Source organism: Maniola jurtina, chromosome 2, assembly GCF_905333055.1.
Source record: "Maniola jurtina chromosome 2, ilManJurt1.1, whole genome shotgun sequence".
Taxonomy (NCBI): domain Eukaryota; kingdom Metazoa; phylum Arthropoda; class Insecta; order Lepidoptera; family Nymphalidae; genus Maniola; species Maniola jurtina.
The window spans coordinates 5,748,772-5,809,719 of NC_060030.1; the positions used below are offsets into that span (position 1 = coordinate 5,748,772).

The 60,948-nt window shown below is 35.1% G+C and overlaps 2 protein-coding genes across 5 annotated transcripts; both read right to left on the reverse strand.

The window, feature by feature from the left end:
• Positions 1–38,248: 38,248 nt before the first annotated feature.
• LOC123871241 (glycine-rich protein-like) lies at positions 38,249–44,020 on the reverse strand. 2 transcript variants are annotated; one of them, XM_045914936.1, is made up of 4 exons: positions 43,986–44,020; positions 42,792–42,936; positions 38,962–39,169; positions 38,249–38,526 (listed from the first exon to the last, which is right to left on the reverse strand). In XM_045914936.1, the coding sequence occupies exons 2-4, from the start codon at positions 42,928–42,930 to the stop codon at positions 38,481–38,483; spliced, it is 393 nt and encodes a 130-aa protein (XP_045770892.1). In that variant the 5' UTR covers positions 42,931–42,936; positions 43,986–44,020; the 3' UTR covers positions 38,249–38,480. The 2 variants fall into 2 exon arrangements, with proteins under 2 accessions (XP_045770892.1, XP_045770901.1); XM_045914945.1 differs by having other exon boundaries at positions 42,792–42,933; positions 43,984–44,014.
• Positions 44,021–52,271: 8,251 nt separating this feature from the next.
• On the reverse strand, positions 52,272–60,631 carry LOC123873940. Of its 3 annotated transcripts, none has more exons than XM_045919051.1 (4): positions 60,551–60,631; positions 56,253–56,459; positions 54,869–54,983; positions 52,272–52,466 (listed from the first exon to the last, which is right to left on the reverse strand). In XM_045919051.1, exons 2-4 carry the CDS (start codon positions 56,446–56,448, stop codon positions 52,454–52,456), a joined length of 324 nt encoding a protein of 107 aa, XP_045775007.1. In that variant the 5' UTR covers positions 56,449–56,459; positions 60,551–60,631; the 3' UTR covers positions 52,272–52,453. The 3 variants fall into 3 exon arrangements, with proteins under 3 accessions (XP_045775007.1, XP_045775016.1, XP_045775024.1); XM_045919060.1 differs by lacking the exon at positions 60,551–60,631 and adding an exon at positions 58,495–58,637; XM_045919068.1 differs by lacking the exon at positions 60,551–60,631 and having other exon boundaries at positions 54,905–54,983.
• Positions 60,632–60,948: the final 317 nt, after the last annotated feature.

Below are 60,948 nucleotides of genomic sequence, written 5' to 3' on the forward strand. Positions count from 1 at the left end.
AACTTTTGCTTGAAACTTTGACAAAATAATAGATAATTATGCCTATTCATTGCTCATCGATTATAACACGATATAATCAGTCTACAATTTGGAGAGTAGGGGGAGGGGCTTAGATCCTCGCACGCGCCTCATATTTTTCGGAGTTTTATAATTTATGAGCTTATCACGTATGCTTTGACGGTGAAGGAAAACATCATGAAGAAATCTGCATGCTTGTTTGTTGTTAATTGGCTTTTGGTTTGTCCTTTAATCACGGCGCAACGGAGTAACGGATGGATGTAATTTTCTGCATGATTATACTTGAAGACCTGGAGAGTGACATAGGCTATTTTTCATCCCGGAAAATCAAAGAGTTCCTATCCTAATAATCCATGAGGACGAAGTCGCGGGCAGCAGCTGGTTTGTTATATTCATGAAAGTACGCGGAATTATAATTAATTTAAGGATCTGTTTTTCCACTTTTCATCAGCTTAATCCCTTGTCACACACAGATGTGTTAAACTACGCCTCGCAGCCGGCCCCAAAGTTTTGTTGTCTATTTAGCGATTAATTCAGTTTACCCCAAGTGACGACTTTAGGTCAGCATCGGGTTCAAAGGGATTTGGCTTTTCTACTTTAAATTAGTCAAGAGTTAACCTCAATTTATTTTAAATTCTACAATTAGTAATCATGGCAAAGTTGCTGCACTATGAATATTTTGTATGCTATTATTTATGTAAAGTATTGCTATCGGATCTATCTAATGCTATCGGATACTATCGCCTGAGGGATTGCTTCTGTTTAGCAACTGAGTGATTAGTAACTTGAGCGCTATAGTTGATAGGGAGGCAGTAAGCTCAATTGATACTAGCCAAATATGCGTCTAACCTTACAGTAAAATTTTTATTATAATTAAATCTGGGACCTATTCCTTTTCTCATAACAAAAAAAAACTTTTTGACGCTATAATTACGCTAAAGACGCTATAATATACTAAATAAATACCAAAATACCTATAATTAACAAAATATGCAATCAAAAGTCAGGAGATATTTTGGCTATACTCTAAACTATTATTATAAACTGGGTGCTAAGCCGGAGCGGGTCGATAGAGTTGTATAAAAATACCTAGATAAACCGATTTACATAAAGGTATAGGTTTCCAAAGTTTAGATCAATTTTCAGAAGCTTCGTAAAATGGATATGGACGAACGAGTGAGAGTAGATACCTATCGGATATTGTAACCGAAGGTTATACGGCTGTACTTCGACCTTCTCGGGATTGTTGTTTGCATTTTTATGATGATTGCTTGGTTTCCGACATTGTACAGTAAATTGAAGACCTTTAGGGATGAAGCTACGCTTTCATTATGAGGCAGTCTGGACGAAAATGAATTTGTTTTTTCTTTGAAATACTATAGAAACATTTATATCAACTTGACCGAGTTTATATAGGTTGTTTTGAATTATCAAGTCATTCCTTTTGTAGTGATTTTACCACAGTTTCAGAATTTAGTTACACAGTACCACAGTTCAAAAAGTAATTGAAAAAACAAGTTATTCTATTTTGTGGATAACGGAACCAATTGATCACCGTTCATGGCCACTTGCTTTGTCTTTGCCCAGGGGAGGGGTTGATACTTATAAAAATTTACACAGTGCCTGGCAGCTGGCAAATGTGTACCTAGTCTACTGTATTCTGTACAAGCAATGTAGAGATTGACGAATACAGTCAAAGACTTGTGATTGAAAACAACAGAGATAAATCCTCAAAATTCCGTCTGTAGCCTACCGTGAAGCCGCTGTTGAGACAAGAAGGCAACACGCATATAAACAAAGGATGTTCACTCCGCGAAGCACTCTACTCGCTACTCATGACGGTGCCGACAGCCGAGCACCCCTTGTTAGGTCTGCAACTCGTTGACTTTACAATAGTCTTAGAGCTAACCCGCGGAAAATGACGTGTCATAAACAAAATACTAATTCAGTTCTCCAATATAAATCTTATTTATTAACCCCCGACCCAAAAAGAGGGGTGTTATAAGTTTGAAGTGTGTATCTGTGTATCTGTCTGTGGCATCGTAGCTCCTAAACTAATGAACCGATTTTAATTTAGTTTTTTTTGTTGAAAGGTGGCTTGATCGAGAGTTTTCTTAGCTATAATCCAAGAAAATCGGTTCAGCCGCTCAGCCGTTTGAAAGTTATCAGCTTTTTTCTAGTTATAACTGTAACCTTCACTTGACCGGGGTGTTACAAATTTTTAATTTACCAAGTGTAAATTAAATTTTTTTTTTATTATTTATAATATTTATATTTAAAATTAATTATATTATTAATATTTGTAATATTATTATTTCATTACATGTTCTAATTTATTTGCATAAGATATTATGATTAACTAGATGATGCGGGCGACTTCGTCCACGTTGATTTAGTGTTTTTAAAATTCCCGAACAAAATCAACCTATGTCCGTCCCCGGCAGGGGTGTATTTACCCTAGGGGCAAAAGGGGCCATGGCCCCAGGGCAGCAGACACGAGAGGCAGTGAGTATTTAATCTTTTATTCTATATCTTTTTGATTAGACTTGCCTAAAAAAAATTAATATGCACATACCTGCGTACCTCATTTACAAAAAAATACGTAATATCAAAACAACAAGAAAAAAATATTTCTATTCTATGTACTTTATTCTATTCTATTCATCAGTCACCATTAAAAACTGATTTTCAATAGGTAAATTAATAACAATGGTCAAGTTTTTTTTCCTTAATTTTTACGAATTTTATCAAGTATTGGTCCAGGGCGCTGAATCTTAAATTACTCCCTGGTCCACGCAAAGCAAGCTATTTTTTACTTTTTGTCAAAATCGGCTTAATAAATGGGCCGTGAAAACGTGGTAGACAGACGGCATTATCTAGTAATTTAATATTTACATTTTACATATGAAACTATTCATAGAAACGGAGTTCTAAAACCTTAATACGGGTACTCGTTGGGAGTGCTCTTAGGAAAGCCTTAATTTTACAACATAATCCTGTACTAGGCCACTCCACAGTTGACGTTCCTCTACAAACAGTAATTATACTTCTCCTGAATAAAATATTTCACGAAAGCAAGGAATGGTCCTAAGTAAGTACGCTTAGGAAATATTTCTTAAAGGATTTGTAAAAAGAAATCTCCTCGAAACGTAGACGAAAAGGTTTTTGAATATAATTAACTTTAGAGCAAGTATTAGTAGTAATAGTACTATGATTTATTAACTAGATGATGCCCGCTAATTCGTCGGCGTGTATTTAATTAATTTTTACAAAAGCCGTGGGACTCTAAGGGATGAAAAATGTCTCTGTACACATCCAATTTGGTTAAACGGTCAGGCTATGAAAGGGTAACAGTTCGAGCGAAAGAAAGACTAACAGAAAAATAAAAACAAAGAGACAGACGAACTTTCGCATTTATAATCATCATCATTATTAACCCTTTGAGCACTGGTTTTTTCTCAGAGTAAGAAGGATTTGGCTCTCAGCCATGCAGGTTTTCACTTGATGTTTTCCTTCGCCGTATTGTTAATTTCAAAAACTTAGCTTATTATACTACCTTAACACTTACAATGCCCATAATCATTTGCCTTATCTGGTAGTCTTAGTGATTTAGTATTTGTCAAACCCGCATTATATTGCGTGCAAAACTCGGGTCAATGCCCCGCCTAAGACGCGGCATTGACTTCGAGTGACCTATTTACGGATCGTTAGTTGACCTATAGCGTCAGTCAGATCTTTCGTTTGCAATATATTGTGAACTTTTAAAAATACACGATTTTTTTCGTAGTTTTTTATGGTACCTTATCAATAATCATCAGTACTGTCACCTGTCTTCGTTTTTGCTTGCGTTCTGATTAGACCGTATATTTTTAGCAAGAATTATGTAGCTTAGCGGAAAGAAAACAAGATTAACTTTTTCAATCTAAGCTTCGAGTAAGTAGGTAGGTACCCACATTATTAAAGATGGAACCGCGAAATGATTATGCTAATAGACGACAGCTTCCGCGCCACGCGCCGGTCCGCGGCGTGCTAATTAAAACTCATCAAGGAGTCTCGTCGCGTCTTCCACTCGCCCTGTGTATTACATTACTTACACGCCGCCTGTTGACGGAGCTTTCTTTGTGCCCTACCAAGTATATTTCCAGTTTCCGTAGCTTCTGTGTCCCTCACTGCTTTCTTTTAAAGATTCATTACCTCCAGAGAAAAAAGGAACCCTTATAGCACTTTATTGTCTATCTGTCTGGCAAGACCCGAAATAATTTTTTTACAGACCCTATATTATACAGTATCTACGAGCACCTTCGATGTGTGCCGTTCCTTTAAACAAGCGAATATTTCGACAACAAACAATATGGTAATTCCACCTGTCTAGTTAGACATGTCGACTGTAGTTCGGAGACAGCTTCCAAAGTTTGCTTGATTAATAATAACGACATAAACTCCTGTTCTCTAGTATTATGTATGTTCCACATTATTATTATAATACAGCTTCCACTTTAACAGTATTTGTGAGCATAAATTATGTTAAAATTATTGAAGAAAAGACTGATCCATACAAAAGAAATATCTATCTTTATATAAAAGCTTGTTCTTATTCTTTTACACTTAATATTATAAAGTTTGTGCGTATAATATGTGTGTGTGTCTATATTTGTGACTCTTTCACGCAAAAACGACTGAACGGATTTGGTTGAAATTCGGAATGGAGATTGGAGATACATATATCTGGAGAAACCTATATCCACGCGAATGAAGTCGTGGGCATCAGGTCAAGCCCTTTCACATGATACCCTACTTGATATAGTTATCTTACTTTGAAAATTGAAAATACTAATTACTAGAGGATGCCCGCGACTTCGTCCGCGTGGATTTAGGTTTTGAAGATCTCGTGGGAACTGTTTGATTCTCCGGGATAAAAAATTGCCTCGGTATCAAATTTCAGACAGACAGACAAACTTTCACATTTATAATATTAGTATGGAAGTATGGATTATTATTTGTTCATGAACACATTTTAATTTTTTCTTGCGATTTAACCATAAAATCGCGGTTTTCGGATTTTTCCCTTTACTTGTGTTATAGGACCGACCTACCCGCCTCATGATTCTAGGTCAACAGGACAGACAGACGGACGGTCAGATGGACAACAAAGTGATCCTATAAGGGTTCCGTTTTTTCCTTTTGACGTAGGGAACCCTAAAAAGCATTTCAGTGTACTGAAAAACTTTATAGGGCAATTCACTTTAACTAGCTACGTATTCTTTGCCTAAGAAAATCGCCAAATGAAAGCATCGCACGTCTTGTACAAAAACGTGGGTATCGCAGCAACGGGCGTCTTCTGGCGCGAGGACATACCTGTGTCAAGTTAACTGTGCACATAAATCTTACCAACTTCCGAGCAGATTTCTCTTTAGGGCGCTCTACTCTTGGGAATTTTTAGAGAACGTGCTTCAACTTAGCTTTCTGTTAAAAAGCTTTGGTAGGTAAACATTTTGAACCAAAATGTAAGTATATAAGTAATACTAAATCATAATCATAAAACAATAAATAGTAACGACCATACTTTGTCCATGCTTTTTAGAATAACTTAGTAATTCAATTTATGGTCAGTGAAGCAATTGTAGTCTGCGCAGAGTTCGTGAATGAGTATAAACTCTATAAATAATTCAATAGATATAATCGCGTCGATTTTTATGACTTTCTTAAAACTAAATTTAGGGTATCTGCATATTTTTTCACTTTAATATTGTTAAAAAAAAACGGAAATTGAATTTTAAATTAACTGCTTAAAATTTTAGGGCCACACGTTCCTCTATAAGATATACTAAGATATAAGATTACTACTTACTAGGATTTTATGAAGGATATTTGGTAGGTAATCTTCGTTGAAAATTCATTTGTGAAACATTTCCGGTTGACACATAAATCTTTACAGAAAGACAAGTGAAACGTTTTCGCGTTGTGCTCCAACTTCCAATGCTGTTCTCGTATGAGGTATGAATAAATTCCAGTAGAATTTCTAGCGCAGTTTATAAGCAAATTCTCTACATCGATTACCACAAGTTCTTTAAAGACTTTCTGCCAAAACTTCCCGCTCCGGTAAGTGCAGAATTTACGACCATAGTTTCTCCAACTTTACTCCTTTGCCGTCAACAGGTTTTCTTAGCATTTCTGAGGAATGAAACCAGTTTTTTTGCTATAGTGGCTTGGCAAATTACCAATTATTACACGGCACCATATTCATGTAACTTTCACATTTTTGCCACTGTAATTACTAAATTACAGACACTGAAACTTGAAAACTTTTGCTCAAAATGTATCAAGTTATGGAGCGAAGTGCAGCGTATGTACCGACGACCACCGGGTCGTCAATGAGAAGGCGTTTCCTCTTTTCTTGTTCCGAAGTAAGGACTTAGGACACAACGATAAAATACTTAGTTTACACATAGAAATAACACATACCTACTATGTAGTTACATTTTTTTTTGAATTTGCAGACTATCGCTTTGCTGCAATCATAGCTGGCAAGTAATGAGCCTAAGATGGAACGATGTACTCATATACTCACTGCCTGACTCATCAACTCCCAGCCCAAACCTTTGACATTGAAAACTGTAATTTTGCACAAAAGTTCCCTTTATAATGTACCTAAAGAAGGAATAAGGTCAGATTTTTCTAAATTTCCACAGAAGCGAAGCCGCGAACGGTCTCTAGTCTAAGGTATATTTGATCAGATTACGTCACAAAAGTTACTTACATAATTTACCTGTCTACTTTACGCGAAAGATAAAACCAGTTCGCGAAAATGGATGGAAGCATTGGTCAGTTCCTCAAGAGCGAAATAGATACATACCTCACGATAATTGCGCACATAAATCTCACACTTCCGAGGAGATTCTTCCCTTGGATACCTTCTCTTGGAAAGTTTTAGTGCAAGTGCTTAAGATATCACTTCTGTTCAAGTAATGTATTTTTGGTAAATGAAAGTATTCTTGTAGCTTGTTTTTAATCTTAATTAGCTACTGAGTAATCCATGACATGGGTTCACTTGTATACGAATAGTAGCTGATATTTTTGTCCCATAACTATGGGCCTCATAAGAAAACTTAGAGTCACTCAGCGGGCAATGGCGAGAGCTATGCTTATTGCTTGGAGTTACTCTACGTGATCAAATCGGTAATAAGGAGATCCGTAGGAGAACCACAGTAACCGAAATAGCTCAACGGGTTGCGAAGCTCAAGTGGCAATGGACAGGGCATATAGTTCGAAAAGCTGATGAACGCTGGGGTTCCAAAGAGCTCGAGTGGTGAGCTTGTATCGGAAAGTGCAACGTTGGAAAACCCCCATTAGGTGGGCAGACGACATCAAACGAATCGCAGGAAGCCGCTGGTCTGATTATTACCTACTTAATTATTTTATCAGAGCTCCACAAAGTCAGTTAGGTTTACATTGGTTCAATTGTTTACAACATACCTAACCTCAGCTTTCTTGAAAGTGCATGATTGCTCTAAGCTTAAACAATACCTATGGCATTCCTAGCAATATTATATTTGCACAACTATTAGTCTAGACTATTTTCGTTTTACGACGCTATCGAAGTATTTATTTGTTTAAGTAATATGTTTACAATTTATACAATCCACCCAATTCCGCTCGCCATGCTGTTTCAAAACACAAAAGCAATTTCTTCTAGGTATCTCGAATTTTTATTATATTGCTATGACAGGCAATAGTTCCAACCCAAAATTCTCGAACACAATGGCTCGTAAATAGTTCAAAAAATAAATTCTATTGACAAAATAATATTGTTTACTTTTCGTTACTTTAGTAGTACCAGCCTAGTATTGTTTACAATGCAATTTTTCCAAATACAATATTTCTTGTTCTTCCTCTTTGATTTTCCTTCTGAACATTGCAACTTTGCCTATTAAATTGATTATTGAGAAGAATAGGAACATTGTGGAAACGTATCTACTCGTATGAAGAATGTCCCAAATTCTGACTGTTGTTTATATCTGGTGTGTAGTATTAACAATAGAACCGTGAAATGTTTTCGCATTCAGCTGATAGCGCATTGTAGACAACATAGGTAAATCCTTAGAATACTCAACGATATTTCTTACAAAATGGACGCCAACACGATGCCAAATTTTCCAAAAGTTCTCCACTGAATCGTCAAGAGATGGAATATAAAACTGTCCCGTCGAATGAAAAATACATTTGACTTAAAATAACCACATTTATTTTAAAAAGCGCTGAACGCCAAAATGCACTCAGTCTACACGTCGTCGCCCTAGTTTCCTCTGTCCAACGGAGAGCTTTTAATGCAAATCACCCGTGGATAAGTCACTTGAAATTTAAACAAATATATCTCACTTTGTAAAAAGATATTAATACCTACTTACTAGAGGATGCCCGCGATTTCTGCCGCATAGTTTTCGGTTTTTAGAATTCCCGTGTACTCTTTGATTTTCTGGGATAACAAGTGTAAATTAAAAATTTATAACACCCCCGACAAGTGAAGGTTACAGTAACTAGAAAAGACCTGATAACTTTCAAACGGTTGAACCGATTTTCTTGGACTATTCCGCGCCTACAATCCGAAGTATCTGAGTTTTCCAAAACATCATTTTCAAATAAATAATTATGTATCTAGGCAACGTCCATCTTGACAGCTTGACATTTGTCAATTGACATAATATTATGAACCTAACGGTTATCTAACCTTCTTTTCTACAAGAAAACTAAAAAAGAGCTGATAACTCTTAAACGATTGAACCAATTTTTTTGTATTATAGCTAAGAACACTCTCGATCAAGCCACCTTTCAAACAAAAAAATGAAAATTAAAATCGGTTCATTCGTTTAGGCGCTACGATGCCACAGACAGATACACAGATACACACGTCAAACTTATAACACCCCTCTTTTTGGGTCGGGGGTTAAAAATAACCTTATAATATCGGACATATTATAAGGTTATTTTTATCCCAGATGCAAAAATTTGCATTTTCCAAAATGCAAATTGTCTCTGTATGATGCCCACGACTTCATCCACGGTGATTTACCTATGTGTTTTAAGATTCCCGTAGGAACGCTGATTTTCCGGGATAAAAAATGCCTAATGCATTTAGGCATCCTCGGGATTTAAACTATCCCTGTAACTACCAAGTGTCAAAATCGATTAAACTGATAGGCGTAGAAAGTCAGCAGATAGACGGATACACTTTCACATATTTTATAATATTAACGGTAAAATAATATAGATAAGTTTCAACAAACTATCAGTCGTCCTCGTAGTTCAGCTAGAAGTTGGTTTATTTATAAAGTTAAGAGTGACCACCCGTCCTATATCTGCACTCCAGTAGATACAATTTATTTCCATTCAATTCAATTACAAGACTCGTACTCTCGTACCATTATTAAAGTTCATAGTGGAAAAGAAAACTGTATCGCGTGTTACACTGTATCTACGCTTTTTACCCGACTTCGGCGAAGCCCAGAAGGAGGTTATGTTTTTGACATGTAGGTATGTATTTTCGTTCCTTTGTCCGCTGGTAACTACTAAACGGTTCAACAATAAATGAGTATTCATCGACAAGTAATTTGTTCAAATATACAACATTGCTTATAACTAAAAACTTGAATAAATTGAGAACTGAGCTTTGTATATAAATATTTATACAAAGTTTGCATGCAGTTCGGAGATGTAAATTTTCAGTACATTTTATTGGGTAAATAAAAACATTTTGCTGTTTTGGTTTTATTCGTATTTTGCAGTCCTGAAGTTTGCACATCCGTCATAAGATTATCGTTATTTAAGTATATCAGTTATGTAATTTTTAAGTATTCAAATTATTATTATCAAAGTAGATGATGCCCACGACTCAGTCTGCGTGGATTTAGGTTTTTTAAAAACCCCGTGGGAACTCTTTGCTTTTCCGGGATAAAAAGTTGCCGAAGGCAATTTCCGGGGTGTAGGTAAGCTACCTCTGTGCCTTTCATGTAAATCGGTTGAACGGATGGACCCTTAAGAATTCCGTAGGAACTCTTTGATTCTCCGGAATAAAAGCAGCCTATGTCCTCTGTACCAAATTTAGAAAATATGTAATCGTCGATTTAGATTTATGGATTTATGGAATAATTTCATTTCATCCCCTATTCAGGTTAGGTACAGTTTTATTATAAAAATAGATATTGATTCGTATCTCTTCTGTCCGATAGCAAAGTCACAGTATCCGACAAGGTTAGTCTTACTTGATTTTCAACAACCTTTTGTCCACACAAAGGAAATTGCAAGATATACGATATTATGTAATTAAAATCACACTCGTTAGTCTCACCCGTTCTAGCTTTCACGTATACCCTGAAGACCCCTCCCAAGTCCCCCTCCTTAGTCAGGTGGAGGAAACTCAATTATCAACAATTACTCAACAGCGACGCGAACGCCGACCCAAAAGTTTGCTCGTCTATTTTGCAATTAATTTTATCGACGGCGAACGGTGAATACCGGTCACGAACTTATGATTCTAGGTTTCTTTTAACTTTTGGACATGAAAAAAACAGGTTCCGTAGCAGCGTATAAAATAACTTTTTCGAAATTTTTATCATTTGTTGTTATAGCGGCAATAGAGATTCACACTGTGAAAAGTTGAACTCTCTGTCTATATTACAGTTCATGACCCATAAGATACAGCCCGCTGACAGTATAACACCCTAAAAACAGCCTCAGTACAGAGTAAGGATACAAGATAAAACATACAAGATTTTTATTTGCAGAAACATTTTTTTTTACATAATATATCTACTCATGTGCTATTAGACGGTCATTGAGGTTGTCAGTGTCACCGAAATTGAGTACGTTCAATTTTGGTGACACTGGCTTGTTACTTGTACAATAGCTTTAGCTTATACTATCCCGAAGATAAATAATATAAACCAATTAGACTTTATACTTTGACGTAAGATGTTTATGTTTTTATAACCTGTTCCAAGATCCAAACTTCATAGTCGCGGATCGTTCCTCCCTGTTTTGTGGACAATACGCAGAGAAACTTTCTAAATTGACTGGCTCTTAGTCCAATAGATACTGTTGGTATCCCTATAGGTACTTCCATACTTCCATGGATATAATATTCCGCACTAACAATAGTGCGGGTATAAATCTCAGAACTACACTTGATCCGACCTGGCTTAGTGTTTGGAATTGTGTCGAGGCTTTATATATTGTTAATTGGTCAATTAGGTTTATCTGTTTCGACAAGTTTATACAGCTAACAAACGGCTGGAACTATTGGTGGTCGTCGACAAAATAACACTAATTGAAACAGAGTTGCATGACAAACATTTCAATTTGCCTCGTAAACATGAAGCGTATATAAAGCGAGTTTTAAAACGGCATGCAAATGAAAAATTATTCTACCCCGCAAATCCCTATTCAAATAAATCTTTACACTTTAACAAAATTAATTAATTATAGTTACGTGTTTTTCATTGAAATACTATAATTATTGAAGTATAGATAAGTACTTACTGTAATTATGCAGATCACTGTGAGTAGAATGGTAGAGAGTAGATTGAGAGACCGATAACCACTTAGTTGTCTTTCATGCAAATTGAAAGACCCTGAGGCAGATCTACACTTTTTCACCATATATAGAATATCATAAGTGGTTGGTGGCTGTTACTTCCAAATGTATGAATGTTTAAATATAGTACGGATGACACATTTTAATAATTCACATATACTATGTGAATGTAATTCTCAGACTTGTATGGTTCTCTTAACATAACAGTACCGATACTGCTTAGCTCATATTATACGGGCCACTCGCCACAGCCACGCCGTGTCTAACTTAGCAAGACTAGACGTACCTATTGCGCGAGCCCTTATTGGTCCTATAGGTACGATAAGGGGCCGTCAGCAGTATGTGGCGACTCCTGAAAAACTGTATCTGCGATTTTACTATAAATGTGTGAAATGCGACTTTGCAAAAACGTGTGAAACTCTATACTTTTTTATTATTTCACTAAAACTAATGTTAACTACCTACCTTTTTCGTAAAACTGCATTAATCGCAAATTTTCTTTGTTTCAGAACCAATTGAAGCAGCAAAACAATATTGAATTAGCGTGTATCAGCTTGGCCAAGCGCCAGGCGCCTGCATATTGTTGCGTCAACTTTTAGCCACCTCAGCGCCCCGAGGCAGGCTGCAGCCTTCGTGCGACAAACTACAACAATATGTTACAATTAAATGGGTTCAGTGACACCCCCTGAGGCATTTTACATCACAATCTATTCTGCTTAAAGTGAAACAAAAAATATCTGTGGAAAATTATTGTGGAAAAATGATCATCATTGGAGCCGAAAAGGCCTAGCGTGGAGACCGTGTAATAAGTACAAAAGAGTACCGTGACTGACTACAATGTAAAGCCTAAACTCGTGGATTTATAAACTAGAAATTTTGCATAACTTGGTTTTGTCTATAACGTAAACCCAAAAAATATATTACACTATTCCAACGAAGACCTAAATTCACGCAGACGAAATCGCACTAAATAATAGCAGATATAGTATGGCTAGCTAATTCAGCTAATAATTATTAATAGGTATGCACACGTGGATGTGTGAAAAATTAAAATGGTGGATTTATGCGTTTTAATGTGAGAGCTGGAAAAGATGCAGTGTGAACCGTGATCGCGGTTTTTTAACTACCTACTCGTTAAAAATCGAAACTTACGCGGAAAAAGTCACCGCGGTGTCATCTAGTTATAAAATAATTAAGGCAAGAGTGGATTATAAAGATTGCATTAGTTAGAGCTAGAAAAACGACCGTCCAATCTTTTATCGTTCTCGTATGTATAGCTAACATTGGTTTTGTTAGATGGGAAGCCCTCTTTTGTCTGGTTTGTGTTGACCCATTGTTTGAAAATAAATATCCCTAATGCGTTCAAATGATTGATCGGACGCAATGTTAGCCTATTTATTACACCACATTATTGAACATTAGGTTGAAAGAAAAAAGTTGCTGAAGCTGTCTTCTGGCTATTGTAAAATATTTGTATCGTGTTACAAACTAAATCCCAAAATTAATACAGTAAATCTTATATGATTTTGTAGAAAATTTTAGGTACTTATGGTACATGTGCAGAACATTGTAATACAAGAGTATTACGTACAATACGACACAGGAGAAGTATAATTTTTTTTAGAGAAACCGAATAATATGACTAATACGCTCAGTTTTCCCAATTTACTTTTCTGATAGTTTCTCGCCTATAAGGGCACAAGTGCAAACAAATACAATTCTTAATTTTGATAAAAAATGCCAGGCTTCTCTTTTCAGCGTATTATCCCTAGCATGTAGTACAACTCATATTGCGGGTGATTCTAAATTAAGACTTTTAATTTCCCTTGAGCCGTAGCGAGGCGAGCTGAATCAGAAATTTGCTGTTGCGTTTTGTTATAGAGTACGTAATTTTGAAATAATGTACAAAGGTTTATTATTTCATTCGCAGTCAGTATTAGTAAAAGCAGAGCAAGCCCAAGAGCTCGTAAGAATGAAGATGTAAAAATGGAAATATGAAATGTTTTTTTACAAATAAACTTTTCGTCTCGTCAAAAGGATCCTCATTTTAAGGATAAGTCACAACGTTCAATGTTCATTATACGTTCAATTATAATTATTCCGTGACAACCATTTTCAATGATTTTCCTGGTTGCCCCAACGTTTAATTAACCTATATACCTATAAAGGATTGTTTCTTGCAATACACTTGAAACTTCTACGCTCATCGTGTGATGTACCTATGCGATTTCCCTGGTGACGATGTATCAACATATCAGTGTAAAAGCAATCTAAAAAGCAGGTATAATTTGTAAATTCAGTGAGATTAATTTCTGTCAGAGCATGAAATAGTCACAGCTATAAAGTGGTTAAAAACACGTCGCGGTGAAATAAATTACCGAGCATTTGCTTGCTTGCTCGCATGTTATAATTAACCGCTTTTCCACAAAAATATATTATCTTTCTGACATTTATACTTCTACGAAATGTTACATTTAGGTAACAAAATTGTATTAAGATACACATTTTATAAATGCCGCAACTTCGTTCAACATTCTCGTATCTACGAATTAAATTGACGAACGAAAGGCGATTAATATCTGAGTTAAAAGACGACATCGCGTTTGGCCTAGGCATTCTTCAGAAATACCGTGAGCGGTTAAGTCAAAGTCAGAACTTCGGCTTCTGCTATTTCTGCAAGTTTTCAGTCCATTCGCGGATTGCCTAAATTCAAAGCCTATGTATAATACCTATATAAAAACCGTGGCAAAATCTATACAAAAAATGTAAACACCTACCTACATCTTTTAACATCGTTTCATATTATGAACTATGCCAATATGAACGTTATTTCAATACGTAAGTAACTAGTTCTAAGGAAAATTCAGAGTTTAAGCAAATACAATTCGTATTCAACCATTTCAACCAAGTTTATATTAAATCAACATTGATTTAGGAGAAATTTTAGTACCAACGAACAATTGACTTCATATTATGCTCTCTGACGAACAAAATTGAAGTTGATTTTATTCTTCGCCACAGCTCTCATATTGCCCATCAAATCCCAGTCTTCCACAATTACCTATCCAATCACCAGTAGGTATGTAGATAATATAGTATTAGTACAAGAATATGGTTATACCTAACATAGTATGTGGTTGCAATGATAGCAGTAGAATCGTAGTAGGATCGGTAGAATCCATCGTACTGACTACTGACGTATCTATGCTCGAAACTACGCTACGCCCTTAGAATAACCACCCCACTAATGTTATTTTTTAACATTATTATATTTCTAAGAATAAACATTTATTCGCAGAGACTTGGAATTCTTTAGATCTAAACAATAAATTTTGACTGACATTCGAAATATTTTATTCCTAAATAAACCTATTAACTCGACTATTTATCAATCCCTTCAATGGAATAAATATTTTGCGTAATAGGAAGTACTTGCAAATCCCACATCTCTATGAAGTATTCGAAAAAACATGAAATAGCAGATGGATTATGTAGGTCCATACGTAAAATACCATGAAATTTTCAAACCTCAAAACTAAGTTCGTCCATCCAGTTCGCTAAGCTAACTATGAACGAGTTTAATGGAAAAGTTCTATTATCCCAAAGCAATCACATTGTATACAAAGTAATTTTCAGAGTATAACTTTGATGATAGGTCCTACTGAGAAATGGCAAGCAAAAGTTTGAATTCCGGAGGTTTCTGCTGATTTATAGGAAAACTTATGTACCAACTGAAGTAATTAATCAATGTAAATGAAACCGCTAGAGATGTGCCTTGTAATTATTATGAAAAAAGTCGTTGCTGTACCTATTAGTTTCTGCTGCAATGCACTAATTGTGATAAATCGATGCAGAATCTATCTGTATTTATATAGCTAAGTATTACCTACATTAAGCCTACATTACATTAGGTAGGTAATCCTAATCCATATCAACAAGATAAAATATTATTATTATAATACGTATATTCTACACGTATACTTATATCTTTATTATTTATACAATTCATTTTATCGTACGAGTAGGTACAATTAAGGAGGTCTGTCATACAAGAATCACAAAACAAAAAAAGTCAATTATCATCATTGACTCATTACCGGATTACTACAGAGAACGGGGTTTCCCCTCATAATGAGAAGAGTTTAGGCCATAGTCTACTGCTACACTAGGCCACACTGGCCAAGTAGGTACAAATTGGTAGAAAAAACATAAGTCACTTTAAAACGTCTGAACTAATTGTTATTGTGATTTTGCAATCAAGTGGAGGTACTTATTTATATACAAGGAATGAACTAAACGAAATCCAAGCAACCATCACATGGTTCTAAAATCTAAACTAATAATAATTTATAGATATCAATGTTTTTTATCAATTTATATATACATTTTTCTAAGTATTGTTAAATTTAGCATGAATAAATATAATTGAATAATTTATATCAATAGGTATATTTTATCTGTGCTCTTTCAACGCAATATTTTATAGGAAAACAAAATGTAAATAATACGAATTTCAGCAGAAAAATTTGCGCTTGTTAAAATGTACCTATCTTAAATACACATGGGCTGTCGTAATTTGATAGAGTGCAGTAGAGAGGAGACGACAACAAAATTAAAGCGGCACGAGGCCGAGAACTACGTGCAACATATTTTCTGAACTGAATTGTATTATGCCGCTGCATAGGCGATGACGCACGTTGCGTGTATAAAAGGAAATTTGTTTTATATTTAATGTTATCAAAACGGAACAAACTAAAAGTACAAAATTAGACTCTGACATCCGCCTGTGAAAGATTCCGACAAGTGAAGGTTACAGTAATAACTAGAAAAGAGCTGATAACTTTAAAACGGCTGAACCGATTTTCTTCGACTATAGCTAAAAACACTCTCGATCAAGCCACCTTTCAGACAAAAGTAAAATCGGTTTGTTAGTTTAGGAGCTACGATGCCACAGACAGATACACAGATACACACGTCAAACTCTTTTTGGGTCGGGGGTTAAAAAGTCTAATAGCATTAAAAATTATTTCAAATTAAAGTCAAACTGAAAGAAAGAGTCTAGGTGATGTTACCCAACACTTTAGGTCGAAGCAAGTCCTAATCTGCGATGCTGTTTACGCGTTATCAATTCAGGAATGTAAAGAATCATTGAGATATAAATAGAAAAATGTCCTCTTCAAAAAACTTTCACAAGTACTATTGAATCGTCACTGAATCTACCTGTATGGCTTTTCTACCCAGAAGAATCACCTAGAAACTGAGCAGTATCTCTTTACAAACATTCAATTTACAATCATATAATGCCATGTATCTATAAGAAATATTGAGTCCTGCATTGCTGAAGCGAGTTGCGATCATATCCACGCTCTTGTATCATTTACATAATCTTCCATTTGTGGAATATGTTTGAACAATGTGCTTTTGTAATCATAGTTATTGTATAATATTCTTTTTTTCAGGAGCATACTTTTCATAGAGAGAAACAAAAGGGTTATTGAAAGAGAGCCACAATCTTCATGATTAAAGAAAAGACGCAGAAGGAAATTATTGAAACTAAATAGAACAAACATTCACTGCAACTTCAATCACTGCATTGGCATGTATACATATAGTTAACACCAGTTAACATCATCCGCCAAAGTTTATGCAACGTCTCGTGCTGTGCCAGCATGTTTACTTAACCCTTTACTGATCACAAGAAAAACAACTCGCGATAAACAACGAGGGGTGAACACACCACAATTCAATTCCCATGTAAAAGGGTAACGAAATTTCAGTAATAATATGATAAGTTTTTATGTTTAATTTGACATAATAGTGGAAAAACTTTTATTATTTATCAATCAAGAAACTCTGCTAGCTAAAAATAGGATTTAGGACTTAGGATTTAAGGATAAATAGTATAAAAATTAAATGCCATCCAAAGGGGCTATGGTGCCAAGTGCCAGTATATCGGGTACAATGCCTCGCTACGGTTGTATCGATAAGGTTTTAGATTTCATTTAATTTATTTTAGTTTTAAGTAAACATTTTATTTTTTCGTTTTATATTAATTTACTATATCCTATACTTATTCCACAGAGGTTTAAACAGGTGCATCGTTATACACCCGAATTAACATAATGTTTGTTGTGGAAATGTTCGCTTACCTAAACGGAATATGCAATTAATAATAACATGGTAAACGTACATGATCGGATATCCTAGCTATACAATATGAGAGAGCTGTTCTGACTGAATAATTAATGTATAGCTTGAACGGTTTTATTAACGTAGAGACAATAGGAGGTAATTCAGAAATTCAATCATGGACAATTAATTATTCACACGCAATATTCTGTATATTACAAGTTTATCGTCTGCTTTTTAAGAGCAGTAAGAAAAGCTGGCTTGAAATTTAAATTAGTAGTGTATCTACAAATTACATGCACGAACTTGAGATGAAGTCGGAAAATAGAAGCCACGAATTTTCTTACCTTGTTGACTGTTGTGTTCGCGATATACAACTTAAACTTTGGCAACTAAGCCAGCGGTTTAAGTGACTCAAAATTTAAATTACTAGTTAAGGTACGTCACCGCAGCCATACATCACCACCCTGCTGATTAGTAAACAAGGCCCTAGCGAAACATTATGCAAATCATAATGTTACGCTAGTTTTTATACGACTGTCCAAAAAGTATAGTAAGTACTTCAGGCTATACGTATGTGAGTTTCTTTATTCCACCTCAGCATTTGACTAAACACCTTAGCAGATTTGGAGGTATGGATTATCGTTATCCTTACATCATCCCGAGAGACACTGGCTATAACTTTTTGGAAAAAAATTCAATATGGCGGCTGTATGGCACCATTTCCAAATGTGAAAAAGTCTTTTTAGTTAGCAACCACGCTTTCGCGTTTATAATAATATGGGTAGGTGCTATTGTGCATCTTTTCTTAAACACGTGTATTCGAAGGAAAGGCTTAAAGTGTAGTAGAAGTTTCATAGCGCTTCCGGCGTGGCAAGGCGACGCCACTGTTGCGGTAAGTAAGAACCGCAAACTCTTTTCTGCATACAAAGTAGCACATCTGCTCACTTTGTATAAAAATTTCGAGAAAAGAGACGAAGTCGCATTTCGAATGAAGTGGCAAATTGAACTTAGTAATATTTGGTACTTTTATAAAAGGAAAATTCTGTCGTTTTCTGTTTTCACAGAATCGTGAATGAATTGAATGATACTTTGAGAAGTGGTTCATATTTATAAAAGCTACTTACTTCATGATTATTACTAGCTTATGGCCCGCAACTTCGTCCACGTGGAATTAACAAATTTCAAACGTCTGCTTTTACCCCTTTAAGGGTTGAATTTTCAGAAATCCTTTCTTAGCGGATGTCTACATAATAATAGCATATCTGCATGCCATATTTCAGCCAGATCCGTCCATTATTATTTATTTATGTTGTTATGCTTGTACTTAAAAAATTATAATACCCCCGATAAGTGAAGATTACAGTAACTAGAAAAGAGCTGATGACTTTCAAACGGCTGAACCGATTTTCTTAGATTATAGCTAAGAACATTCTCGATTAAGCTACCTTTCAAACAAAAAAAACTAAATTAAAATCGGTTCATTAGTTTAGGAGCTACGATACCACAAACAGATACACAGATACAGAGATGCACAGATACACACGTCAAACTTATAACACTCCTCTTTTTGGGTCGGGGGTAATAAAATAATATGAGCTACAATATCAATTATAAATTACAAAACATCAAAATAATCTTTATACATGCGTGAGCACTCGCCAAATGCATAGGGTTATTGTGTACATGCCTTTACTGATTATTATAAGCGGTGTGTAAGTAATGCAATAAGCAAGGCAAGTGGAAGACGCTGGGAGACTCCTTCATGAGTTTTAATTGCCACCGTGCCGACCGACGTGGAAACGATCTGTATTACCATAATGATTTCGCAATTTCATCTCTCTACATTTGTAATATTTTATGCGTTGTATTATGATGTTCTTGCAAAATTGTCTGACACTCTCTGCGTCGCGTCGTATTCTTCATTGCTGTACTGTACCTACATAATAATAATAATAATATAATAATAATAATATTTTATTTATTTAAGAATAAATTTTCACAGATTAAAAAGCAGGTGTATTCATAAACTCATTCATGAGTTTTTCCGCACACCTGTTATAGGTATCGTCGACACACATAAGTCACATAATAACATTTGAAACAAAATTAGTACTAATGGGAAGGTAGGTTGGCGAAATAATATTTATGCTGTCACTGAACTAGTTCCTCTCGGAGAGAAGAAATACCTGCCTGACGTTAACTGCGTCCATTAATCTCAACGACTTCCTAGGACGTTCCTATATCTCAGAACGCCATCTTCAACGTGTTGGCAAAATATTTATAATATCTTAGATGCTCCTCTTAGCATCAATACTGTTGAGTTTTTGTGCAATTCAATATCGTTGACTTTTTGTGCAAGACTTAAGTCTAAGGTCTGCTACTAAAACTCATACTTAATTAGTATACAAGACGGGTGTAAATTATGAAATTATTTCATAGCATAAAACCATAACATAAATGCTGAACCTAGGCTAATTTAGTTCAGAATTTTAAAATCACCGGTCTAGAGTGAGTCATAGTCCGTCCGCACACGAAAGGATCGTACAAGAAATAACATTTTTCAATTGAAAAAAATTGTGACGTAACCACAAATTGATAGTTTTCGGATTTTTCCCTTTTTATTGTGCTATAAGACAAGCCAAATTTTATGATTCTAGGTCAACAGGAAAATTCCAAACAGGTTTTGATTCCCTTGATGGGTCCTGAGTCTTGACAGACACGTAGACCGACAGACATACAAATAACAAGTGATCCTATAAGGGTCCCTTTTTCCTCTAGAAATACGGAAACCTAAAAACCAATGAAAGTACTAGCACACTTAGAACTTCTTTATCAGTGGAGTGAAGGTGCCTCATAAATATTATTCTGAGATTCAGACATGTTTTATGTTCTAACTCCCCTTCAATCCATTATAACCACACCCCGCGTAAATAAGTTTGTTTTCGTTTTTTTCCTTTCCCACATGTTTTCCAACTTCTAATTAATCGCACCATAACTACAAACAGCATAATGTGAGGGATTTTGTTCCGAAAATTCATTTAGAATCTCAAAGGATAACAGAAACTTCGCTGAAAAATAATAAATTACTTACCTATATTGGTAGTTAAATTATCGTAACATAAGAATGTGAGTAACGAGATTTGTTAGAATAAGTTCATCTGTTATAAGAAAGATCACGAAACAAGAAGTTTTTAATGAAATAAGATTTCGTCGCTTTTTTAACCAATTCTAATTTGGTAACCGGAATTTACGACGAAAAGTTTTATTGAAGAAAAAAAACTTTGGTACATTTATTTCAGTTCCTTTGATTAAAAGTTAAGCGAGAGGAAAAACAAGTTGGAGCAAAAAACGTCAAAGCGTTGGTCAGTTTCCTCTCGAGTGAAAAAATACCTGTGTCAGGATTATTGCGCCCGTAAATCTTTACGACTTCCGCAATGATTTCTCTATGGGGGGCTTTCTCTACACATTTTTATAGTCTCCTTTTAATACTGTCTGTATCACAATTAAAGACATAATACGAGTAAGTATAAGTACGCTAGATAAGGCGTGTCATACAGAATGACAGTTATTGTTGTACCGATTCAGAGCGCCCTACTGACCGTACCGGTAATTAAAATTGACACTGTGTCAAATGGTCTTCGTGTTGACACCATGTGGACAGATGTGTCATCACTAACATTTTGTTCCACTTATGCTCACCGCACACTGCTGATATCAGCCCCAAAATGACGACAGTCAAGTTGCTTCAAAAACAAGTCGGCAATATTAAATCCAGCGTATTTGAATTCGTAGAGATCAGTGGTCTGAAATACTGTAAATAACAAAGATCTGAGATGCGATCGGCATTATTATTTATTTTTACGGCACGAAAATCTCTTTGTAAGCCACTGTTTTATTTTTCATTTTACTTCTATTAGTTATTTTATTGCTTCCATAACATAACATAATATTATAGGGGCGATATAAATATGAACATGAAAGAAATTGATTAGGTAATATCATAGTAAATAAAATTAAACTAAACAATTTGTTTAGTTTAATTATACCCCATAAGGACCTACGAGTATACCAACCTAGGTAACTAAATACAAATAGTAGGTACAATAAACCCGTCTGAACTATTAAAAAATTCCATTAAACTTGGAACAAGCGCATTATTTTGAAAGCGTTTAACGCCAAAATGCACTCAGTATACATCGTCGCCCCAATTTCACCTGTCCACCGAAAAGCTTTTAATGCAAATAGCTAGACACTGAGTGTGTTTAGCTAACTTTGCCATGATAACAACATTTTTAGTTAGGCATAATAAGCACTTGGATCATAAATTACAGGATCGAACTTTATACTAATATTATGGTTCTGAAAGAATTTTTATGTTTTCCATTAGGTACATGATGTTGTGCAAAACAGACTAAATTCCTCAGTGATAAAGTTGCATGGAAGCAACCGAATGAGCTTTCAGCTTTCAGTTGCTCATATAAGCTGATATTGTAGACTGTAGTGTATTTTACGTATTGAAATTTTTTATGATTTGAAAAAACCGCCTGCTCTGCAAAGAGGTAGATCGCCGGTTTTTCTCAGTGAAATCTGCATCTGAACCATTGGTAGAACCAGACACATAACATAATAGACTAAGAGCCCACGAAGGCCAGACCCTCGTTATTTTATAAAAGTTGAAAGTTTATCTGCGTCCCCTACACACAACACATGGCCGGTTTTTTGTGGCTATATCGCGACTGTGATACCACAAAAAGTCGCGATCGGCGACCTCCCTTACTTCTTTATAGTATTATTTTAGTGTAGATGGAGAGTATAGACGTAGAGTAAAAATTCATTAGAGGTAACGGGGTAAATGAGGTAATTTTGGAACAATACAGTATCCTCGTCATTGTAAGGAACAATTACGAATCATTTTTAATAATAGCATCTGCCAGGCTGGGGTGGTGTTAAGATTTACGATTTTATTCAATTCAGCGTCCCAGCAAATTAAGGGTAGCCGGGATCCATTAAGTGCTTAAGTGTCTCCCGAGCACGAAATTGGGGATGATAATGGAAATATGTTAATAGAACTTAGCAATGGTAGAGCGGCCCAGTTTACGCGTTATTATATGCAATAAACTTACTCACGTTTCTGAAACACTATTTAATGATCAAAGTAGCGTATACAATATACATTGGCTTATTATACTATATTCATTATTTCTAAATTAGGTTCCCTAAAGAGCAATTCGCTAATCACAGATTCGTTACATTATGGATGCAAATAATGATCAATTGTTTTTGTAAAACACATATAATTATTAATTCTGGACGTCATGACTGGACGCTAATAAAATGTAATCATTGCTATTTTCCGCAAGCTGATCTGACGTTGACCTCTACTAATACGCATAACCTGCGTTTGCCGACCTGCGTTTTGAAACTACTAACTTGATTTTCGCCATTTTGGCGCTGATAGCAGCAGTGATAAAAAAGCCTATGTTAGTCTCCAGGATACAAGCTATCTCTGTACCAAATTTCACAAAAACACATTTAACCGAATGAGCCTCTAAGAATTTCGTAGGAACTCTTTTTTTATGTTCCAGAATAAAAAGTAGGTAGCTACGTGGCTACATCGTCAAAATCGGCTATACAGATGGGCCGTGAAACCGGCCGGGATACAAGACAGATAGATACACACATTACCTACGTATCTATGGATGATACATACTTACGTCGCGTCGGTTCCTTTTATCAAACCAAAAACTTGAAGTAATGCTGCGCGGATTAATACCTACATAATATCAGTCTGTTCTGGATTAAGTTTTGTTCTTGTTAAGTTTATTTTGTGTTGTGCTGTAGTTTTGTACCTACATATTTTAATCGTGCATGCCGAGTCCACATCGAGAAGACACAATTGCGTACATGTATCTTTGTCCATGTATCATCTTGTATTTTTTTTCAATTATAGTCAGTTTTTTGGACTGAATAAAAAATTTAAAAAATATATCCATTTCAAATACAATATTAAGACCTAAACGACTTTTGGCCAGCTCGTACTTTAAACTTAATACTGAATTGCAGTCAGAAGATATTTCGGGATACGAAGCTCGATGTTCGAAATCCCGGCTATATTTACGTTATTTCTGGTGTGGTGTGAGAACTATCCACCCACGCTAAATGGGGCAGTCACAAATAATAAATAATCCGATCAATACTGCAACAGTGCAGACTAACTGTCTGTACTAATTTAACTCGAACCAAAAATACCGTGAGGTTGGGCCTCGTTCACACTTCTATATTTATTTTCTGTGTAAAACCTGAAATACACAACACGCGAAACTAAGCGACGCGATGACGGCAGAGTCCAATGCGTCCAACGCGACTCCTGTAAGTTTTAATACATGGAACTCTATGAAGAAGTTCACACTGCAAAGTGCGCTTTTGAACGTAGAAGCTATATATTTTTTGGCCCAAAAAAAGGAGTGTAATATTTTCGGGCTTCATGTAGGTATGTATGTAAGTGAGTTTCTTTATTCCACCCTAACTTCTTTTTGCCTGAACGAATTTCGATGTATGTTAGGGTATTGTTAGACTTCTTACAATCCTATATACTATAACTAGACTGTAATTTTTTTGAAAAAAAAAAATAATATGACGCCATTTTCAAATTTGTTTTTTTTTCACTATATAGTTCGTTTTTGGCAAGGCACGTATATAGTGTTTTTTATTTTTTTAATAATGACTTGTTATCGAATACATAATTTGATTAGTTCTAAAGTCCGTTGCTACTTAAACTCTTCATGATTTTAAACTTATTTCATTGTTTAGCGACATATTACTATAATGTAGATAGCTAATTTGATTAATCATGGTATGTATCCTCTATCTACATTATAATTTAACTGTTCAGTTCTTAGTGTTGCCTACCCAAAAAGCGAAAGTTGTTTAATATCTGTGTTCAATCAAAGCTGCCGCACGTGTGTAACCGGCTGTATAAACATATTTGAACTATTTCGTGTACCTTGTTGGCGTCTTGGCTTTATGTCATTGCATAGCTAATCCCTGTACTCCATTAGGATCAGCGTCTGTCCAAACAAGTGCCAGTAAATGCAGCTAACAATACCCACCTGCCAGATTCGGTTAGCACCTCTAGAATTACACAGTCTTCAGCTGTAAATACGAGTAACATAAACCACGAACGCTGTACCTAATCCTTTTGAAAAGACTTATTCAATATCTTATTTCACTGCTTGCAACGTAACACCTACAACTCTCAAGTTAATTTAAGTGCAATGGTCGTCTGGTTATATTAACCAATTATAGTACCCGGCACAAAATATTGAACATATCGAGCTTTAAAAGAAGATGTCAGATTTGTAAAGCGTTGTCTCTGTCACTCACACTTATGTGACGTTTTGTCGGTCACGACAGGAACAACGCTCTATGAAACTGTTGTCTCTTTCTAAAGTTGTGTGCAGTATTTCCGGCTGGATACTGTTTTTAAAAGAACTGGTCAACATTTTTATATTATAATAAAGACCAAAATGCAAATGAACTGCCAAAAAAAGTCAAAGAAAAAAAAAAATCATTATTATATTAAATATTATTAATTATTATTCATGAAAATTGCTCGAGCTGTTCGCTGCTCAGTATGTGCTGACCCTAATAAATCGTGTAGATAACAGCTGATTTTTTAGCAAAATCCCAGTTAACTCCTACTATGACAGTTAATTAACTTATTAAAAGTCTCATTAAAATTTTGAATATTTCAGCCTCACAAAGTTACCGTAAAATTCATTTAGCTCACCCGCGTCAAAAGAAAATTAAAAAGTTACGACACTGCAAGAAATACAATTAATTATGATTAGCTAATTAGCAGAACTCGTTTAATTTAGAGCGGACGCCTTACTCGTTTACAATGTTTACTAATAAATTCTGAATTCTGATGTTCAGGGGAAAATAAGCAACATCCCATCCGTTACCTACTATATTATAACCAGATGGGAGATAGAGATAGCTACAGAACTGTGAGCTTTATAATTCATATGCCAGAGCTCAAACTGATACGCTTGATAACACAGTAATTTCCGTTAAATAGGTCAAAAATAGGTTTGATATTGACTTCCATCTCCTTCCGCCTATACCTGTATAAATAGAAAATAAAATGTTTCATAATTAGGCAGCATTCAATTAAAGGTGAAGTACTTATTCCTTATCTGGTATCTTACTGTTTCCTTATATTGTGAGCTACCCTGTTACTATATTATCTTTACCAAATATGTACTATATCTTTGGACATGTTAGACAAAGCCTCGTTAAAAGATTGGCTACTTTACTTACTTATGCCTGGAGTTTTTATTTTCCATGTACAGGTACCGACGCTTTTCCAAATGACACTTCAACACAAAAAAATATTTCAAATCCTTACAAAAACATTCACGGCGTAGCCGTTATATAATTTTCCTGCGTGTACTGCCTGCGCTTTGTATAAAAAAATTCTTTGCGATGAATATGAAAGAAAGAAATTAACTTTTCCATTCAGGGCACGGTCTCTCTGTCAAGTATTTCACAATTCGTTATAAAAAATTACTTGAGCGGACAAAGCGCTAGAGGAAACGATCTCATTTTCTTAACCTTAATTACAAAACTTCATTTAGAAAATAATATTAAGAATGCAGTTGCCTTAACCTACGAGCGTTTCTTTGGGTTTTACAGATCGCGAATTATGACTCTCCCGCTGATGAATCATAGAATTTCAAAAATATGTATAGTCAATAGTCATACAGCCTACAAAGAAAGGAAAATCTACCCATAAGAGAGCTTGGAAGGTTGTTTCTGAACCGCTGAAAAATACCGTAGCCTCTCAGGAAAACAGAAATTCAACACGAACGACATTTAGAACAAACCAAGGGCACAACGATATCAGTAAACAAGGATCCCATTGCCTTTATTTGCAAAGTTTTGATCGTTTTCATTCGCTTGTAGAATAAACAAGGGCATTGTATTGCATCGAGTATTTATTTCAATGTAAGTATTAACTTTCAACAAGCTATAAATAAATCAAAAGCTCTAGTGTAACACAAATTAAAGTTAACTGTACATTAATCTGTTATTTACAATGGAGATTAACTTTCGGCAGAAAGTCAAGATTCGACATCTCCATACCACATCCCCCACACTACTCGTACATACAAGCAAACAGATTTTAATCATCTACTTCTACTCTATCATCTATTGACAAGAACAGTGGTAAGGGTGACCAACAAATTCCTGAAAGGCCGGCAACGCATCGGTACCTCTGGTGCTGCAAATTTTCATGGGCGGTGGCTAATCACTTAACATCTGATGACCCGCCTGCTCATTTGCTCATTTGCTTGTTCAAATAAGATTTGTATTTTATTTATTTCTCAATTCAATATTAAAAAAAGAAACCTTGTTAAAGAAAAAATCAGATTGGAATTACTTGGCCTCCAACCAAATAACATCGATCAGATTCGGTGATTGTAACGATACTTCTGATTTATATCCTAAGGCGTGATTGAAATAATATTTCTCAGCTATGATTTATTCGCAGTAATAATGGTGGTCACAAACCACGAAACGAGCTACAAGACACGAAGGTGGTAATTCCTGTAACGTCAGCAGAAAGATTCGGCCGCATAACGCGCATTGAAGAATTATTGCTAATGTGAGGTGACCTCAAAACAGTAACTTTTGTGGCGCACCGGTTACTGCGACTAACACAACATTTTTGATTCTGAAAAATGCACCCCTTACGGCTACGGCTCTTACGGCTCTTGCGCCTCCAGTAAATGTAACACTTCTGGCCGAGTGCGGTTTCCTTCTCTCAACACCAAAGAGTCAAATTACAATTTGAACAGGGGCACCGCGGATAGTAAACAAACATCACATAGCTCGATTTGGCGTTATTTTTCGCTGTCTTTCAATTCTTAAGAAAAAGAAAATTTCCCCCATATCCTCTTCGACTTTGATCTAAAAATTGGTGAAGAACTTTTGAGAACCAAGTAAACTTGAAATCCAACTATTTTTGTTGCTGAACTACAAAAATATAAGATAATAATATAAGAATTTTGCTGAATGAAACGAAGGTGCAATTAAGCTCATTTACGTATACAGTATCGATGCGAATGCTATATGAAAAGAGGCAATAAATGGAACTTTCAAATGTTTTCTCGTGCGCTTTTCCGTAGTGGTCCGTAACGACCATATAAGGCCGATTGCTTTCCTAAACTTATCCCATTTGTGCCCAGCGAGAAGAAATTGGAACTTCTTTATTGTGGCAAAGTTACAAATGAGAAAGGTTATTTCCATTTCTATCGTGTTAGAAAGCCGAGTCTGATAAATATCTGATAATTTCTAATTTTATGACGCCCCATTTTATTCTAGTCTGAGTGAAATAACCGTCAATAGCAGAGTCCCAACTAAGAGAGAGGCACCGGTTAGAGTTCCCGAATTTCATAAAATGTGCCACCGGTTGAAACCTATAAAAATTTTTTTTGGGGAAATTCGGATGGCCACCGAGGATGTGTTAATGGGTTGAAACCTATATAAATATTTCTGGGGAAATTCGGATAGCCACCGAGGATGTGTTAATGGGTTGAAACCTATATAAATATTTCTGGGGAAATTCGGATGGCCACCGAGGATGTGTTAATGGGTTGAAACCTATATAAATATTTCTGGGGAAATTCGGATGGCCACCGAGGATGTGTTAATGGGTTGAAACCTATATAAATATTTCTGGGGAAAGATCGAATATTTTAAGATTTCCCCCAGTCAACAAAAAAAAGAGGTCTCTACTAAAAGCGGCAGTCTTAAGTTTGCCGTGTATGTTGCCCACTAATTTGATCGAAGAAAGAGCTGCTTTTGCCTCGGTAACCAGCGGCGAACTAACCCCGACAGAGGCCGGGGCGAACGACGGTGCTATTTGTGATTTTATTCAGTTATCATCATCTCGGTAAATTGGAGGCAGCAGGGATCCATTAAGTACTTAAATGTCTCTCGACCGCAGTAATAAAAACGATAACGGCAGAGATTGTTGTTTACCAATTTTTCCAATAAACATTTTGAAAAACTTGTAGCCGTTTTGTGAAACATTGTTCTAGAAATTTCTAGAAATTTGGTAAAAGTTAAAACCACTTTGTTGCTCAGATAATTTTTTTTATTGGAAATTCAATGAGGTCCCATTCAAGGAGGTATTTTAACGATTCTTAGTTTTAATGTTCAGAAGGTATAAGGGAAGTTTCCCTATAGTGCTTCCTAGCGCTATTCATACAAACGTAGTTTGATTCTCATTTGAATATCAAGCAAACTCGAAGAAATTCTGTTAACACGTTCTAGAAACTAATAGGTATGTGAGTCTGTGAAAATATTAGTTTCTAGAACGTATCTACAAAATTACATTTTTGATTCAAATTTTAAACGAGAGCCAAACTAAAGTTTGAAGTACACTACGAATAAACTCAATTTACGTAGCAGTATAAAGTTTCTGTTACTTTATAAATAAATTCAATAGTTTCTGAATAAAATGCCTGTTGACATACAGACAGACGGTCAGACAGATACGAACAAAATGCTTTTAGATCGGGTCCCTAATAAGACGTCTCCCTAGTTCCACATTTAGCTTGAACTTTGCATTTACGCTTTGAATACGTACCTCAGTACTCGTATATCGTAATGATATCGTAGTACTAAAGTAAGTACACTTGCACAGTCTCGAGGGAATTCCGACAGGATAGTAACGTTCCTAGATTGCTTCCCCTTATGATATGAGATCTCAAGACTCGTGAGTACAGCTCTCGTGCATACCAAGACTGATAGAGAATGTCATACGATACTCGTCTTTATGTTATAATGCCGGTGTAGGGCATGTTTTTCACTAAACTTTTTCAATTTCGCTAACTTACGTTAAGCAGCTTATACCTACTACCGTAAGTAGTTCTTCGGGCTATGCGCCTCACCTATTGCCAGTTAAACTTCGCAACTCGTTGGGTTATACCGGTAAGTGTGGTTCTAGTGCTGATCTTTTCATTTCTTCTCATTTTATCCCGTAGAGAAACTCAGAGCATGCTCTCTCCATTGCCCGCTGAATAATTTTAATGAAACACAAGTGACCAGGATTACTTAGGTTAATTAGTTGATTATTATTGACTGATTAGTGAGTAACCGGACACAGGTGGCGCAAGTCCCTACAAGAAACCTATGTACTTACTACCACTTTATCCTCGACTCGAGAAGTCGAGACTAAAGATAGAATCTACTAAAAACTAAAGAACTCAATAATTTGGTTGTATCTACTTAGATCAAAAGGTTTAAGAAAATATTCTGTTACTACTCTTTAGACCAGCTATATCATAAGTATTCATTGCGAAAATAAGTAAGTAATTAACTTTTCCCTGTTGACGCGAACTCTTTGTGAAGTATTTATAATTCGAGACAAAGCCATTTCAGCAAAATAAAAAGCTGAATAAAACGCCTTCGTTATCGTGCTTCTTAACTCTCTTGGTTCGTAAAATTCCCTCCATTGAATTTAATGAAACGAATCGCGTATTATAACTTTTTTGAAATAAATAACTTCACAATCCTAAACTAGTAAAATGTATATAGTTTCAGTTAGAGTGTTACAAGTTCTAGTTGTAGCTGAAATTTTGATTCTACGCTTATCACGCAAATCACAGTTAGTGAGACGAAACATTTTCTTCTTGAAAGACCTACTTGTCAACCGACATTTTATCAAAATTTTTTACCTTCTTGAACAATTTGACCTAAGTAGACACGGGTAAACCCGAGAATAAATGCTACATTATTTCTCTAAGCATAATTAGTTTTTTAAGTAACATTTCGACTTGGTACTTTTGAAATTAAAGAGATAGTTACGTGATAATAAACATCTGAGACACCGCGTGCTCTAAACTTTTATAACAGCACGTACGTTCATAAGAAATATGTTGCGATACGTTTAGGTTGTTGCGAACTCTGTGCTCAAGTATGAGAAAAATCGTCCTTTGTGTTACTTCGTCGTGACGTGCAGTTATAAAGTGGACAAATGGTTGTTGTTCTTTTTAATATTTCTATTTGGTAAAAATGAAAACAGGCATTATTTTATTAAACTAGTGCTGCAGAAGGTTAACTAGACTATGTATATTAATATCTTGAACATCAAGCAAGTCCAATTATATATTTTATTTTATAAAACGCTTGAAACTGTTCAAGACAATATTGCTTCAACTAGATAAGCAATTTTTCCAAGATCGTATTCTTAGCGTTGTATGTTTGAATTAAAACGAACTCTACCTTCTGTTTCAACTAATCGATTAATTAGTAGAGGAAGATCAGATTTAAGCACCAAAATTTAAACATTATCTTATTATTATATTTATTATAGATAGTTAAAGTTATCATGAAAATTTTGTAACTTTTCGTTCGTAAAACTGCTGATGATAATTTATTACAATTACGAAAACAGCGTTACTCTTGTGACTAAGGTAAAGGAAAACGGAAGCGAAGCGGGCAGTAAACAGGAGTCTCATTGGTTTTTATCTGAAAAGTTGTTGTTTACAGCGACCATTAACTACATAGTTTGAAAAACATGCGTAACTCATTACATACCTACTATGTTTTAAAAAGAAACAAGCATTTGTAACATTAATATATTTCATTAATTGAAGAGTTAAAATAAGTAAGTAGGTGGGTACTTTTGTTTTTCAATCTCAAAAATGAGTACATTATTACTTTAATTTTTTTATCTCTCATTTATTTATTTATTATCTCGTTATTACCACATTTTTAAAAAGTGTTTATAAATAAAATAACAGAAACAACAAAAAGTAAAATAATAGAAACAACAAAAAAATTAAATAACACTTGTAAATATGAACTTGTGTTGTATAGGTGTGAACATCCTATAGCATTTTCATCAAAAATTATATTCTCTATTACGGCCTTTTCAATAAACAAATTCATAAAATAAGCCAGTTCCCATCTGTCCAACGAAGTTCACTACATTGGTTAGGTATGAGGTATCCTTATAAAGGATCAAAATGAGAAACTGAACTTTTTATCACGTCCCAACGGTGCATTTTCTACAACCAAGCAGAAAAAAACTCGCGAGTTCTGCCTAATCATAGCTTCTAATGGAAGATTTAATTAGAATACATCAGTAAGAAACTGTAACCTTTTGTGTCGAAATAAATTATGAATATAAATAGGTAAACGGAAATTCTCCACAGCAATATTGAAAGTGCTTTCACACACCATTCGACTTCGTGTACCCATGAAGTTTGTAACGAACATCGTTACAGGGAGACGTAAAAGTTTCCTCGAATCGTTCGCGGTCTACGTTTATAGCAACCATAAACTCTACCTATTTCTAGAAACCCTCCAATATCCTCGAAATCGCGTCGGTTTTCTTTTATCAAAACGATAAATGGGAAGTAATCGTAAGAAATTGGAAATGATCAAAGGACTGTTTTCGTGCTTCCTTCAAAGTAAAGGATATTAATTTGATCACTTTTGTTTTGTTGTTTGTCGCCGCACATTCACATAATAAACAGTACTTTGAGTTGTTCTTATTCTTTGGGGCTTTGTAGGTTCTTGCGTTTCTGATCTATTCTGATTACCACTAATTTTTACAGTTCCTTGTCTTTACTTATGGCTGCTAGGCATACTTAGCAGCATTTTTATGACTAGAATCAAAGTAGCTGCCTCAGGGGTAAGATGTGTTTCCCTAAGTGGATGCTATGCATTAGAGCGATGCAATAGCAGATTATGTACATCTAAATCTCGACAGACTTTGAGTTGCGGTGTTCTCTTTTTTGAAGAATTGGTGCTGCATATAATACAGATTAGGTATAGTATGTGCCCTGAACACGAGGCGGGCAGCGTGTGTTGTCTGCGCATTGTACAAAAACTGATCTTGCTAGGCTTGAGTATTTAATCTAGTCTAACCAGCTCAGTCTGCAGCGCCATACAACTTCATATTGGACTAGGTAGTCGTTTTGCGCGCACTGTAATATCTAAGATGCAAAAATCACTTAGTATTAAATAGAATTAACAAGACACTGCCAGAAAGTTTGACTTTAAATATATTGTTTTACAAAGAAAGATTAGATCGTAAATAAAATATTATCTCACAGTAATATTGAAAATATTTCCCAAGTATAAGTATCAATGCCTTTCAATTTTGCCGACCGCGAAGTTTGTATCGTGCCTCGTTACGACGAAACGGAAAACTTTCTGGACTCGATAGCAGCTTTACGTGGCTTTACGTCCTTATGGAGAAGATACAACTTTGACACTACCTACAGTACCTACCAGTTAAGCTACTAGTATAACTATTATAGTCTTTTTATCTTTATAGTCCCAAGTGTAAGGATAGTGTATCCTGCAACTGCGACAGTGTATAACAAAACAATCATTGTACTCATTAAGTAACGTTGATCCAACTGGACAACTAGACGGGTAACCTATTTTGAAGTGCGGATTTAACCTTTACATCTTCCAAGCTATTATCACTAATATATTATCTGACAATGATACCTAATAATTTTCATAGGTAGGTAGGTAATTTTTAGGAAATCGTATTATTTGTAAAGTCTGAGAAAGTATCTGGAAACCAAACACATTTTTTTTCGCGAAAATTCGTACCATTACTTATTTATATGATTGATGTAAGGGTTCATGATCCTCAACAACAGTAAATTGGAGTAGGTGATATACAAATTATGATACCATAATATTGCTATTGTAGGTATAGCAACGAAGTTTCAGCTGTTAGAATAGGCAGTGGCACTACATAGTGAATCTGGAGATCACTAGACAAACAGTAGGCAATCTAGCTGCAGTACAATAGTGACGGAATATCTCGCTACGAGCAATTCAATAAGTTAGGTAATTTGCTAGCTTCTTGGAACTGAGGCATATAATCCATACTAGGTAATATTATAAATGCCAAAGTTGGCCTGTCGGTCTATCTGACTGTCCGCTACGTTTTCACGGCCCATCTGTTTATTATATTTAACTGATTTTGACGAAATTTTGTAAGTACTTGCCTGCAAAGATAGAGCTTGCATAACAAGGATGGCCTGCTATATTTCGCCCTGAGAAATCAAGAAATTATAAATGTATGAATGGCTTAACTCACGTGTCTGTCGGAGTATGCCCGACCAATTTCGAACCCGCACGAGGTCCTTTTTCAATGGTGTCTGCTCGCGACGCGGCGCCAAGGAGACGAGTTAGAAACTAGTTGGGCATACTCCGACAAATATGTGAATTTAGCGGTCATACATTTATATTTATAATGAATACCACTTGATAGTTTAAACGTTGAAATCAAAGAGTTCTCAAGACATTTAAAAAACCTAAATCCAAACGAATGAAGTCCCGTGCAGTTACTAGTCTCGTGACTACTATAATTGCTTGTTAAATGCAAAAAGACAGAGGCAACATAAGAGATCCAAAACTATTATTTCGTACTCGAAAGTCAATTAATTAATATTCAAAAATACAAAATTGTATCAAAGAAAAATTAGGAATTATGGCAGAGCTTTACTTTCATTCTAGGTACACTGAAAGGGGTTTCAACACAAAGTTGACGATCAGTTTCACAGTGTACACTGTAGACTGTACAGCCATCAATTCAGATACATTTTAGTTACCTTGTGGGAAATACAAATGTTGATAGATCGCGTGGATGGGGATTAAACAATGTTGCAAGCCTATGTAGAATGTAGATGTTATGATAACCTATTGCATAGTTTATACAGAATTATGGAGTGGCCCAGACTTCGCCTCTTCCACACATTTATAGACAGGCTAGTGTTTAAGGCTTTGGCTTTTCTCTACTCGGGAGCTTCTTGCACTGTCTAACTTTTTGGAGCTACGAGTATATACATATAACTATGCGGTTCAAGCAATTAAAAAGCACGTGATTTAACGGTGAAGGAAAACATCGTGAGGAAACCTACGCGCCTAAGAGTTCCATTATGCTCTCAAAGTAGTGTGAAGTCTGCGAAACCGTATATGGCCAGCGTGGTGAGCTATGGGCCTTAATCCTTCTTAGAGACCCGTGCTCAGTAGTGGACCGGTGATGGGTTGAAATGGTGATGAGTAGGTATACACGAGACATGACTCAGTACTGTTACAACAATGATGGAGTCCTTTTATTCCCTCGTTGAACTTAGGGCTGCAGCAGCTGTTTTCCATGCCCTCTGTCTTTGGCCTCTGCCTTGTCTGTAAATAAGATTCATCAAATCATGACGCTAACTGCTGGTTTTTTTCAACTGAGGAAATAATTCTATCGGCACCAACGTAGGTATACTACGTCTCCGCAATCCATCACTTGGTAATTGCTATATAAACCGTAACTTCGAATGAATTGTTATGGAATCAGTGACACGGATTTGCGAGGTTGCTATGTATATTCCATTAGGGTTATTACAATCGATAACAGCTATTTATTATTATTATCAATAACAAATAACAAACAGGATTGAAGTTCTACTTTTTATTACTCATCGGCACTGCCCCAGTTTTTATTAACAGTTATTTTTCACATATTTTTATTGTCTTGATAGCTATATACCATCACTAACTAGTCTATTGATTAATATTATTTTATGTAGGTACTATAGGTGTCGTCTAGCTCAGCTTTTCATTTAAATACTCCTAAAATATATCCTTACCTAATAATATTTGAGTAAATTCGTTATCTTTAAATTTATCTCTATTGGTGAAAACTTAAAATAAATCCGTAATTTAGATTTAGTACCTACTTTTAGTCAGATTCGGTAGGCTGACTTCATGTTACATATACGCATAATATGTACAGTAGTGAACTGTAGTGATTCGTAACAGTTTACTTTTATGGCATATAACTGCGTTCCATTTCATTGTCCTGTATTATTCTTTGGCCTGCGGTAACGCCTGCCAGGCTTTCCTGCCACGTAAATTCGAGCTCGGTTTATGAAAACTTCACTTGCACGCAAACTATTTACGAACATTTCGAACCAAACATCCGGATACAAGTGGGTTCCAATACCTAGAGCTCTACTTCACTTACGGTAAAACATGTTTTGACAATGTTGAGTAATTATTTATTAAAGTATTTTTGTGGAAGTTGGCTACGAGCAAGATTTCTATAAAATAAGCTTTCTGAGGTACCTACTCGTACCCGATTGCCCGACGCTCTCGTAATTTTGATAAATTAATACTTAATCGTAGACAAGGTGGAGGTTAAAGACAGGTTACTCACTGGTTTTTCACTTACAACCACAATGAGAAAAGTCTAGTACCAAATGGAGTGGAGCACTATAGTTACCAGTGTTACGAAAACCTTTAATTGCGGTCAGGACCTTCAGCTTGAAGAATACGACGAAGAAGAAGTTAATCATCATTCATGATCAACCCCTCACGAGTCATTCGCGAGTCTCCTCTCTGAATGAGAAGACTTTAGGCCATATACTCGTAGCTGGCCAAATATGTATGTATTGGCAGAATGCACACACCTTTCAGAACATTATTGGAGAGCTCTCTGCCATGCAGGTTTCCTCATGATGTTTTCTTTCACCGTTAAAGCAAGCGATATTAATTAATTGACTCTGAAAAATGAGAGGTGCGGATTGAACCCGGGAGTAGGAGGCGGACGTCTTAACCACTAAGCTATCACGACCTAGAGAAGTTATGAACGGGTAAATAGGATAATAGGCATGACTGTATAAGCGTGAACTTCATGTCGAAATAGAGATACCTAAGTATTTCAATTAGGAGGCTACCAAAACTAGTGCAGCATACGTACCTACCACAATTAGTGCAGTACGATCATAAACCATTCGAGTGTGAAGCGAGAACAATCACGAAGCGGCATCGATTACAGAGCGCAGTAATATATCTCTTTTGTAAGCGAGATTAAAGAGGCGATGGCGTGTGCCGATGTCATTCATCTCCGTTAAATGCAGTTTCGGCGCCAGGAGAACCACAGCGTTCCTCTTCCTGATTCCTAATGGATATATCATTCAGGATCAACCCATCGCCGGCTCACTACAGAGCACGGGTGTCCTTTCGGAGTGAGAAGGGTTTTGGCCATAATATAACCATGCTGACCAACTGCGATTTGGCAGAGTTCACATACCGTTGAGAATATTATGGAGAACTCTAAGACATGCAGGTTTCCCCACGATGTTTTCTTTCACCGTTAAAAGAATTGATATTTTATTACTTAAAATGTGCATAACTCCGAAAAGGTAGAATTGCGTCCCCGGGATCGAACCCCCGACCTCCGATTAGGAGGCGGACGTCCTGACTACTAGGTACCTTAAATTTCAGGTGTGATTGCAATCTAGCAACAGTCTATTATCAGATAAAAGACCTTCTTTGCCTAAAGGCTTTCTGGGTGGTACCAAGTATCGACTGAGAACCACACTACTAATAATATAATCTATCTCGTCTCCTCCAGTCGGTTCCTCATGAGTTCATGACTAAGAATAGCAATCACAGCGAATCAAAAGCTTGCAGTAAAGTTCATGTCTTTGGCTTACGCGCAGATTTATAACAATTATTTATATTTTTAATAAGTTGGTCTTAGATGCAGTTAGGTTGGAGATCTCGTGCTCATTTGCGTTCTACATTCCACCACAGCCCAACCAGAATTTTATTAGCTGCTTAATAGCCAGTTTCATTTGGCGGCGGCGTGCGATATGTCCAAAATACTTAGCTAATCATACACTGACGCCAGATCGTTAAAAGTTGATTTTTGATTCTAGTTGAGAAAAAGTTGATGCATTTGTACGTTTTGCAGTCTTCTTAGGTTCTAATTTATGTAGGTAATCCTATTAAAGCCTCTTTAATATTAACGATAATTAACAACAAGACTATCTACATAAACTAGTTCATTAATTTATAAAAAGTAGTGCAGAATATGCTTACAAACTACATCCAAATAATACCTAACCCTGTTTAATGATGCACAACTCATTACGCTAGGAAATTGAAACTTCACGCCGCTGCAACCACGCTTATGCTATTTCATTATAAATTCAACTATACATAACAGACTACCTATTAATGTTCCAGTGTTTTATTATTTTGTTACAGGCATAAAGTATCCAAACGCGGAATGCAGTAAAACTAGCTATAGACGTTTTTATAAGTGGAGACAATACACAGCCGCAAGACCCGATAGCGAAAATTCAAGTTGTATCAGCAGCATCGAGAGCACCGTAAAAATACAAGAGTAGAGCTCACGTCAGTGCTGACGTCTGCCGATGTCTTCGACATATCTTTGATAGGGCTAATGCAGCCGATGATGAGGTGAATTCAGCAGTTTTGTCACATTTTGAGGGCAAAGTTCAAACTTTTAAGGGTATTAAAAGTTAATAAAGCACTGTGAAAAGTGCATTGAATTAAACGAAGATTATATCAAAAAATTAAAATAGTAGTTTGAGATTTATCCTCATTTTATAGTTCAGGCCCGAAACTTTCGAACCTTACTACATGGGAAATCCTAACCCAAAATATAGATACTTACCAATTGCCTGCATTAATAATATTTTGGCTAGCAAATTGTATAATTATGTCTTTTTATAAGAATAATCTGCGAAAACAAACAAGAAAAAGTATTTTTAGATTTTAATTATTTTTCTTATAATATGCTAAGACGGATCAGTCGCGAGATAATCTCCTATCTCTATGTACAAGAAAACTACATTAATAATAATAATCAGCAGGTACAAGACATGTTGTTAAATTAATACCATCCGTCCGATGTGTAGTAAGTTGAGGGGTAATAAGATCTGAAACAAAAGTAAAATCATTAGTGCTATAATACTTACCAGAATTTTAATGCCAAAATTGTATAATTTCGTTTCTAAAAATAGATATTTTTATCTTAAAAATATATCTGTATACTATCTTATACTTATACTTAGTATCTGTAGATTCTCGTCAAAATATTTTACCTATAAATTATACCTATTTATACGTAGGTAGTTCATGATTCTAAGTTAAATCATTTATTCAAATTAGGTACCATTTTGATTGTCAATTGTTCAATTTCTAAGCTAACGACGTAATTTGCCATCTTTTGTAAATATCTCCTATATAAGCTACTCCAAATAAACTGATGATTACCTAATTTTTATTTTGACTATGTGTTTAGTTTTTAAGCTAATTGTTAAATGCTACAATAACAATTTTAAAAAATGTATCAGGTACTATATTTTTTTCACCTGTATCCACCATATCCATGTCCGTATCCGTGTCCATATCCGTGTCCATATCCACCGTATCCGTATCCGCCGTATCCTCCGTAACCGCCATATCCATGGTATCCGCCATAGCCGCCATACCCGCCATATCCGTAACCACCGAAGCTTCGGCCGTGAAGTGCTTTACCCACTAGAGCACCGCCCACCAGTTTAGCGCCTACAAGGCCGGCTAGAATAGAATAGAAAATATTACGTATTAGGGAAGACACTCACGGCGATATTTTACAGCGATTCAGTTACTTTTGGCCGTTAGTCGCATTTGGAACGCGCGAAGGTAGCGATTCAGTAATGTCATAAGAGTCATAATATACAGTATGTCATCAGAACACTAGCGAAAACGAAGACAGATGATAGTACTGATGATTACTGATAAGATACCATAAAAAAACTACGAAAAAAATAATTAAAAAGTCCTGTATTTTTTAAACAAAATATATTGAAAATAAAACATCTGACTGACGCTAGAGGTCAACGAAAGTTCTCGACCGAGTCCATCTTGCAACTATAGCGTCCACAAACGTTCAGAGGTACCTTGACCTATCTATACAGTATTGCACGATTTTATCGATGGCATCGCGTCTGTATCGATGCTGTATCGCGATGCAAAATCATTGTTATGTAGGCGAAGGTTAAAGAAGATAAAGAAGGATTGGTACGATCAGTGGCAGTATAGGGAGTATCGCTGTCTTTTTTCGACTGTATCAACAAACAAAAAAGTCCCTTATTCAAACTTTTACAGAATAAGTTAAGTTTTACCCGTCATCTACACCCGGAGCTACGGAGTCAGTTCTCAGGAGAGTCACGTGCTACAACTTGGCACAAATCTCCCGCTATAATACCGGTCTTAAGCTTAGCGTCTTCAGCAAAGCGCGACGGCAATATGCTAGACGTGGCTAGGGAATGCAATCCCGCAATAAAAATTCAACCCTGATATTAGAGAACTGAGGGTACTGAACCACAGAATCTTGATTCTTTATGCGGGATCCCAAAGAACACGTAGTCTGCGAAGAAGTTACGAATTGAGATTCAAAAATTAATGTTATTACTTATTAGGCATCATTATTTTGGTAGTAGCTACGTATAAAATACAACAAATCATAGTGTAATTCGCCACCCAAGTCTAACAATTCATTTCTTTCTAATCATTACTCACCTACGTCAGAAGAATTTGGCCCAATATGAAATGCTAATCTGCAGCCCCGATGGCCCTACGTGATCTCACTCGATTTATATGCCGGATTAATCTTGCAAAATTCCTGCGGGATTCTAGTATACCGGGATTGCATTCCCTAGACACAGCTAATAGAATTCGTAATACAAGGAACATTATGAAGGCGTTACCACTGTGGGGCACGCATAACTATAGGTACAGTAGACATACTTCATACAGTTAATTGTATTTATTGTATTTACAAACGTACACATGTATGCGAGCTTTTAGTTTAATTTTCTGCTGTGCAGTTTCAGATGCGTTTGTCTGTCTTAACCTTTTAACGAATTCCTTCCTCATTTAGGTATTTACTTTCCCAGAGACCGGTTTGAAATTCAAATGAGCTTGGGTTTCTTGAATGAATAGGTATAATAATGATTAAATCATACAAAAATGTTGGAATTTCCTACTGGATGCGAGTGATGGTGCCGACTACATTTTCTTTGCAAAAACATCTAACAAATTCTTATATTACCAATCGAAAGTTAAATAAGATTTATTAATATTACACTGACTGACTCGCTCCAGCTTTGCCTATTCTGTTGACTTGCCTATTCTGTAGAATAAATACGTAGATGGTAGTATAGTAGGTATACACATTAGCTTATGATAGGTTATACACGTGAAATTTATTTAGAATATATTGAAAATAGCTGAAATGAAATGGCGAAAACTGCATTGGAAATCGACTAAAAAGTTTAGAAGTTATAACAGATTGTACAGAAAACGCAACTTTGTTTTTGAAATATTTTAGTGAGTCAATACTGTTGCTTTATGTTTGCTATTAGGTACGAGTCAATTAAGTGACATCGCCAGAAACAAAAAGTTAGTAGATTGTATTAACCAGATTTCAGCTACAATCTGGGGAATGCAATCTACTAACTTTTGTAGCAGCAATATACGTACGAATTACTAATAGGTATTAAGTAGATACCTTCTATCTACATGAATTCCTTTGGGGTTCTTGTTCCCTGACAATGTTATCAGTCATCTCTGCCCGAGCGACAGTATCAGATACTGCAGGAGCGACGTGCGTAAACTTAGTTCCCATTTAAATAGTTTTTAGATGAATAATTCTACAAAATACGGGCTTTTATATTAAATGATCCTCTCCTCTTATCCTTTTTTTTCAATTTCAATGTTTATGTTTTAATCGTAAACTTTTTGGTGCAAAAAATTAAGAGAAATACGGTAACATTAAGAAACCTTATCTAAAATTTTTTGAAGTCCATGCTTCGCTGAGCGTTGATGAAGTTATCGGTCATCTACACCCGGCGGAGCTATAAAATCAGTTCCCAGGGGAAGGGGAAGCATGTGCTACAACTTGGTGCCAATCTTACGCTAGGACACGCACCAAGCTTCTCTAAAGCTTCGCCAGAAGAGTCGCAAGAAACGATTCACTGACATCTTTCATTAAATATCGCGGATGAAGTCGCGGACAACCTCTGCGGAATATACTTATACTTAGCTCCTACATAAAACTTTAAGTACCTACAGACAATAAATTGAGTTGTATAGAACTCTATAGGAATTAACTAAAATCGGTGACATTAGACCTAAAAATATAGTTTGCGTCAAAATGGCTTCCGTAAAAACGAAAAATTGCTCTATTTTTTTAAACATTGCGAATCACGCACCGTTTTTTCGTGATATCCTAGACAGTGCTTAAACACCTTATCTAAAATCCTTTGAAGCTCATCATTCGCTGAGCACTGACAACGTTATCCGTCATCTACACCCGGAGCTATGAAATCAGTTCCCAGGGGAAGCACGTGCTACAACTTGGCACCAATTTCACGCTGTGCCGCCTTGCATACCAATAGCCCCTTACAAGAACGATTCCTTCCTGATTTACTTTTCCAGGGAACGGTTTGCAATTCAAATTGCATTCGGTTTTTTTTTTAAATGAAACTTTACGTTAAGATGTAAGATACCGGATTTACTGATAAGCATTACAACAAATTAACACATAATAGGCACCTTACTAAGACAACTATACATATGTAAAAATAGATTTTTCTTCCTTCGAATTTGGTACAAAAAACAATGGTTCTCATAGAAAACTTCGCTAATATCAACAGACTCTCCTATTAACAATCTAGTCTAGGATTTTATTAATCCCAAACCAAGCAAGCATTCCCAAACCATAGCCGGCCCATGACTATAGAGCATGGGTCTCCTCTCTCAATTGGCAGGGATCAGCCATAGCCCACCATGCTACAACAAAGTGCGCGTAAATTAGCAGATTTCACATAGAACTCTCGGGCATGCAGGTTTCCTCCCGATAGTTTATTTCACCTAATGGTACTTTAATAAGCAAGTAGTAATCTTATGTATTTACCTAATATGCACATAACTCCGAAAAGTAGGGTCGGGATTGAATCATGAATCCCCCGAATAAGAGACTGATGACTATTAGGCTTTCAACACATGTAGTTACTATTAATAGAAATAAATAAATGAGCGAACTTTGTCCTAGATCAACATATCGTTTGATATGAGTTTTCGCAACTAGACCAAAAATAGTAAAATTCTCTTATGGTTATTAACTACTTAATAATATTAAAACTTTAATATTTACCTAGCAAGAATCTCTTATCCCTGTTGTTTTCGACTTGCTGGGCATCTGTCTGTTGCACGTCAACCGCAGGACCTTGCTCCAGAGTCTGCGCCGCAGCATAAGCCACCAACGCACCGAAGATGATTAATGAAAACTTCATTTTTACCTGAAAAGTAAGTATTTTTCATCAATGAAAGATTAAAACTTGACTATGGTTTCAATTGATTGTCTAGTATCGAAAATATTAGGCTTTGAAATTATTTTCTAAATTCCTACCGGATCTTGACATTATCGTTTTGATGTTATATTTTCATCCTGAATTTTATTCTTATTTATATTTCGCATCCATATTAGAAATCCGAAAGTGTGACTGTCTGTCGGTTTGCATAATTTACCTTCTACAAAGTATACACACTTAGGCTACTTGGATAATAGAGTTCCCACAGGATTTTCAAAAAGCCTAAATACATGCAGACGAAGTCATGAACACCAACTTGTACCAAATTTATTTATGCAACAGAAACATGCCAAATATAAAACAATAGAACTTAATTTCGTAAATAATTAAAGATCTTAAGTTAAACAGTCTTTACAAAGTTGTGAATTACAAACAAAATTACAATTTAACTTCAACTGTAGACATTTTCCAACAGCGCAAAAGTTTGCAAACTAAATAATATTAGACGAAAAGCTAGGCCTGAAGGGATCCGTGAAAACAATCGCTATTATTAATTATACCAGAAATCTCATTTCATGAAACTTGTCCTTTCAAACTTGTACTTTCTAATTTTACAATTAAATTTATAAGTTACTAAGTGATTTGCCCCAGCTTCGCACTAAGCTAATGTGAATAAGTTGTAACTGTAGATAATACATAAATCATAGTAAGTAGTATCTACAATTAGGGTGAAACTACATTGCAATCCAGTGTAAGTAACTAGGAAGTAGATACAGGTAGGAATAGTTGGATATATTTTATTCCTAATGAAATAAGAAATACCTACTTTTATATAATTTAAAAGACAACCGAAAAAAGCCGGAAAAGCAAACGAAAATCTTTTAGTACTATAATCAAAAACCTATTTTTACCGATCACAAAAACTTATAAATAGTTATGATTTTCTGCTCAATCTTAGAGTAAGTTCTGATATTATACGTATTGTTTTTATTTTAATATTTGATTTCACGAAAGTTTATAATCTCACAAGGACCTACCTGTCCAATTATAAAACGTTATGGTCACAAGCAACACGTATATACTGTGGTTGGCGATCCTGAACGCTACTTTTATAGGTCGACTAAAGTGAATAATATACAACATAATATATCAATGGAGTCATTGATCTGTAGGTACGTGTCACTGACACACCCTAATATTTCCTTTATTGGGTTTTTTTAATAACTAAGTATCTGTGTGAAGAATCTTTGGATCGTTAAACTCTATAAAATAATACTGTTACAGTAAGATATTATGGTATCCAAAATATTTCTAAGGAGCTTTCTAAACGTTAATCTCTATAAAATTATAGATAACTGTTATAATGAGAGTATAGTAGAGTACATAATTATAAGTTTTCGTTAACGATAGATTAATCACAAAAGTTCTGAATTTCTTCGCTAAACAATTCTAAAAAAGCAGATTCGTAACTTAAAGATGAACAGAGGATTCAAGTATACTTAGTTACAAAACAAAAACTAAAGCTTTCATTCTTCAATTTGCGGCGTACCTACTTGACTCTCAGGCAAGTAGGTAGTAAAATATTATGTTATAAAGGAATTAATTCATTTTGAATAAATAATAATTTTGAATAATTAGTAGATAGTAGATGATTAGGTACATTTTCACAGCCTACATATTATTCTACATATTATTATGAAATACGTTTTCACCGATTATCCCATCCGCTTAAACGATTTATTAATGTAATAGATATTATGTATTAAACTTTAGATTTGATATCTACTGATATCATTATCCATATCCATACTTCCATAGTAATATGATAAATGTGAAAGTGTGTCTATCTTTATGTCTGTTTGTCTGTCTGTCTGCCTAGCTGTCCGTCGATCTGTCTGCTAGCTTTTCATAGCCCATCTGTTCAACCGATTTTGACCAAAGGTACTCGTACAAAGAGAGCTTACATCCTGAGGACGGACATAGGCTGCTTTTTATCCCGGAAAATTAGAGAGTTCCCATGGGGTTTTAAAAGTCCTAAATCCACGCGGTCGAGGCCATGGGCATTATCTAGTAATTAATATATTATTATGATCTGATATCATTGTACGAAGCCTCAAGGCCTTTGCGTTCTTGACCGTTTAAAAAATTATTCTCTGTTAATATAATTTGAGTAAAAAAATATTTTAATTCCACAAACAAGTTATAGTTTTAATGTTAAGGTGAATTCACCTTGCCCTATATACTCGTACTTATAAACGAGATGAAAGGCTTTTGCCTCCGCTTTACTTTCAACGAACAAAGTTTTGCTAAGCTTTGATTGCATTATATGAGTACGTACACCGTACTTTTGACATTCAATAAAACTTTTGTCCAGAAAAATTGGGTTTCAATTCCAAACTAAAACAGTTTAATTCAACAGGAAAACATTGAAACTCCATTATATAGTTTTCTATTGTAAACTATGGGCTACGTATTTGCATTTCTGAGTGCATGTGACTAGAAAATCGCGTATCGTTTTCTTTTTATCAAGTTTTTAAAAAGCTGTAAGGTAGAGCTTTTTATTCTACTCATCCCTAATTTGTATGAAAATCTATATAGTTTTAGCTTCTTCAGTGTAGATTTGTTTTTTTTTTTCATTCCGTGGAAAATTATTAAGGTACTTTCCAGGGTAAAAGAAGGCTATAATTTTTGGTCCGCTGGAATGCAAGATATTTCTTTACAAAATAATTGATGCTGACGACTTCTTCAGTGTGGCTTAGGTCTAAAAATTTCCGTCGAAACTCTTTGATTTTCCAGAACTAAATGTAGCCTTTGTCCTTCCCGGGATAGTTCATATATCTCTTTACCAAATCACTTAATCGGATGGGCCGTGAAAGCTAGCAGATAGATAGACATACACACTTGTATGTTTAGTATAATTTGACTCTGTAGTTAAGTAGATTGAATTAGGTAGATTTCTTTTGTAAAATATTATTTATTACATACGAGTATGTAGGTACGCACTATATATACATACGGAATATATTTGCATGTGATTCTTTATCCCTGCTTTTATTTATTTTTATTCAGATTTGTAATAGGAAAACATGCTAATATTGTGGCCTCTATTTCACATTTTATTACGCGTGTAGTTGACATCTAAATTAATTTTGGGCAAATTTTAATTGTGTAATTAATTAAATCATCTAATGAATCAAAATAACGGCACTTTGATGGTATTAATATTCCACCATTTAAATTATCTAAATTATAGTCAGTTTGAACCGCGTTAAATAGAATAAGTAACGAATTTAACAGCTCATGGTTTTATATAGTACCTAATTAATTTTAACTCCTAACAAATACTATATAGGTACGACATACAACGCGTTACTTAAAGGAAAAGCTTAAAAACCACCTCCCATAAAGTCTGTGTTCCTACCTTAGAATAAGGTCTGGACCTACATAATGATATGGACATAAAAAAGGAACGTGTTTTGCCACCTAAGGTACGGGGTACCTAAGAGATTTGTCAAAAAAAAATAGTAAGCATACAAAGAAAGGATTCATAATAATATGCCTTTTATATTCGCCTGCTGCCATTATGGTGACTAAATAGGTGTACCTAATATACCTAATATTAACAAGCATTATACCGTACCTACAAAAAAGCATCAATCTTATAGGCACTTCCTAACCTTCCCAAACAAAACCTACATATTGTAATTCTTTATGTAAATCTACATTAAGAAAGGACCAGACAATATAAGCTTTCAAGGTTGATCTTAAGTTTAAATAGAGCAAAAAAAATGCTGAAACAGGATATTGGTAATTCCCTGAACACTAAAGTACCATTCACACGGTGGCTCTACCCGCATATGCTGCTCGATAGCGGGAAAACTGCATTAATCCTTATTACAATCGCAATCGTTGTGATTGGCTGAATTTATGGTATTCTTGTTGCAACAACATTGTAGCCAATAGGGTGCAGACAGCTACAATGTCACGATCGCAAATCAGAGATGATTGCGATCATGACATTGCAGCTGTCATTGTACCGTAATCGAGCACCTGGTGGCGCGTTTTTTGACATACAAGGAATTCGGCCATTTTTGAGGTCTTCCTGTCAACCCACATACCATTGACTAAAGGCTTAACAGGGCTCTCTCCATCACTTACTCCATACAATCGTAGTTCCCATTTCATTTGAATATTAAGCAACCAAAGTCCATGAAATTTTGCAGACATATTCTAGAAAGTAATATCTGTGCCTGTGGTGTTTTAGATTTTTTTTAAATATGTAGTTTTAAAATTACAGGGGCTTAAAGTTTTGTATGTGAATTTTTAAGACCGCGTAACTTTGAAATCGAATATTTTAACGGAAATCTGGAAAACCACAGGCATAGATATTAGCTTCTAAAATATCTCTGCAAAATTTCATGGACTTTAGTTGCTTAATATTCAAATGAAATTGGAACTACGTTTGTATGGAGCGAGTGACGGAGAGACCCCTCTTAAAGCTAGAGGCTTGGTTTTATTTGAGGAAATTTGGTACAGAGATAACTTGCCCCTTGGAGACAGACATGGCTAATTTTAACCCGGAAAATCAAAGTTCTCGCCATGTTCTCACCTAACAGGATTTTCATAAATATATTTTATGCACACAGCACTAAATCGCGGGCATCACCTCGTTATAAAATATCATACCATACTGCAGCATAAGAACAATCAGTGCAACAATAATGCAACACTCTCTCTCGGCTTTTTCAATGCTTTATCAATACAAAAACCGTGACAAAGGGTGATCAGCGATCACTGTGATCGTAGAAAGCTGCATACCATTTTGTTCTATAGACTTACTAATTAATAAAGATTGCACCAATTGTACCTATTTGGTTAGCTAACATGGCCTGTTGGTAGGTTAGGTACGAGTATGTACTTTGGTGTAAGCTAAGTACAGTTTTAATATATAACCCCTTTATGGGTAACTTCCCTTCGATGACGCAACTGCTAAATAATATTATGAACAAAAACTCTGTACCTATAAGTAAACTGTCTTTCTACTGTAATCAAAAATTATCCACCATCAATAACTACAGAATCAGCTGTCAGAACCTCGTCCTATTATGGCCAATTCCTTAACTTAACTTAACGATGTTTACTTGATAATAAAAAAATCCGGAAGGACGACTTGACAAAAATAGTCATTCGTTACACCTTTTACGCTAAAAGCCTTTTATTGAAACAAATTCATTCAGAAAATTTTCTGACGTCAGTAGATACTTATAATTATGCACTTTGTATCTACTTTACATGTGTAATTATTTTATGCAATAAAAAGTAGATGAAAAAATACTGAAGTGATTTCGAAATAACTGCCTTTTTAAACTCATTTTATAAAAAAAAAATATCAAAAGGTTTTATTTAAAAATCTGCATATTATGTGGAAATCTTCGAAATGGCTGAACCGATTTACATGGAATTTTCAAAGACAGATAAATAAATATGCAAGGGGTGTTCTCGGCTGCTTATAATTTATGAAAAACCTAGAGCTCCAAAAGGTGATAAATAAATCTAACTTTACTCACAAAGTTGCAGGAAAAACTAGTTTATGTACCAAGTATCTAAGCGAAGAATAAAGAACAAAAAAGCTTGAGAAAATAAAATTAAAAGTATTATGCTGCGGTGTCATATTTTCTTTAAAAAGGTTCAAAGTACTAGTAGGTAGGTAAGTATGTACCGACATAAAATGTTTTACTGGACAACATGTTATTATGCAATATTATCATAATATCAGTAGAGCATGTAAGTAATTAGTATGTTTTATGTGAATTCTAATCGTCCTATCATTAATAACATTGCAATTAGCACCATTCATAGTCAAAGGTCAGTGACCTCTCAAAACAACAAGGTCTGTGTAAATACTTGCTTTTGTCATGCACGATGGTCAACATTCGGACCTCTTTAAACAAATTCGCCATTTTCGAGTTAAGGCAAGACTCGTTTTTCATTTACAAAAAAAAAATCCTTCACATTCTTGTGCAATTAATTGGGAGGTGTTATTACTTTCAAAAGAAGTGTAATGGTAGCCGCTTCATAAATGTTTAAGCTTAAAGATTTAATAAGTGATTTTTAAAAGTAAAGTGCCCATTATTGTGAATGATGCGGAAAAAGTCGGGTTGATCGAAGCTCGTCGCATACAAGTTGTAATAACAATTCATGAAGGATGTTTATTGCATATAATTTATCATCATGGTGATTTTTAGGGCTTCGACCTAGGTTACCTCAAAAGGAAAAACGGAACCCTTATAGAGGACCACTTTGTTGCCCTTCTGTCTGTCTGTCTGTCTGTCCGTCCATCCATCTGTCTTGTCTGTCAAGAAAACCTATAGGGTACTTCCCGTTGACTTAGAATCATGTTTGGCAGTCAGGTAGGTTGTGGTTAAGTCATTGAAAAAAATTAAAATGTCTTTCAATTTTCAAAGTAAGATACCTATACCGAGTGGGGTATCATATCAAAGGGCTTTACCTGCACATTCTAAAACAGATATTTATTTATTTTATGCATAATAGTTTTTGATTTATCATGCAAAATGTCGAAAAAATACAAGTACGAAACCCTCGGTGCGCGAGACTGACTCGCACTTGGCCGGTTTTTTTAATACTTTTACGGAAAATCGACGCAGCTGGAATCGTATTGAATCTAGCTAAATTAGTCAATATAAGAGACGAAAAGCAAATTACATCGAATACAAACATCGAAATAATATAAGCCATTATCCCGTTAACCGAGCAAGAGGAGGAAAATCCGAAACCGTCAATTGTTGGGTACATCACAAAAAAAAAAAGTGTTATTTCTGGTAAGATGTACACGGCTTCTTGTGCGAGTCCGACTATTGGTTATTTAAATGGTTTTTAAAATTATTTCTTCTCTTACTCGGAACTAAGTCTTCTTAGCTATATTTTTAACCCCCGACCCAAAAAGAGGGGTGTTATAAGTTTGACGTGTGTATCTGTGTATCTGTGTGTCTGTGTATCTGTGTATCTGTCTGTGGCATCGTAGCGCCTAAACGAATGAACCGATTTTAATTTAGTTTTTTTTGTTTGAAAGGTGGCTTGATCGAGAGTGTTCTTAGCTATAATCTAAAAAAATTGGTTCAGCCGTTTAAGAGTTATCAGCTCTTTTTAGTTTTCTTGTAGAAAAGAAGGTTAGATAACCGTTAGGTTCATAAGATTATGTCAATAGACAAATGTCAAGCTGTCAAGATGGACGTTGCCTAAATACATAATTATTTATTTGAAAATGATGTTTTGGAAAACTCAAATACTTTGGATCGTCGGGGGTGTTATAAATTTTTAATTTACACTTGTCACTCATGTGGGTAACTATCCCCTCACCGCGCACTCTGGCCCCTCTTTGTGTTTACGAGAGAGTAAACACCGCAGTCACAGTTCGTAAAACCCTCAAGGGTTCGCATAAGTTTTACAACCATAAGATGGTGCTTGTGGTTTGCCGCGAGTGTCGAAGGGCGCTCAGCTTTTATGTCCTTAGCACGTGTCTGCCACACAATTTTATCACTGCCGACAAGGATAAAGGGTTGTTGGTAAATTGAGCCGTTGTATTATTTAACCCCCGACCCAAAAAGAGGGGTTTTATAAGTTTGTATTTTATGTGTGTAATATTTATACGTTGTGTTTAACTAAAAATTTCCGCGCTGAGGAAAACAAAAACATGCTGAATATTATGCATCGGTAGAATATGAATAAAAAGAAGTGGTAAAGTGCCTATAGTAAATGATAATATACCAATAGTAGCTGTATAGTGTGGTATAGTATGGTAATTGTACCGGTAGCACAATAAACCATGTGGGGTTTCGGCTGTAACTTTTCTTAACATTTCTATTTGTAACTAATTTTTTTTTTTCAAATTTTGCATTAAGAAAATAAATAAAATTGTATCCAGATAATGATTACTTATTAATGTTATGTTCATGCACTTTGTCTTTAGCAAACATGAAGTTGAGGCAAAGCTAAGTTCCTATTACTTCTCAGTCTACAATCTCTAAAAACGTGACGTCAATCGTGTATTGTAACACTTTGTTTCAATTCTTGAAAATATTGGTTTTTTGTTGATAATAAAAAAAAATTACCAATGATTGTAATATTACAATATTATGCACTTATACCTAAGTAGTAATTATTATTATCATTAATACAAATATGTATTTAGATAGGTACTTTGTGACTTTTAAGATTTTGTAAGAAAATAAAACAAAGTAGCTCAGTTTTTATAAAAATCACTTTTAATACCTTTTAAAACAAAACAATACTTAAAAATCTATAGGACATAGGTTTGTTATAAATGTTATAACAAATGCGAACTCTACATTTTGTAGATGTATTTGGATTCGACCAAGACTTTTCTGAAAGGATTAAAAATAACAGAAAACAAAGGCAGACGAAAACTTAAATCAATTATTTCTCACAAAAGCCGAATATTAAGCAAAGATATGACTTTGCTCTTGTTTATTATGAATGAATTTATTTTCTAGCTAACTAATAGCTTCAGAAGACCTTCATCTTCTTATATTATTATGTATGTAAAAAATAAATCCCTATTTTCCTTGGTCACACCATAACTTGAGAACGACTGGACCAAATTGGATAATTCTTTTTTTTTGTGTTAGTAATTATTGTTAGGACAAAGTTTATATGAAATATTATTTTTTGGAAAATCTACGGGAAAAGACAGTTCCCGTGGGACGTGAACGAATCCGCGGGCAACATCCAGTTAAAAATAATATTCAAAATATTATTACTACAAAAATAACATTCCTATATTTTAATAATGCTTGACTATATTTACAGCACAATTAATGGACTAACTAGCTTTCATTTTTTTTAATCAAGCTCTTGTATTACACGCCTCAAGATAAATCGAGCACATTAAGTGAATTATCCAGTCTTGATTATGTTTCCTTACTGCCTTTGTTTTTTTATTTTTATGGTTGGTCATCTCGTGGCTCTTTATATGGCAAATGGCATTTAACAATTCAATAACTTTTACAGGTTTGACCTTTACTAATAAAAATTTACTCACCGCTTGTAACTACTTCATGAATTTATGCGTCAAATGTATGACAAAAATGTGGATAAAGTTTTGTATTCAGCGTGTGTAAATTTTTATTTGGATCTAGGGCCTTCGAGTCACTGGCAGGCGTCAAAACCTTAGTACATTTGACGCCTGTAGCCCAAAAGTAGCCCTTTTTCTCTTTGATTTTACGTCATCAATTATAGCCTTATATTTGACATATCTTCGATTCAAGATTCGATCAAGTTCACTCTGCCTTAGTAGACTACTTTTTAGATTTAGAACAATACATCTCTTGTAGAATTTATAGAGTACCTATCCATTGGTTTCAGCTTTGATTTAACTATCTTAAATTAAAATACTTAACACTAAGTAACGAAGCTTCTTGTTTGATTTCTTACGGCACATCATGCTTTAACAGAAATCTTAAGCAGCTTAACCGGACCAACTGGAAAAAAGGACATTATGTTAATGCAATAAAGAAGAAAAATAACGTAAATACCCAATCCCAGTGGTGATGAATTGTAAAAGAGGCTAAAAGGTAATGGAATCTTCCAAAAAATGCTTAAATAAAACAATAGAAAAATATTGAAACCTTTTGAACTAAAATCGTGTTGAACTTTTAAAGTAGAAATGTTTCCGAAAATGGTAAAAAGCAATAAGTTACTTTACATCTAAGTTGAATGCGATGTTTAAAATCAGATGTGAAATAAATAGGTATGTATATAATATAAAAATTAATGTCCGTCCGTCTATTTGCTACCAATGCATTCGCGCATCATTCATCTGATCGAGTTGAAATTTTGTACAGTTGCTGTCAGTACCTGCGTGAAGATTTCTGACATGGTATCATCAACTTACAATACAAGGCACACACGACAAATTACAACGCATTCGGGCATTAGCTAATTCTGAATAAAAAATAAATAACATTGATATTCCCTTAGAGACGTTTTATTAATCAAGCATGGGGATCCGCAAACCGCATTCCTTAGATACCATATTCCGGTTTTGTCGAAATTGTCAACACTATTATAGTTTAAAATAATAAATTATTTATAGAACTTGATAGGGTTAGGTACGTAACACCCGATTATAGTGACACCGACTTGCCTCATGGGCAAACAACCATCTAACGTGACGCAAAATTAATAAACTGACTCATAATTACTTAGCCTAGTATTAGTATAGAATACCTAAGTAGGTTTTTAAACTGATCCATCGAACATCTAGCCCATAATATACAAAGTGACAAGCATATTACTGCTCCAGAAACTACATAATTTCAAATGGTCAACTTTAACTTATGTTATTGACCTCCTAAATGTTATTGACCTTAGTGAGGAATTAATTTTATTTCGAAATGGTATTACGACAAAGTTAATAGTTAAAAAATGTAGATACTTTTAACAAATAGGTTCAAGCTATATTTGATAAACTTTTGTAAATGTTAATATAAAGTTGTACGTGAGATACCGTACGTAAGTGTACCTACCGTTATTTTAAACCAAAAATATATCTACTTACTATGTGGGTATAATGAGGTTAAATGTGATTTTATACAAGACGTGCATATCTATATCAAGTTATGATAGTGCAAGTACATAAGATACATCAATAACAATGGGAAGATGGAAACTTACCTATGAACTTCGACGTATTTAGATGGCAGGTGACTGCAAGATGACAAAAGCAAAATGAATGGAAGCAATATATAAATATTAAATATGTATATGATATAATATTACATAAAAATAAATAAATAAATGTTTTTTAATTAATGTTACGGCAATGATAAAGTGAATAATACATACTTATAAATAAATAAAAGTATGATATTATCTTATGTAATGTTTCTGCAATTATAAATAAAATTAATTTCGTAATCAAGAATGAGTTGTTAATGATCAACTTTAAAAAAGTTGAGAGCAGATTAGAAGCCCTAGTGAATTCGACAAGTAGGTGCGTTAGCTAAAAGTAGGTCCATGTTTTGAAAACTTCATTTCTTGGGAAGCTATCAACTTTCATGTTTTACTTTTTCACGTTGATAAGTTACACTTGGGCCTCAGATTGATCTTACAAATTAGTATGCGTAGCAAGAAAACAAGAGCAGCTGGAAGCTAATCTGGATGGAACTTGATGGAAACATTATTTACCGGGCCAAGGCCCACGAGTACGCAATACATGAAGATCCGAAGATGACATCTTCAAAAATATGACGCCACTCCACTTCGGACGCAATATTATTTGTTGTTTGTTACTATACCTATCTCATTGGAATTTATTAGTTTTATTAGTTTGATGCAATGATTTTTTTTCAACTTATCTCATGAAATCCGTTTAGCTATGTTCATTGCTTCACTTGGTTATTATTTTCTGCGTAAGCTCGGGTCAATATAACAAGGTTTGAATTTCCACTTTCCACTGAAGCGGAGATGATTGAAGAGAGATCGAGACATGCTGGAATAGCCGAATCAGATTATTGACAGATGACCAGATGACATGGTACGTTATCACATGACAATATGACGATGATAATCTAATTGGTCCATTCTTGCGCGCCTCCACTCGTTTCCTTTTCAGTGAAAAACTCCAATTGCTTAGGCATGTTTTGTTCTTAAGCAGAGCGGCAGAGCGGAGGTATGTGGTCAGTCGACCAATCAGATTTTTTATAGATGACGTGATCAATTTATCACGTCATCTTTTGAAAATCCGATTGGTTGACTCAACACATTTACGCTCCGCTTATCCGTGCTCTACATTTTAGTATAACGATGGCTGAGCGGAATTCATGAGATATAGAATGACTTAAATTAGTTAATGTTAATAGTTGTTAGTATAAGCCTTTACCGGTCAGATTGTACTGTGATTTTTGTTGGTACTGACTGGTGTTTCTTGTAGGCAAGAGCACCGACAACCCCGGCGCCGACTGCTCCTACCTTCGCTGCTTTCAAACCTAAAGCACCTAAAAGAAAAAAATGAATTTACTATTTTTCCTCTCATACCGCAAAACCAAACATAATAATTGAAGATGACATGCCTGCGTGGAATGGTGCCAAAGATACTAACTGCATTTCCGCTCAGACACCCAAAAAGTTAGGCAGCCCTTTTGTCACCAAAAGAGGCAATTATCCGCGTTAAAAGATCCCTAAAGATTTTTTTCACGTGCCTAAATAACGATTGCTTATTTTTATTAATACATTTACAAAGGTTATAAACTTATTAGGTTCAGAACAATTATAATTATTTATTTGATTGTTAAATTCAGTAGATATATAGGCTTGCTCTTGATTACAAATTGCACTTGAAATCGCACTTGATAGTAAATGATGATACGATCAAGTAGAGCGTTTCAGTTTTACTCGTTTTAATGTATAATTTTGTAGGTGCGAGGAAAACGGAAGTCAGAAGGGCATTCCATATGCAAGCGGTGCGTATTAGAAAACGAGGAAGCGAATTGCTTCGTCCATTCGTAGATTTAACAAAAGAAAGATTTTTCTTTAAAAACTTCAGACCATCTTCACTGTAACACTATTCTAGAGGGATTTGTGTCCAGGTTTTGCAAAAGAGATTCTATTTAAAAAGTAACAGTGTCTTCTTTCACTCGGGTTTATCTAGAAAGTTTTTACAAACTTGCCTTACTAGGTCTTGAGGGAACAGTGATCATAATGAAGGTTCACATTCTTAGATAAATTTCTTTTTTTTATGAATAGCAAGCAAACGAGCAGGCAAGAGCAGGTATCTGATGTTTATGAACAGTCTATGAACATTTGCAGTACCAGAGGAACTGCTGCTTACTTTTTCGTTTGTATATAACCCTCGAATAACCCCAAGTCAAAGTTAGAAACGCCGCTGCCGTTAGTTCAGTAATTTCCTTGTACGTGGAAGACTCATAATATGATATAACGTGTTCAAAATATAGCAAGCACCTACGAAAATGAAATCGGTTTTCTTGGCGTGCGTAAATAAAAAGGGAAGGGGTTGTGTGGTCAATCTAAATATAAAATATGTATATTAAAGGAAAAAGTGACTGACTATCTGATCTATCAACGCACAGCTCAAACTACTGGACGAATAGGGCTGAAATTATAAAAAAAGCTATTATGACGTAAACATCCATTAGGAAAGGATTTTTGAAAATTCAATCCCTAACGGGGTAAAAGAGGGGTTTGAAATTTGTGTAGTCCACGCGGACGCAGTCGCGGACATAGCCAGTTTCTCAATAAAATCTTACCAAGGAGAAGTTTCTTCTTAAGTAGTAGCAGACTCCTCTTCGTTCTTGCGCTTCTCTCATGTTCCGGTGTGTCAATCAGCGACTCGTGAACATCCTGAATATTTTGTACTTCTTCCGCGGGATAATATTCGTAATGTACGCTCGCTGCGACTGCAGCCACGAGGCAAGCCAGGACGATGATTGTGGAAGAATGCATTTTTCAGGTTCCTGTAAAGAAAAACAAACATCTTAAGCATACGTTATGGACTAAGAGTCAGCGCGTGCCAGACCTTCGTTACTTTATAAAAGCTCAAAGTTTCTCTGTTAATTGTCTCAAACACAGGGAGGAACGATCAACGACTATGAAATTTGAATCATGGTGGCTTTGGGAGATGAAAGGTAATGAAGGTCTAAAAAATCATACGGCAACCCCCTGCCAAGGGCCCTTCAAGTTTAGTTTAAGGGTGTCTGGCACGGGGTTATCAACACCTACATTATATATTTTTTCTATATTGACTTGTCCAAATCCGGTTCAGAACGCGTAAATTTAATATTCGTAGCAGAAATCAGTACCTAATGTTAAAAAGATTCAAATGCGGAAAATTTACGGAATACGAAATATTCCGAACGTGAGGCAAACGTTAAGGATGATTTAATATACGGCATACTCGCTGGCAAAATATTATGTACATACTTCGGTAGTGAATTTTATTAAATTGTAGACTAGTGCATCCGCCTCTTATAACATAAACTAATCTTTATTTCACCGTGACTTCATCCGCATCGATTTTTTTCAGGATCCCGTCAATTTTTTTCTTAATCCTCTGTATTATTTATTTATAACAAACCTTCCACATTGTAATGATGACATATCTATTGTATTGTATAATCTAGGACAGTAACTATTTGTAAGTTTCTTTTCATAATTTGTTTGTTTTCGTAAATATTACGACAACTAACTTACCAAATTAAATCTGATAAAGTTCTTAGTGGAATGTTATAAAAGTGTTATACCCTATTTATGGAAAACATGTTTGTATTCTAATTTTGAATACCCACCTTCTCTGTAACTGTAGTCGTGCAAATAAATCATTTTGATTTTTAATGTTCTACTTATGGACCTATAGGTTCGAGTACATGGTTCTACTTCGAATGGTCAGACAAACGCGATACCTACCATTTAGAGATTATCTATTTATATAGAAAAGATGAGATAAACTTTTACTTTGTTGAACACATGTTTGCAATGTTGATGCAAAACGAATAAATAACTAGTCATACAATTACATCCAGTCCATGTTTATAGGTCCAGTTCTATGAAAAGCGATTAAAGTAACGTTACGTCACCGTTAAATTTTGACTCTCTATAAAAGTAAAATGGGTTGTAAAGTCACAGTTTGTTAACTTGGACTAAAATTTTACCTACCCAGCTTTATGTATTAGTGGGTGGATAATATCAAATAACTTTAGTTTCATTTGCATAAATTAAACGTTGATTTGCATTGTCACTCAAATCAAAACGCATCTCCTCAAGAGAAGGTAGGTATCTCACACGTGCCTTTCCTCTTTTCCTGATCTTTTAGAATTTAAGAAATCTAGAAAGATTAAAAATTTAAATTAAGAATTTAGATCAAGATCCTATTTTCTTGGAAAGTTACAAAACATTTCCACGTAATAAATGTGAACTCATGAAATATACGGCTGATTAAGTAAGAGCAAAGTTTGAGATACGGTGAATCACCACATGCACATAATTCTTTGAACAAAGTGAGAAAAGATCTCTAGGTTAACTACCCGGCTACTTGGAGTACGTATCGTTTGTTTACCCGGACGACCGGTCAGCCTTGCCACTATCATAATAAAGATCTTACTGATGCATTCTGTAACATTTCGTAACTAAACTGTTTACATCCATACTAATATTATTATTATGCAAAAGTGTGTCTGTCTGTCTGCTAGCTATCCGCTTAATTTTGTACAGAGATAGCTTGCAGCCCGGGGACGAACATGGGTATTGTATTTCGAAAAATCAAATAGTTCTTATGGAGTATTAAAACGCGATTTTTTTAAATCTATTTTGACGAAACTTGGTACAGAGTTAGCTTGCATCCCGGAAAAAAAAAAACAAAGCTACTTTTCGTCCCAGAAAATCTAAGAATTTCCACGAGAAATTCAAAAACCTTAATCCACGCAGACGAAGTCGCGGGCATCATATAGTAATAAACATTGATCAGTTACTTTACATAGTAAAAACATAGTAGACCTTCGAAAACTTGAAATGTGTGATGGTTATTGACATTCTTATATAAAGTAATCTACATCATCTGCAAGAACCCGTTATGTTTAGGTAAAGTTTGAACGATGATCTTTATCAAAACCTTCATATCTCTCAGCAAAGGATAAATAAAACATTTAAAAAATTGGTCAAGTTCGTGTCAAGGTACCTATAAGTTAGGATTCCGTAGCCATGCTGATTGATAAAAACTTTGGCGGTCATATTTTCCAAAAACTGTCAACGAAACCTCAAAATATTTAATTTCAAAATACCTATTTAAAAAGGTATCACTAGAGGGGTAAATCAATTTTTTTTCGACTTGCTCTTTTCATGTCCAGGAGATGTAATGAAAAATTGAATTGTTTCTTTTTAGTATGCAGATGCTCCTATAATTTATTTGTAAAATGGCGACAGATGAACAGACAGACAGACGGTCTGGATGAAACTATAAAGGTTTCTGGTTATCGTTTTGGGTATCTACGATATGGAAAGAACCTACATACAAAATCACCACTAGATTCAGCAATTTGAGGTGTAAGTAGGTACGTTGATAACAATATGTCAGTCAGTCAGTTTGTGCTTTTCTGTGTTAAGGTATTCGTAAATCGTAGTACGCCTACGCCTACGAGTATCTACTACGTAAGTACATGTAACACCATTATAAGTCCAGCTAATAGTACCTACATATGAATTAAGGTCCATTAAGTATGACTCAAGGTTTCTTTTTACTACCTATACCTAATAGCTTACAAATTAACATGAGAAAAGATCTAAGTAGATATCGTGATGACCTACGTTTTGTGTGTTTGTAGGTATGAGCTTGTAAGTTTTAACTATTGGTTAGCTATTAGATTAAGGTCATAAATATACTAGTACAAGGTAAGGCTCAAGGCATATTGGGGCAGAGTCAAAAGGAATACACGCGTCGCTCGGCGCGCACTTTTGCGGATGTTTTACATGTAACAGCTAGAGTACGTTTGGTAATGTTGACATTAACTAGATAATATGTAATCTGGAGATTAATAAATAAATAAAGGTTACCACTTACTACCTTGTAAGTGAGTTTGTTTTTATATAAAAAAATCCTGTTATTAGCTATGAAAATTTCTACCAGATTTTATGATATAGGTAAGTAAGTTTTTATCATAATGGTTTTGATTTGGCGGTGGAAATTGAAATCTTTTCGAACCGATATTCTATATAGAGCGGAAGCAGCGTCTATACGTCTACGAGGAAGCGTTCCTCGGAAAATTGAGACGTTTCTATTTGCTTTTCCGTTCAACATCTCTTTGACGATACGGTCGCGGTTGGCACGAAGAAAACATTTACTTCTTGTCTGAAATACTCGTACCTCTCGAATACAGATCTATTGCAGCCTCTACGTGCTCCGAGTATCTACTCATTTATTTTTACACCGCAATGCATAAAAATAAAGGATCGTTAGGGGCTATAAGTTGCCAAATAGATATTTTAAAGAAACTGTTTTTGTTTTATGAATCAAATTCTTTATATTTGGATGCCACTAATTTAATTATTATCGGACTACACTTTAAACAAGTTTTGGCGCATGTTTTGATACACTCGACATTTAATTCAAGGTTTTCAATTGCTGTTATTAATAACAGACCATTGAAGTATCCTAAAAATAATTGCTAATGACTAGAGTTTTATTATTAAAATTTAAACCCCGATTAATTAGAGAATCGTAAAATATAAAAACCTAATGTACTTATAAGTATATTAAGAATGCCCGCTTAATTAAACCCTTATTGCCCATCGAACCACAAAATAGAGACCCTGAACTTTATTTTAAACTCAAAAAGAAATTATTCTTAACTCTTTTGATTCATCTCTGTCTGTAGTCTTTATAAATATTCTGTTACACTAAAAAAACAATACCCATTTATGTAACAATGAGCCCAACCTTAGTTACAAAACCTATTACACGTAATTGTAAATATTTTAATTATTCCGTACGCAACACCACTCATTCACAATTCGTAAATGACGATCCCGATTTGACTACTTAATTATCATGCTCTACCTTGGTAGCTTTGTTTGAACACAACACAGCACTGCAGCGGTCACTAACTCACAGATGACAATGAGGAGGTATCGAATTCTTTTATAGATTGCAAATGTATTAGCTGGTGGTAGGGAAGGTAGGCGATGCACACGCGAGCCTACGAACACGAAACGCATAGAGTTCATGGAAAAAACGACAGCTAAGCCAAACAAACTCGTATTTAGTCACTGATTTTACCTAGAATATACGAAACTACGAAAGCCTTTATTTGTTCTAGTTGAATTTACGAGGTGATTAACCTATTTAGTGTTACTACGTAACAGAAAGTTTTTTAAACCATCTGTCATTAACAGCTTCCTTTGTTTTGCATAGCATCAATTATGTGATCATGCGACTGACTTAATTTGAAATCCATA

Bases quoted from the DNA above. Each gene is read 5' to 3' on its own strand.
- LOC123871241 (XM_045914936.1), bottom strand. From the start codon at position 42,930: ATGAAGTTTTCATTAATCATCTTCGGTGCGTTGGTGGCTTATGCTGCG. The intron at 39,170-42,791 runs GTAAATATTAAA...ATTCTATTCTAG, and splicing joins GGATAAGAGATTCTTGCTAG to CCGGCCTTGTAGGCGCTAAA. The intron at 38,527-38,961 runs GTGAAAAAAATA...CTTTTGTTTCAG, and splicing joins CATGGATATGGTGGATACAG to ATCTTATTACCCCTCAACTT.
- LOC123873940 (XM_045919051.1), bottom strand. From the start codon at position 56,448: ATGCATTCTTCCACAATCATCGTCCTGGCTTGCCTCGTGGCTGCAGTC. The intron at 54,984-56,252 runs GTAAGATTTTAT...TTTTTCTTTTAG, and splicing joins TAAGAAGAAACTTCTCCTTG to GTGCTTTAGGTTTGAAAGCA.